Raw genomic sequence first — 72,089 nt, 5'->3', positions numbered from 1 at the left:
GTTGTTTAAGAATTTTTGGTGTTTTTGTACTGATAAGTTCTGCATAATTCAAAACCATTTCTCTTCATCCTCCTCTTCTTCTGTTTCTTCTTGGGAGAAAAAATCAAACAAAGAAGAAAAAAAATACATAATGTTGTAAAATCAATAAATAGAAGATGAGAAAAAAATGCAGCAATAATAACAACAATAAAAAGAACGACGATGAGGATGAAACACGTGAAGAAGAAGAAGGAGGAACGTGATAAAAAAAGAAGAGGAATGCAAAGAAGAAGGAGAAGAAGAAGAAGGAGGAGAAGAAAGAGGAGGAAGAACGTAAAATACAAATGTTGGAGAAGAATTGTTTCTTATTTTGCGCTATTTAAAGTTGAAAAAGCGCGTGTTTATACGCTCTCTAAATTGAGGATTATTTTTGTTGGATTTGAACTAATTTGTATAAACTTGTATGCCAAAAAAATTTGTAAATATAACATGTCTCATATAATAAACACTAGCAAGTAGCAACTTTGCAAACAGATTCAATTATTTTTCTATTGTTTTAGAATAATTATTTTTTATAATTATTTTCATATGATTGTAAATTTTAACATTCTAATTTAAAAGTTAACTAGAAATAATAAATTATAAAAAAATATGCATCGTTTAAATAATCATACATTTTTTTGTTTTTGATGATATTTTTTAACCTGATAAGTCAATGATTAATTTGTAGCGAATTTAAATTCTATTTAAGAGTTTATTACTAGTTAATGACTTATTATATGCACAAAGCGAAATCTAAATAATTTTCGACACTTAAGCAAATTAGTAAATTAACTGCTAGATTAACCTAAATTAATTATATTATCTTACCTTTTAAAAAATATAATAAATAAATTTAAATTAAATAAGTTAAGAAAAAAACATTACGTTATCGTATATAAGAAACTCAACATAAAGATAAGTATTTACGAATGCCATTATAAGTTAGTTATTTTTAAATGTCATTGAAATTTATTTCTTTTCCCACAAATTTAATTGGAAGCCAGAATAAAAATTTGCATCCCAAATATTATTCATCTTCCTGTATAATATTAATGGATAAAAATTATTTTATTTTTTTCTTAATTTTATATTTAATATTTTAAATTATTTTTTAGTAAAAAAAGTTTTGTTATATATTTAAGTTTTTTTACAACCAAAGTTAATTAAGTTAGTCTAAATCTAACAAAAATCAGTTTTATTGGCCTCCAACAATCTCGACTAATATAAACATTTGTATTCTGTGTTTCTCCTCATCCTTCTTCTTCGCATTTCTTTGTGCATTCTTCTCATTGTTGTTCTTTTATTGCTATTGTTGTTGCTATGTGTATTTTTTCTTTTCCTTCTCTTTTCTTAATAATTTTGCAGTATTATATATATATATATATATATATATATATATATATATATATATATATTATTCTTATTAAAAGAGTAAAACAAAAAGAATCATAAAAAGATAAAATAAGAAGGAGAAAATGAATAATTTTTATGCATAATTTTAATATCTCTTTATACTTTACAAATATTTTAAAGTAAAGACTTTTTTGACGTGTCAAATATATAAATTTTGAAAGAACATGGTTTATATAATTTTTTTTGTGCTTTGTCAGGAAATGCAAAAAAATAAAAATAAAAAATAAAACATTTTCAAAGTATGATATTCCTGCTTGTTACAAAAGCACATCAAGAGAGTCTAAATACCTTTTAATGACACTTGTTTGTTAGGTTTTGGAGTTAGTTATTAATTTTTACACTCCCACTTTTATGATGTAGAATTTTCAGGCTTATTATCATTAGTGGTATAAGCTGAACTTTCTTTGGTCGCTACATGTATAAAAAGTGTAAAAAATAGAAAATTTCTAGAAAAATATGAATGATTACAAAATATGCGTCTTGAGTCTTGACCACGATGCCGCCTTATGAATTTCTTGGAAAATTAATAATACATCCAAACACGTCTTAGTAGGTAGTAATCAATTAATACCATGACTCATGCATTACCACGAAACAATGAAAGTAAACGGCTCACACCAACGATCAAAAGCAATAAAGTTTAATAATTTTTTTTTAATATTTTCATAGAAATGTGTCTCATTATTTAATGTTGATTAAGTATATTGTGGAAAATGATATTTGTGACTAAGCCAAACTTTGAGAACCACATGTAACCGCGTCCATATACACGAATTAAAAAGTCTATTAGGGGACGCGTAATTTTGTTCCACTTGTCACATACAACTATATATAAATACATTCACATTTTAGTGCTACCAAATTCACAAAACAAATTCTCCACAGCTTCTCCTCAAAGATTTGAAGCACTCCTAAAAAGAAAAAACCAAACAAACAAACAAACAAACAACACCCATAATTTTGAAACCATGTCTTTCTCAAAGAAATTGCCTTTGGTTCTCTTGTTTTCTTCCCTTTTCATCCATGCATCTTTAGGTACGTATGGTCTCTTTGATATTTTTCATGTCTTGCTCATTTGTTTTTTCTTTCATACCACAATAATGAAGTCATTTTATATATATGGAATCAAACATAATTACTATGAGATAATTAGATATTATTAGTATAGCGTAGTTTAATTTTTGGGTCAATTAAGGAGAAACCACCTTGAATATATCAATCCCTTAATATATAACATTAAGTAAGTTAATTTATATATTATCATCGATTTTTATATCAAACAATATTTTAGGAAAATTTCAAAGTTGCACCCTTAAAAAAATGTCTCGAAAATAAGTAGGGCATGCAAATAATTCCTTAAATTAATTTGATTTTAGGATATATAAAATAATAAAATGTAAAATTGATGAATTGGCAGGTGAGTTGGTATGTGAGGACTTGCCAAAGGACTTGTGTGCATTCTCAATAGCCTCCTCAGGGAAGAGGTGCTTATTAGAGACGGAGAGAGCGGCGGACGGCGGCGTGGAGTACCAATGCCGGACGTCAGAAGCCGTGGTGGAGAGGATGTCGGAGTACATCGAGACGGACCAATGTGTGGCCGATTGTGGGGTTGATAGGAGCTCAGTTGGGATCTCATCTGATGCTTTTTTTGAGCCACAATTCTCCGGCAAGCTTTGCTCCCCAGCATGTTACAAGAATTGCCCTAACATTGTTGACCTTTTCTTCAACTTGGCTGCTGGAGAGGGTAAGATCGGAATTCATTTTTATTTTTTTTCCAATTCAATGCATGGAATAATTATTTTAAAGAAATCTTTGAAAGCTAAGTTATCTTATAATATGTTTTGCTCTTACTATTCACAATGAAAGCTTTCAACATACCACACCATAGGAAAATCATATCTTCAAATAAACTTCAAATCTAATCAAAGTATATATATTGTTCTTTATTCTTCACAAAATCAAAGAAGTAATTAATACGGATATGGAAGTGTTGCACATTTGCATTCTTTAGTTTAGATTGCATGCAGAGAGGACTCTGTTTATTCCATTATCACTTTTAAATGGCCAAATTTTTGTATCTGTGACCTATTAAAATGCATTTTATGGTAACTAAAATTATGATGACTATAAAATTTTGACAAAATTTAAAAAAATAGCTAAAATTAAAATTATATTTTTTAATTTAAACAAATAAAAAAAAATAACATTAATTTTAGCTATACTTTTTAAGTGTTGTCAAAATATATGATCACCATAAGTCCATAACTACTATTGTAATAACAACTATCATAAAATTGACCTTAAAATATATATATTAATTATTCTTATATTTAAATTTATGCAGGAGTGTATTTGCCAGAGCTATGTGAGAAGCACAAGACAAATCCTCACCGTGCCATGGTTGAGCTAATGAGCTCAGGAGTTGCAGCCCCAGGACCTGTTTCTAATAATCTCTCTGAAGATATTTCATCAGCATCTGCCCCTTCTCCACAGTAATCATCATCATTCTTTTTCACTCTTTTGATGGTGCAAATTTTAATGGGTTGGGTTTGGATTTAAATGTTGGTGTTGATATAGAATTTAGCATTATGTAACTAGTTATATATTTGTTATCTAAATTTATCAAATTTTGGAAATATTGTTGGTGGTCTTCTTTTTGAGAGAGATGATATGAACTTCGATACAATAAAAAAAAAGTGCTATTCTTGGTACTAGATACAAATTTCTCATGTGTTTGCTTTTTTTTTTTTAGTTTAATTTTGTTATGTATTAAACATATAAAAGAATTTTATATTATTGTCTAACATTTTTAAAATAAGAGCAATAATAATATCACAAAATATTGAAGAAAATCAGTACAATTACAATTACTGCACGACAAATCATAAAAATACAAATTAAATATGCTAATTGAAATTTATTGTCATTCACGGAGACAATTCTATATATTTTAGAATGAATATTCATTGATGATGGTAAAAAAATGAAAAATGCTAGAGGATTATCAGAATTTATTTTTCTTGACCATTAATTAGTTAATAATGTTTAAAAATATAAGATAATATATATTGTTGGATTACTAAATTAAAAGAATTGAGTTGATAGTAATGATTAAAAATAATAAATTCTAATATCCCTAATATTTCTCTAAACCAATAACCACCTTGACCTTGACATTCTAAGTGGTAACCCATAGATTGATATCTGATTGTCGATTAAATTTTTATGGTGGTTCTTGATATTTATGCTTTGCAATGATTTAGTCTTTAAGATTTAAATTGTATTATTTTCGTCTTTAAAATTCAGCTTTGGGTACTAAATTAATCTCTTAACTCTTTTGCGGAATGAAAATAGTACAATTGAAAAGATGAAACTCAAATACTACAATACATTATGTGAATATCAAGAATCACTTTAGAGATTTAACTATATTTATTCGTAAAAAAATTTGTATAAACAAGCGTTTTAATAATTTAAAAAAATTATTGAAAATTTTAATTTATTTTTTAATTATTTTTTAATTTTTAAATAAAAATTTTAATTTTATCTTTTTTATGTTTTCAAAAAATACTATATATATTTAAATTTTATTTATTTAAATATTAAAAGAATAATTAAAAAAAATAAATTCGTATTTTTATTCATTAATATGTCTACAGTGAAAAAAATATCTTTCACTTTCCACGTGTTAGATCCCGGCACCATGAAGGAATTGGCCTATTTTTTTAAACTTGGAATTTGACATTTTCAACTAGGAATATCTAAGCCATCAACTTTTGAATTTTCATGTTTGATCTAAACCTTCTAGAAATGGAGTTCCAACAGCTGATTAAATTTTTAAGTCAACTACAATAAATTTATTTTTCCTGCAAACAAAAATGGGAACGTGGTTTAATTACTTGTCAAATTTAACATCCGTTTCCTCCCTCTTTCATTCTCAAATTTTCTTTTCAATATAGTACTTTCTGTTACTTTCAAAATGAAAAAGAGCATTTTTATGCTTATTTTTTCCCTATTTTTTGAAGGACATATATTGGTTATCGGATGACTTATAGATCTTAAGTTATCGAATGGTTAATAAAAAGCGCTAAAAATAGGATAACTTTAAATAATTTATTGAGGACTACTCTAGTGTACAGATATAACTTCATAACTATGAAGCACGGACACTTTGCTAAGTTGCCGTGTCTGCGTGTCGGACACATTTCGGACACGACACTCACCGACACTCGTCCGACACGCGTGTCTGCTGTGTCCAAACCATGTCTCAATAAAAAATAAAAAATTCTTCTCCGGACACACTTAGACACACCTAAATACCATCATGTGTCAGCGTGTCCGGTCTTATTCTTAATAGATATTCTTAAAATAAATTTAGATATAGTATATATTATTATTTATTAAAACAAAAAATATTTTAAATACTTGATATAATTAAAATAAGACATTAAAAATAATTAAAAAAATTAATTTATATTTTAATATCAATAAAATATTAAAATATCATTACGGTTTATCTAAAAAGTACTTTATATTTTATATGTATGTGTGTCCCCGTGTCATGTAAGATTTTAAAATTCGCGTGTCGGCGTGTCCCGTGTCGTGTCGTGTCCCGTGTCCGTGTTAGTGTCCGTGCATCATAGCTTCATACAAATATACAGATGTAGCTTCTTTTTATATAGAATGCAGATACGTGTTATCTTTAGTATGCAGGATCCAGCAGGTTGTCAAGAGGTTGATGGCGTTGATGGAAGGGTCGATTTAGCCGAGCTGGTGGCGTGAAATTCAATGGAGTTGAGTGTGCTGGGACGCCGTTGGTGGAAACTTGTTGAATTGGGCCTTGTTGGGCGCGGGAGGAAAAAAAAATTGGAGTAGAGGCTGTGAAGTTGGGTCTTTGTCCCACCCTTCACCTCACATCGAACCAAACCCTAGGTTCACACTGGTGCACCGCCGCCGCTGGGCATCGCACGGCCGCCGTCCGTCGCGCGCGGGATTGAGCTCTGTTAGGCGTGGTCGGTGGTGGTCTTTGTGCTTTTGAGGTCGCTAATCATCCGCTACTTCGTCGTAGCCCTGGAGTGGTGGTGCTCTGACTTCGCAGCCAGGTATGTAGCCACCTTCTCGCCATTCCTCGCTATTCATGTTAGATAAGTATGCACACGCATTTTCAAACCTTAAAAAGAAATAAATTCTAGTTCTGTTGGTCAAAGTGAAGGCTTGAAGGATTTTTGAGTTTACTCCTGTAAGTTGTAATCTTTGGTGTGAAGTTTGTGTTTGAGTTTGATCTGTGTTAAAAGAAATAAGGAAATTTGTCGTCAAGTTGCTTGGTGAGAACTGGATGCAGATTCTAGGTTAGGACCGAACCACAGTAAATCATGGATGTCTCTGTCTGTAAACGCTTGTCGAAATTTGTTATTCGATTCGTCTATATAACTTCCAACAAAATCTAATGTCAGCCTCATTAGATTAGTCAAATCTATGTTTTAGTCTCAACCTCTTTTTGGATACTTTTTTCTTAAAATTTGCTGAAAAACTATCTGCTGCTGTGTGAATACATCGCTCATGCGCTTAGTATAGTTTAGCATGTTTTATAAGATGATGTTTTCAAGCTTAATTTGAATACTTGTTTGAAGATTTTGTAACATAAAGTGCCGATTATATTATTGGATTGTAACAAATAGCCTTCAACTAAACTCTAAGGAGGATTACTCTAAACTTGATGATCAATGGCTATTGATATTTCAAATAGCTCTATCTCATAGCATTTCTTGTGAATATCAACTCAAAACAGATTTCCTAGAGGGCCTGAAGATAAAATTCTGAAGTCAAATTTTTGTTAATACAGTTCGAGATGGCCTTTTTTATTTTTCAGTTTGACATATATATCATTGTATAAAAAATTAGATGAAAGTGTTCTTACGGGATGAATTTCTAGAATGAGTGTCCATTTTTTGCTTGATAGATAATAAGAAAAGACATAAAAGGCAAGCAAGATCCAAACAGAAAATAAGAATTCTATTGAAATGGGTACCACTAGGGAGGTAGGTTGATTAATGAATACATAGTTCTTGACTAGGCACTTATATGTTATTTCCCATGTATGTAAGTTATAATGAAGGTTGTTTATGAGTTATAAGTAGATCCTGATATGTTGTTAAGGTTGTGACACACATTATTGTTTTTTGTTTTTTACTTCCAGCCGTTAAAAGATGGAGTCACTTGTGATATAATGAGTGCTATCTAATTAGATATAACTTCCCTCAAGATATAATGTGTTACTTAATTATAATGATTTGCTGTTTCTGATTTTTCGAAGTTGATGAAATCTATGGTAGCAGAATTTCAATGCAATGGTTATGTCTTATTTGTGGTATAGAACATACCCTGGCTTGGGAGATATGTGGTTGATGTTTTGACTGTATAGTTATATTGATTATGTGTTGCCTTTTTTGTGGTTTTCAAGGGCTGAAAGTGAGTCAAGCCAGCTTATGAGCCAACTCGAGCTCGACTCGTTAATAGCTCGATAAGCTAAGCTCGTGAGTTGGTGAACCAAGCTTGAGCCTGAAATTGAGCTCATAAATTAAATGAGTCGAGCTTGAACTTGGATAAGCTCGGCTCATTAGCTCGTGAGCTGGCTTGATTATATATATAATTATTAATACACATATCCTATATGCATCTAGTCTATACTTTTAATATTATATATGTACATATGAAATAATAATATATAATTATATATATTAATGATCTTAATTATTTAAAATTTTATATTTATTTATTACATATAATTTTGATGTAAGACATAAATAAAAAATTTATATTTATTGATAGATAAACAATAATTGTTCTTTTCAAATATTTTTTAGAATATATAAGTTATAATTTATTGATATAAAATTATAGATTATGTATTTATGTTTCTATTATTTGAGCCAACTCGTGAGTTTGAGCCAGCTTGTGAGCTTTTGGTGAGCCGAGCTTGAGCTTAAGAAATAGGCTCGATTGTTAATGAGTCGAGCCGTGAGCCAAACTCAATTTTGGTGAGCCGAGCTTGAGTTTGGTCTAGCTCGACTCAGCTCGGCTCACTTCCAACTTTTCATGTAATTTGGCTAGAAATTTGCACAACTTTATCTGATGGAGTTCAAGTGTATGTTCAACCTTGAAAGTGAAGGCTCGAATGGGAGTAGTTCTGATGATTGTTGCGGATACTATTGTGCGAGTGACGACGAATATGACGATGAAGAGGGCTTTGAGTCCCAGGGGGTTCTGACGGTGGGGAAAAAGGTGGAGGGGATGCTGTTGATGGTAAGGGGTCGAGCGGTGCAAAAAACTTGGGAGATGGTGGCCCGAGAGGGCAACCTGCCGCGGATGACTTCTTAGGTAGAGAATTTGCCATGGAGGAGGATGCTTATGCTGCCTATTGATGCGGTATTTTTACAACCACACTTACTAACCGGCAAGTGCACCGGGTCGTACCAAGTAATACCTTACGTGAGTAAGGGTCGATCCCACGAGGATTGATGGATTAAGCAACAATAGCGTTTGATAGAATTAGTTAGACAGACAAAAAAATAGTGTTTGGAAGTTCAAACGCATTAAAAAATAATTAAGAATTTCTTAAAGCAAGCAGTAAATGAGCTGTGAAATATATATGGGGAAATAGTTAAGGCTTCAGAGTTATCTATTTTCCTGATTGACTTTTCTTATTAACTATTTTAATCATGCACGATTTAATTCATGGCAAACTATTTGTGACTAGACCCTAATTCCTTAGACCTTCCTAGTCTCCTCTAAAATTTGTCAACTGCCAATTCCTTGGTCAATTGATTCCAATTAGAGGGTGATGATCAAACTCCAGTTTATATGCCACAAGAATCCTAATTATCCAAAAATAAGGGGATTATATGTCACGTATCCCGTTAAGTCCAAACAATTAAAAATTCAGGATAATATGTTTTCAAGCTATTGTTCAAGTAAAGAGCTTTTCCAAGTTTTACAAGAACTCAAATAGAAAAATGGGTCATACTTCCATTCTACCCAAATTCATAAAATAAAGAACGAAAACAATTATTGAATATAAATCAAAACATGAATTAAAATAGAAAAATAATATTATCAATCCATACAATAGACAGAGCTCCTAACCTTAACAATGGAGGATTAGTTGCTCATGGAATATGAAATGTAAATTTGTATGGAATAATGTTGTGTAATCTCCTCCTCGGAACCACCCTATTGGGATTCCTTTTATAACTAATCCTAATAATCAAATATCTAAAAATTAAAATTAAAATAATATCTTTTCCTAAAATAAGATTTGAATTTAAATTTGAATTAATTAACAAGTCTTCAGCTGATGGGTGGGACCACTTGATTTGTCCATTCTGCAGCTTCTAATCTGTGATTTCTGGGCTAAGAACTGGGTCAAAACAGCCCAGAAATCGCCCCCAGCATTTTTCTACATTTTCTGCACGTGGCGCATGTGACGCGTCCGCGTCATCCACGCGTTCGCGTCATTTGTGCAGATTCCAGTCCACGCGATCGCGTCAGGCACGCGATCGCGTCATTGCGATTTCCTCCATTTCGCGCGGTCGCATGAGCCATGCGTCCACGTCGGTATTCGCTGGTCATCTCCTTGGCTTCTTCTCCTTCTCTGCAGAAACTCCATCAAATTCCGCCAAATGCTACCTAAAATAAACAGTATTGTACAAAACTCAAAATAGCATTCATAGTGGCTAAAATATAATTAATTCTTAATTAAACTCAATAAATTAGATGCAAATTCACTAGGAAAAGATAGACAAGATGCTCACTCATCACCTATTCAGGGGTAGGGCACTAAGATCCCAATGGGGACAAGGCAGTAAAATGCAACGGGATAATCCTGAGCTGATTGTCATTGGTTTGCATACCTCTCTTGAAGATCTTTGTTGAAGATGTAAGTTGCAACGGCCAGCTCCACCCCTGACAAATTCATTTCATTGTTTGGAGGGAAGACCAAGTTCATGGACTACAAATAATCAATGAAAATCACTCAGTTCAAGTGGATACGACACCCTGAGCGGACTAGGCAATTAGAACTACTTATTTGATTACCCATATACACTTAATCACCTTTGGAATGCATTCAACTTTCATGCTTAGTAGCCGGCCTAAGTTCACGACTCCTTCTTTTTCCAGGGCAGGTGCGTCGCGCCCTCGCCGTCCAGCTAGTCCCAATGTCTCCAAGCCCCTACTGGATTTAGTGTGCCGCGCTGTCTTCTCCGGGTCGTCGTCCGAGCTTAGATCCAACTAAAAATGGTGCAACGGGATTATGTCATGACTACCAGTGAAGAAAAAAAATTGGAATCAACTACAGTTCAAAGAAATACAAAAGGCGGCTAGGTACACACCACTTCGGGGACATGCATAGATCGCGGCGCTTTCCGAGTTGGGAACAGTTTTCGGGTGGGCTTCTTATTTCTCTTGGTGAAAAAAGGGATGTGATCAACCGTGAAGGTGGTGTCAATTACGGGAGTTGATGCCAGATCAGGCGACCGTGTTTTTTTCCACGACAACTCTTGCTCACAGGTTTCATGGTTGTCTCATTCCCTTTGGGCCGATTGACGTCGATGTCCCTTCGGCAGCTTTTGCAATGCGCGCAAGGTGCAAAGCAGGGCGCATCTGCCGCGATTGAAGACTTTTGTTGGGTTAGAAGGTTGACAGCGTCCCTTATCTCCAACACCACCGCATCATGGCGACGAATGATTTCGGACAATCTATTGATATCGGACTGCATCCCGGATACGCTACTAACCACGCTCATTGCTATGGGACTACGTTCCTGCGAGGATTTAAGAATGCATTTTAGTAATCACGAACGGTCCGGCCAACAAGGACGACATCGAAATACTGGTCTATGATGCTTACATTATTGGGCCCTAGACACACAGAGTTGCAGCTTGCTGCCGAGACGAGTGGCTCGTCGTTCACTTCCGGAGGTACCCTAAAAGAACAATGTCAACTAAACAGTTATCATGTACCACAATTAGGGGCGGCAAATGGGCCTAAACCCGCCGGGCCGGCCCGCGTAACCCGCCAAAAAAGCAGGCCAGGCTGGAAAATTAGGATCGCCAAATAGCAAAAGCCCGCCTAATCCGTACCGCTTAAATTGCGGGCTTTGGCGGGGCGGGGCGGGCTTCCCCGCCGGGCTTAGTATTTTTTTAGTGAGGGGGTATTTTTACAATTTTTTGGCCAAAACCTAACTTCCCCCAACCTAACTTACAAGAGTATGATGATAAAAATTGAGTGGTTTGGATTATGTTTAGGTTACTTTGGAGACAATATTTATAATTATGTTTTAAATTATATTTATTTTGCTTTGGAGAGAATATTTATACTTATGTTTTGGATGAAAACTTGGTTTATAATTATGTTTATTAGATATTTATAATTACAAAGATTTTGATGTTTAGGAATATATCAAATATAATTTTTTATGCTTTTAGAAACTATAAATTTATTAATATGATTGTGAAATTATATATATTATTTAGTAGTTAATAATAAAAAAAAGGAGCTTTGGCGGGCTTAGCTCGCCAGCCCGTCAGCCCGCAGTTAGGCGGGGCGGGGTGGGATTCTAGGACCGCCTCACTAGGCGGGGCGGGACGGGCCAGCTCGCCAAAGGGGGGCTTCTGGCGGGGCGGGGCGGGACGGGCTTCCCCGCTTGCCACCCCTAACTAGAATGCACGACACAACACACGACGTTCGTATCATAATCTCCCCAAACCTACAAGGAAGTAGGCACTTGCTTACCTGACAGGGCTTCTCGTAAGCCTTTTTCGGGCACACGACGGGGAACATCTCGAGCTGGAGGGGGGGAGCGGCAAGGATCACTTCATTTTATGTGCAACATTGTCGCTTGGCTTTGGGCCAAACAAGAGACGACGGGACGCCTGCATCGAAACGCAAAATATACACTTCAGCATGCGTGCTGCACAATATCAAACAAGATTCTTAACCAATGAAAAAGACACACCAGAAAGTAGCAAAACAAGGCTACGATCGGAAATAGATAAGGTCACATTCCTGAAAGAACAATGCTTAATTTATCATATACGTAGTGTTTTCTGGAAAAAGACCGACGGAAAAGGAGCTCGAACCGAAAAACACCATAAATCTCCAGTAATCCAGTAAATAAGGAAACTCGCAAAGTCTCCTATAGTCCCCTATTGGCGATTTTATTGTATTTGTTTGTAAACCCAAAAACGATATCATTTATTAGTCATCTTTTATTTTAAGATTAAAATTAGTTTAACAATATCATTTATTTAATTTGAAATTTATTTAACGGAATAATTTCATATACTTGTAATCAAATCTAATAAAATATTGGGCTGAATTCTATTGACTACTAAATATTTTTATTATTTTAAAATAAAGTTGCTAACCTAACGGTAATTAATAGAAGAAAGAATAATATTTTGAAACAAATTATTTCAAACGAGCAAACAACGAAAATACTATCAAAAAATTTACATTGCTAACAAAATATAACTCTAAAATGTGCTAACAACAAATAAACTCCGAAGGAGTGGATATACATTAAATATATACTCTAAAAAAATACTTTAGATGTCACATTTTGATGCATTTTTATATCAAAATTAAAGTAAAAAATATATAACAAATTTAATTATTTTAAAAAGAAAGAAAGAAAAAAAATTGTAAATTAAGTTTCTATTATTTTATACAAACATACTTTTTATATACAGATTTACATGGTCTGGTATTTATATATAATTTTAGTTTTGAATTATAAATACTAGTGTATCATTAGTCGCTAATGTGCTAGTTGATACTGTCTTTATTACTAAATATGTATAAAAAAAATTAGTTAGAATAACAAGTTATATATAATTTAATTAAAATGTTTTAAGTTCAAGTTTTATAAATAAAAAATATTTTCTATAAATTTTAAATAATGAATAGTATTTTAAGAATAAAAGTGTTCATGAACTTTTTTTAATTTTTATATCTTTGTATAATTAATAATGTTCAACAAAATTTATTTTAGTGTATATATTTTTGTCCCCAACCCTTGAATTTTTTGGCTCCGTCACTGATCCCTGATCATATATGCGGACCAACTGGTGACCAACTACATGCGCGAAAAAAAATTATATTCACTGTTACTCACTATAGCACTAACAGTAACTTATGTCATTTGTAAAAGAGGGAAAGAAAAGCAGCATGCTCACTTTCGGCCATTTAAGCAATTTATTTCTTTGAGTTACGTGAATTTTTATTTAAATCTGCAGAAAATCAGAAATAAACTGATTTGGATCTTCCTGAGGGACTCCATGATATTGATAATTCTGTTGCACAAGAGTAACTAGTTGTGGTTTCAGTTCAAAATTGTTTGCAGCTATAGGAGGCACCACTAGGGGTGCACATGGGCCGGGTGAAGCCGGGTTTGATGTGACCCAGACCCGACCCGAAATATACACTGGGTCTATTTATTAGACCCGAACCCGGCCCTAGACCCGATGAAACCAATACACTTTCGGGCCACAATTATACCGGGTGAAAATCGGGCCGTTAACATTACATTACGTTGATACCTTCTTGTAAGTTAGCATGTAAAAATATCCAAATTTTCAAGACTCCAACCATTATTTAACATGGTAAAATTCACTTAGAAAAATATAACAAGAACCAACCCTTCTTCAAAATTAAAGCATAACCACAATCAATACTAAAGTATAACCACAATCAATACTAATATTGTCTAATAATACCAAATATTTAAATCAATACAAATAACACAATATTATGCATTAGTATAAAGTCTTATGCATTCTAAACATAAAACATTAACTTATAGTCTTATAATGACTAATAACACAAAATATTAAGATTTACAATACTTAAATTCCACATAAGAATAGTCATGATCAATCACTAATAACACAAAATATTAATTGTGTATGATGCCCGGGTCACCGGGCCGACTTCGGGTGACCCGAGCTATGGCCCGAACCCGACCCGAAATAATGATCGGATCTATTTTTGAGACCCTTACCCGGCCCTAAACCCGATGAAATCACACTAAATTAGCCCCAAAAGTGTTCGGGACCGGACTGGGCCTTCGGGCCGGGCCGGGTCTGTGCACCCCTAGGCACCACAATACTTTTGTCATAAAGATCTGCATTAGGAGTAGTATAAGAGCCAAGCACTCTTTTGGGTTCCTCATTCCCAATTGGATTTGCCACATTGGCATTAGCAACATGATTATTATGATCCATGTTGGACTCTGCAGCCTTGTAAAGTCTTGCTTGTTGTAGATGCCGCCTTAAAGTCCTTTCAGATTTAGGATCAAAGTCTAAATAAGGTTCTTTGTCTCTGTTCTTGCTCATAAACAGACAGAAAACAAAAGAAAGTGGGAATCTCTACGTCAGAGTGCAGAAAATTCCAATTGAGATAACCTATGTAAAAGAAATAAAATAAAGCAACTAAATAAAAAAAATTAAAACCTTTGAAATAGTTTTATTTTTTATTTTTTATTTTTTTTAAAAAAATATAAATAAGTAAATTAAAATAAAATTACTAGGCGACACCAAACTTAATTTCAGAAAATAAAAAAAATAATTGAGCAAAAATTTAAGAGTTAAAGTTAAAATTTAAATAAGACTAATAAAATAGAAAAATAAAAATAAAAAATGAATATATAAATAAAAAAAACAAAAATAAAATAAAATAGGGTAAATAAAAAAAGAACGAAAAAAAGTTTGAAAAGAAATAAAAAAATGGATCAAATAAAACTAATAAAATAAAAAAAATAATGAAAGAAACAATACGAAAGTGAAATAAAAATTTAAAAAAAAGAAACGAAAGTAAAAGAAAATAAAAAGAAAACGGGGTGGGGGAGGGGTGAACGAGAATAAAGAAAGAAAAAAGAATAATTGAAAATTGAAAATGAATAATGCTAAAAAATATTTTAACTAAAGTAAAAATTATCTAATCTAAGCAATAAAACAACTAATAGTTGTTAGTTACAGTCAATTTTCGGCAACGGTGTCAAAAAACTTGGTGCAGAATTTATAATCCACAAACTAACCGGCAAGTGCACCGGATCGTACCAAGTAGTACCTCAGGTTAATGATGGTCGATCTCACGAGGATTGATGGATCAAGCAACAATGGTCAAGTGATTTGCTTAGTCAGACAAACAGAAAGTAGTATTTGGGTCTCAATTGCATTAAACAGTAATTTAGAAAATCAGAAAAGCCAGCAGTGTTTTGATGAGAATAATATATGGAGAAACAGTTAAGGTTTCAGAGATATCTATTTTTCGGATTGACTTTTCTTACTAACTATTTTAATCATGCAAGATTCAATTCATGACAAACTATATATGACTAAGTCCTAATTCCTTAGACCTTCTTAGTCTACTCTAACTTTCATCAACCGCCAATTCCTTGGTCACTTAATTCCAATTAGAGGATGAAGTTCAATTATAGTTTATGTGCCACAGAAACTCTAATTACCCAAATATAAAAGGATTATATGTCATGTATCCCGTTAAGTCCAGATAATTAGAAGTTTAGGAGAAATTGTTTTCAAACTATTGTTCAAGTAAAGAGTTTTTCCAAGTTATACAAGAACTCAATTAGAACAAGGGTCATACTTCCGTTCCACCCAAATTCATAAGATAAAGAAAGAAAACAATTCTTAAAATAGAAATCAATACATGAATTAAAATAGAAAAATAATAGTATCAATCCATATAATAGATAGAGCTCCTAACCTTAACAATGGATGTTTAGTTGCTCATGGTTCAAAGAGAAAATAAGGATCTGAAAAACTGTAAATTGCGGAATGAGGTAGAAGAGAAGAGAAGAGCCCGAAGGGCTGATTCTTTACCCTTTTATATCTAATCCTAATTAATGTAAAATATATTTCCTAAAACTAAAATAATATATTTTCCTATTTTAAAATAAAATACAAATTTAATCAAAATTACTTAATCATTCGTGCAAGCTCTTGGGCGTATATGGGGACCACTTGAGATGTTGAGGTCCACGCTGAACTTGGCTTTTCCCAAGTTCAGCGTGGAGAAGGCAATGTGGTTTTATGCGCGTCCCTTTGAATCCACGCTAAACTTGGCTTTTCCCAAGTTCAGCGTGGGATGTGGCGTGTGCTTCCCTGGGAGTTTTCAAGTCCACGCTGAACTTGGCAGGGGCCAAGTTCAACGTGGAGTGGGCAGAGTTTGCTGGAGAAGAAGTGTGCACTATTATTCATCTTTGGAAAGCCCTAAAAGTTATCTTTCCAATGCCGCTGGAACCACGCCAATTGGATCTCTGTAACTCAAGTTATTTCTGGTTAAGTGCAAGGAGGGCGGGGTTGACAGCATCATTTGCTTTCTTCCCTTTCTACTACAAAACTCCGTCAAATACATCCGACCTGAAATAAATAGAATTGTACACAACTCAAAGTAGCATCCATAGTGGCTAAAAGGTATTTAAATTTTGATTAAACTCAACAATTTGAATGCAAATTCACTAGAAAAAGATAGAGAAGATGCTCATGCATCACAACCCCAAACTTGAATTATTGCTTGTCCTCAAGCAACCAAAACTAATATAGGCCTAGGATGTGAATTTGCATGAGAGTGAGAGTTCAATTAAGCTCATGTCTCTTCTTAAAGTGGGGTTTACAGCTGCAGTCCTAAATAGGTTTGGCATCTCACTATCCTTTGAATCAGAAGAATGTTACTGTCATCTGGAATTAGAATCTGGATAATATTATGAACTCTCTAGTCTTTTATACTTCAGTTTAATCCTTGAACACAGCAAATCTCCTTTTGGTGCTTTGCACCTTGAGGCTAGCCATGACTTTAAATGTTTTGTCTCAAGGGTTACTTGACACAAAAACACCACAAGCACTTAACTGGAGATCTCTCTTTAAGTTCTGATTTTTCTTTTAGTTACTCCCAGACAGTGGTGCTCAAAGCCTTGGGCATACTCTGCTAAATGCATTTGGTCTTGACTCTAAATATTCTGTCTCAAGGATTACTTGACACAAGAACACCACAAGCATATGACTAAGGAAACAACTCTTTGAGCTTTTAATCATGTCTGACTTCCTTAGTCATTGATACTCAAAGCCTTGGACCTTGATTTTATTTTTCTTTTGCTGTTTCTTTTGCTTTAAGGATTAAGCTTTCACTAATTTCAGAGAAGTCATAATAGTTCTCTAAATTCTTGTTCCTTATACATCAACATCATTTGATTCAAATTCAGAATATGCACTGTTCATGTCATTTATTCAAAATCACAAATAATACCACCACATTTAAGTAAACAAGACTAATCTTAAATATAAACTCAATTTCTCATGCATTATATCTTTTTCTTTTTTCTTTGATTCAAACTCAGTGAGCAATACATGAGACATACTTTCAGAATAAAAATCAAATAACAAAATAAACAGTAAATTAAACTACAACCTAGAAATTGAAATAACAACTGATCATGCAATAACAAAGTAAGCAAAAAACAAGAACCTAATATAGTAAGAACGAGAAGGAATATAGAATGAAAGGAATTCAACCACCTCAGTTATCCTAGTGGCCAGTGGCGGAGCTTAGTTGAGACAAGGGGGACCATGGCCCCCCAAACTTTTGTTAAAAAAATTAGTAGTACTTTTTCAAAAAATAAAAAATAGTTCAATTGGTTTAAATACTTTACTATGACTTAAAATACAAAAGTTTAATCTTCATCTCTTACTTTTATTGCACAATAGTTTTTAGTTTTAAACATTTAAAACATGTTGGATTTGGACTGAACCGAGTGTATTTGTATTTCACAACTCTCTATTCAATAAGTAACACTCCCTCTACCTTCGAGTTCAAATATAAAAATTAGGTATTTTTTATTTATGTAATTTAATATTATTTTATATTTTACTGTTTATTTAATTTATTTTTTATATGATAAAAAAATTAGAATATTCAATAAGTATTGATATTATTGTATTTGTATAAATTAATAAAAAAATCAATAAATATTATAAATTTTAATATTTGTGCTTCTAACTTCTTTTCTACATATTTTATAGGATATATATTCAAATTTTTATATAAAATAATTGTGAAAAATCAAAGAATTGATGTATTTTTTAAGAGGAATGCTAATATTCAAGAAGGATAACATATAACTTTTACAATATCAACACCTGTAGATAGTTCTTCTACTTTAATGAATCATGAAAAAAGCGAGATATAACCTTCAAAAGTTTAAAGAGTTGCATCCGATGAGTTTGACCTTAATTCTTTGGAACGAGACTCTGGAAAACAGTTTTAAATTTGGCAATATCACCCAAATCAGAGAGATGAGGTTAGACAAACTTATTTCTAATGGGGTCCATATCAAAAGCATCTTGACAATTATTTTCTATTTGGCCCCCCAAAATTTTGTTTCAAGCTCCGCCACTGCTAGTGGCCGTTTCATTCTTCAGGCTGTGCTCTGTCGTGAAGATTATTCGCCTCCCTTTGGTGTCATTAAAATAAACAGAAAATCCACAAGTGAAATGACAACGCCAAACTTAAAAGTTTGCTTGTCTTTAAGCAAAGAAGAACTGAAAACAGGGAGGAACATAAAAAGTGCACGAAAAGTAAAACAAAAATTAGTACAAAAAAAGAATAAATTGATAAAAAAAATAAGAGAGGTTAAAATAATTAAAATATATATATATATATATATATATATATATATAATTTTTTTTTAATTTTTATATATTTTATTTTTATATATAGGTATTTATTTATTGATTTATTTATTTATATATAAGAGAGAGAGAGGGGGAGGGTTACGTATATATGATATATATTAGGAAAATTATGCAGTGTTCGCGCGTCCGGATTTGGAACTCTAATGTTCTGCGTACGAATAAGTTTCCCACTTAAGGTTTGTCATTTTCCAAGGTTGGAATAGACGAAAATGACCCATCTTAATAATGTGTTTCTCGAAAATGACCAACTTAAATAGGTAATAGATGAAGCTTGCCATAAGATTTAATAATTTATGCATGAAGTCAGCCGGCTTCGACCTTGGCTGACAGTATTTTAAATTGGAATACACGAATAATAATGAAAGAAGCTACACAGAGGCAGGCATGGATCCGGCAACAAGTATGAGGGAATATTTGTCCCACTGTATATTTTTTTTTAAATAAATAGTTATTTATAATATATTTTTATTTTAAATTTTAAATGATTTCACTGTAAATAAATTAAATTCAATTGGTCAAAATCTGTAATTTACTTTTTTTTATTATTTTAATTATTATTTAACCTAATCAAATTTAGTTATTGGGTCATCGTTTTTTTATTTTTTTAAATTTTTTTTATTTTTATATTTTCAACTTTTTTTTTCTATTCTTTATCTAATAGTCATCTTTTTTTTCATCAAAAGATAAATTTTAAATTCTTCATGTTTTTTATATAACTCTCTATGACTCTATGTATCTTCCAATTTTATTGTTTCTCTGATTTTGTTAAAATTTTCAATTACAAATTTTAATTCAAACAATTATAATTTAGATATTAATCTAATGTTTTATTTTTTTCATGATTTTATATATTTATTTTATTCTCAATTTATTCATCTTTATTACTTGTTTTATATCTTTTGTTCTATTATATGTACTTATATTGCATATAAAATTTTAAAATAAATTGATTAATTTACTAATTTAGAATATATTTTTTATTTTTAGAAATAGTAATAAAAAATATTTAAATTACAATACATAATTAACAGATACATAAAATCTTTTATTTAATATTATATCAAAATTAAATTATTTAAAAATTAAATAACAAATTTAATTATTTAAAAAAATTGTAAATTATATTTTTATTATTTTATATAAACATACTTTTTATATACAAATTTAATTTTTTTAGTATTTATATATAATTCTAGTTTTAAATTATAAATACTAATGTATTATTAGCCACTAATAGGTTAAATTACACAGTTAGTCCCTACAGTTTCAGTGAAATTGCAAATTGGTCCCTACAGTTTAAAAGTTTGTAATTGGGTCCCTGAAGTAAATTGAAATTTGTAATTGGGTCCCCACTAACGTTTAGCGTGAATAGAGACATTAAATGTTGTTATTTTACCAGAATGCCCTTATCTCTCATAAAGTTCTTAAGAGTCAGAGTGAAAGAGAAGATGACGATCTCTCACAGCGTTCCTCCAGTATCTGTATCCCTTTGTTAGGGGTGAAGGGTTTCTTCGAGCTGTGATGGACTCAACCCAGTTGTCCGAAGGAAGATCAACATCTAGGAGTATGAACAAGAGAAGACATCGATGCTTCTGTGGGGAAGAGATGGTGGTGCTCTCGTCGTCGTCTATGAACAGCCCAGGTAGGAGATTTGTTGCTTGTTGTAAATTACCAAAGTGTAATTTTTTTGAGTGGATTGATAGAGAGGAAGAGGTGATGGGAAAGGGGAGAAGGACTTACTGCTTTTGTGGAGATCTGCTGACACTCTGAACCTCCAGTACTGTGATGAACCCAAATAGAAGATTTATATCGTGTCCCACTAGAAGATGCAAGTTTTTTGAATGGATTGATGAAGAAGACATGGCTGGGGCTCAATCTCAATGCACCCAACACAGATCTCAAACGGAGGGATGCTCAAAGCATGGTGGAGATTTTGTAAGGTTGGATGAATCTATGAATGCTGCACTACTAAAGGCACAAGAAAGAAAGATAGATAGATTAAATATAGAGATAGGACGCATGGAAGCAAGTCTAGGAAGATTGCGTTCTGATTTTACATTGCTCCAACAACAAATTGGCAGAGTGGAGAGTGACATGAAGAAGCAGAAACAATTGCAGAAGATGATATTGAGTTGTGTGTTGGTTGTAATATTTGCAGTGTATTGGTTTAACTAAGTTTGATGAGATAGGAGAAAAAGTGTATCTGCAGTGCATTTGAATAGTGTTTAGTGCTGAATGTAATTATCTATTTTTTATCAATGACAAGTGAATCTGAAAAATTATTTGCATTCATTTGGTCCCATAGCAGAAAGCTCTAGTAGACATAATATAGAGTAAAGTAGTTAATATTCATATTAATTAATAGTCAATGTGGTCCCTCCAAAATAGCTAGCCACATGCCCAATATAACAAAAGCAACAAAACAAAACAAAAGTGGTTCATAATCCACTGACAGTACATGGACATAGGATACAATAAAGTTCACAGCCACAGCCAAAAAACTAATACCACCAAATCCTAATTACTTAAAAAAACTAATCTGCTATGAGGTCTACTGTTTCAGTTGGTCCAGATTTTGCCTTCCTCACACCTATCTTAAGTCTTCCACTGCGCCTCACACCAAAAATTTTTGTCTTAGACAGTGGTGGAGCTGGTGCAGGTTGTGGTGGATCTGCTGGAAGAGGCACTGGTGGAGCTGTGGAATTTCTTGGGTCTGGTGGAGGTAGTGGTGGAGCTGGTGCAGTCACTAGTGGAGCTGGTGCAGTCACTGGTGGAGGCAGTGGTGGATCTAGTGCAGTCACTGATGGAGGCAGTGGTGGATCTAGTGCAGTCACTGGTAGAGCAGAAGGAGTAGCAGATCTAGATTTTCCAGGCCTGGATCCTCCTCTGCCACGTCCCCTTCTCCTTCCTCTTTGGCTAACACTAGCAGATCTAGTGGTGGAAGTTGCAGCAGTAGTAGGAGCAGGGGCACTACCATGAGGAGCAGGGGCACTACCCTGAGAAGCAACAGTTTCAGATCCAGGGTTGTTTCCTGAAGACAAGAACACACATGCTTAGTGATAGAGTACAAAACTACCAACTATGAGGAAGCCAAAATATAAAGGCAGATACCTGTTATGTCTGGATTGGGACAATGTCTCCTATTGTGTCCATATTGGCCACAGTTGCTGCAGGTAACTGATGTTCCACTCCTTCTTAGTTTTGTTTGTGATCTATCCTCATCGTGCTCTCTAATTCTTACTCTCCTAGGTCTTCCAGGCTTGATTCTGAAAATTGGAGGTCTAATTGTCTCAAGTTCGACCTTTGGCCACATATTTTCACCATTAATTGGATTGAGTGTTGTCCCATAGCATGCCATATATGCTGCTGGTGTGTAATAGTTACTGCAGTAGTCCTCAGGGTTGTCTCCTTTCATGAATATTGCAGAACAAGCATGCATACAAGGCATGCCAGCCAGCCCCCAGAACCTACAACTATATGAACCAGCCAGTAAATCTACAACAAACCTCTCTTGAATTATCCTATTTTTATGTGAAACCTCATACTTTAAATCCCCAGCCCACCTAGGTTGCCATTCCATGGACCTTCTACATATGATGTCTAACCTCTTTCTAGGCTTAGGCAGTATTTTTCCCATGAACTTAGCTCCCTTTTTCTTCTTCTCAGCAAACCTCCCCATCCAATAACATCTAATCCATTCAAACATGGTTAAAATGGGCTTGTCGCGAGCTTCCAGAATTCGTCCATTAAAAGCCTCAGATATGTTGTTCATTAGCATATCACTCTTGGCATATGGAGTGAAGTGAGATTTAGTCCATACCTTAGGATCCAGGGCTGCCAACTTGTCATAACACTATTTACCTCTTTCAAACGATCCATCTTTCTATTCCACTCCTCCACATAAGTTGCTTTAGCAGTAGAAAGTATCAAGTCCCTTAAAACTGTTCCCCCACCAAAAGCCTTCTTACAGTTGGCATAGAGATGTCGAAGGCAAAACCGATGCTCCACTCCCGGAAGCAATTCATGGAATACTTGAAGCAGCCCCTGCCAAGTGATCAATGGTCAGCTAAAGTCAGATTGAAATTCACAAAAAATTATAAAACTGAGTTCATAAAAAACTACAATTAATATCTTGCCTTTTGCTGGTCTGACATAAAGACCCATTTCTTATTTGTCAACTCTCCAATGTCCTGAAGTAGCAAGTCCAAGAACCAAGCCCATGAATCTTTAGTCTCTGCCTCTACTGCTGCAACTGCTAGGGGAAAATAGTTATCATTAGGATCTCTACCCACAGCAACCAACAATTGTTGTCCATGATCACCCTTCAGATGGCAACCATCAAGTCCAATAATAGGCCTACAAGCAGCCAGGAATCCTTTCTTCACAGCATCGAGACACATGTACATTCGTACAAACCTTGGTAGGATTGTTGGACAGGGTCTATCCAACTTCAGCTTCAATGTCGATCCTGGGTTTGCTCTTAAGACCTCTGCACAATAGTCTCTGATCCTCCCATATTGCTACACTGCCTTCCCATGCACCACTTCCCTTGCCTTTCTTCTTGCCCAGTAAGCTTTCCACACAGATATATTTGCCATGTATTTTTCTTGAATAGTTTGAATTACAGTCCCCAGCTTCATATCTTCTCCTCTACTTATGTTATTAGTAATTTTTTTAGCAATCCAATTGCTGGACGCAAGACGGCCACTGTAGTTCCTCCCACAAGTGTGCTTACTCTTCAATGTCTTCAGCCTAACACATCCAGATTTTCCTACTTTACTTGCAAATGCCATCCATGGACACTCTCCGCCTAAACCCTTGCATTTGACTCTGCATCTAACCTGATCGTTCTTGACATATCTAATGTCCCTCCCATTCAACAATGCATATTCCTTAATAGCCTCCTTAAACTCAGCAATAGATTTAAACTCAGTCCCCAGCCGAAACTCATAATCAACACTCATGTCAGCTTCATTATATCTAGGATACCTCTTTTTTCTTACGGGCTCATCAGAATCTCCATCATAGCTGTCCAATGACTCTGTATCATAACCCGAAGAAATATCACCAACATCAATTTCTGTTCCATCTTCAGTAACCCCTCCTGTGTTATTTTCAACACCAACTCCCACATCAACATTATTATCATCTGTTCCTAATGAGCCACTGTTACCTCCGAAGGCATTTGGATGCTGACCTTGTTGGTTTTCTTCTTCAACATTAAAGCCAAAATGATCCTCATGATCACCATCGTCAGCACTGTCATCAAATCTGTTATCTTCACTTGAAGACTCTGACTGACTTACCACTTCTACTTCAACTAAATCATTAGCACTGTACTCACCATCAGAGGGTATATAGTCCTCATCATTTGAGGTTATCTCAACCCCATTTCCTTGTCTACATCCACTAACCGCATACACATGGCAGTGTTTAATCTCTTGTTCCACTACATACTTACCCATTCTCATTGCATCTCCATCAGACTTCAACTCCCTAAGACCATCCTTCAATGCAACTCCAGGTTCGTTCCACCAGATTTTAGCATTGCCTGTGTATCCAACTTCTTTCAGCGCTGCAACAATTTCTTGTAACGACCACTCATCTAACTCAAACTGCAACCCTTCCACTACCATCCCACCAAGGTATTCTTTCCTTCCGTTCCTGCTAACCATCTGACCACCATGGTAGAGATCGAGAGTAAACACAGAATCTCTCATCACTACCAAAAAAAATAAAAAAAATAGATTCATTAGAGAAACCCTAACTACATTAGATACTCTAACATCCACTGAAAAAAAAAAAGAACCAAATCAAACCATAACATATAACTCACACCTGTGAAGGGACTGGGGGTTATGAACCCTTACCTGATTTAGTGTTGCTCTCTTGCACACTTCACTCTTCAGCTGCCAACAATGTCAACCATAAAGCAACTCCACACAGTCCGAACCACACTCGACGATCAATTCCAATGATGGAAGGGAAGCATGAGCAGAGACAAATTTTTTTGGAGATGAAGCATAACGATAATGAATGGTCTCAGTGGGGTTTTTGGTCATTACAAAACTTTGGAACTAAGAAATAACAAGTTTTTTCTCAGTCAAGCTTTTACATGTGCAACTCACATGCTCAACGGCGAATATGCTGTCGAATATTCCGTTAACTCAAACGGAATTTAAACGGTAGGGACCCAATTACAAATTTCAATTTACTTCAGGGACCCAATTACAAACTTTTAAACTGTAGGGACCAATTTGCAATTTCACTGAAAGTGTAGGGACTAACTGTGTAATTTAACCCCACTAATATACTAATTGATTCAGTCTTTTATCCTTAGTCGCTACATTACTCCCACTCATGTCTTCATCAAACAAAACTACGCTTATTTTTAACTATATACCTTTGAATTTGAATTTGAATTATATTGCCATCTAAAAAAAATTTAGCTCATATCTTTAAAATAAATGCAATGCCAACAATTATAAATCACATGTATATAATTACAAAATCTCAACTTAATTTAATCTAATACAAATAACAGTATTTATATTATTCTATTCTTTATATATGATGTTCATGTATTTACACACTCAAAATTTTAGTATAACTTATAATTAAATAGCTTATTTTTATTAAACATTGGATTTTTAATTATCGAATAATCATGAAATGTATGTCTTTGTATTTGAAATTTCTTTAAAGTTGAATTAAGTACTTATTATTCGTCCCACTACAATAATACGAGTACGTTACTTTTATTCGATTAAATTATATCGTTAATTTAAATTATATTAATTTACATATTTAATATAAATTTTCGTACCTTTCATGTTTTAAATTATATGCATAAAAAAATTAAAAAAAAATAAAAACCAAACTAATACAATATCGTCGTGTTAAACAATTTTTCATATATCTTCAATAATTTTAAAATTTTAAATTGTTAATTTTAAAATTTTAAAAAATTATTTGTTATATTTTTTACCAAATCATATTCAATTAACCTAACAAGTAAAATAACCGGCACACTACCATTTGGCTCGGCTTACCCTCGACTACAGCTTTAGGATACTCTCCCTCCACCAATGCAGTTTTCAATAATATTGGACAAATTTAGTATTCTCTATCAATATGTACAGCAGAACTTTTGCACCTGTTGCTAGCCCATCCTGCACTTTCTTCTTATGTTTTTCACAAAAGAAAGCAACCCTTCAATCAACGCCAATCGAATATTTTAAATTAAATCTGTAAGGCCATAAAGCTTGTAACACTGCTGTTCTGTGAAAGTACACTGTCACACCTGAACACCTTTCTATATATTATGTGTAGATAAAAGAACGTATGTATATATGTTTGGAAGGTCAAAGAAATATATGTAGGGATGATATGGTGGAGATTTGATTTAGTCAATGGGTTTTGAGAAAAGAATAAATGGGAAGGAAATAAAGGCAAGTGGAGTCAGGGGGTGTGGGGATATAATGGAATTGATTTGGTTCAGGAATTATGTATGTGAGCCTTCTCTGGCGCCGAACTTAAGAAAATTGAAGTTAGGCGTGATATGTCCCGTGTGTAGCATAATTTTCCCCCACGCTGACTCCTTTGGAGAGAGCTAAGTTCAGCGTGGACCATTTTAAAGAGACTCCCAATTGATATGCTCATCCCATACTGAACTTGAGATATTTTAAGTTGAGCGTCGATGGTGGTTCCTTGCACGCTAGTGACGTTGTATGCCACGCTGAACTTAGAAACAGTAAAAACTCAACAAAAATCTAATAAATAATAAAATCAATGCAACAAAAAATAACTAAGGATACGAAATTATCGGGTTGCCTCTCGACAAGCGCTTCTTTACCGTTACTAACTTGACGGTCAGTTCCTCTAAGGAGGAGGATCATAGGGGCTTAGCTCTTCTCCCCTCACTGTGAATCTTCTCCCTGTGTCTCTGTAAAGTAGCTCAATATGTTCCAGAGAGAGGATTCTGTTTACTGTATAAGTGAACACTGGATTGCAAGTCAATACCACCTTCATTCCTGGGGAGAAGTCTTCAGTGGAAATCTTTTTGTTTCTCCATCCCCTGGGTACTTTCTTCTTTTTTGGAATCTCCTCCTTGGTGGATGATGCATTCCCAACACCAAACTTAGGTTTGATGTCAGGAGGAATTTTATTGACTGTCACCAAAGGAGGTTTGAGCTGCAGATTCTGCTGTGCATCATCAGGTGGTTCTTGAAGGTTTGGATTAATAAGCTCAGTCTGCATGCACCTCTCTTCTTCACCTGTTGAATGTATATCTTTGAAGACATGAAAGACCAGTTGCTCATTATGCACTCTAAGCACTAATTCACCTGCTTTTACATCAATTAGAGTTCTCCCAGTGGCTAGGAATGGTCTTCCTAGAATTATAGAGACATTCTCATCCTCCCCTGTGTCAAAAATCACAAAATCTGCTGGGAGGAAGAACTTACCCACTTTGACCAAGATATTCTCCACTAGTCCATATGCAGGCTTTAGAGATTTGTCTGCCATTTGTAATGCTATCCTTGTGGGTTGTGCCTTTTGGATTTTCAACTTCTTCATCACAGATAAGGGCATTAGATTTATGCTTGCCCCCAAATCACATAGGGCTTTCTCAAAGGTGGTGCTCCCAATGGAGGTAAGCATCAAAGTAGTCCCTGAAGTTATCCTCGAGGCTCAAAGTAATCCCTGAACTTAAAAATTTGTCGAGATCGTCCCTAAAGTTAATCTCCGGTACTCATAGTGGTCCTTCCGGTGAATTTTGTCCAGCTGGCACAACCAGAAAGCTGACCAGGCATCGTTGGTGACACGTTAGCAGCGCAACGGCTAGCTAACGTGGCTTAGTAAATATTTTGGACTCAATTTGGTCCCTAATTTTAGGTTAAAAACCTTAACCCCCAATTGACTCTCTTCTCCTTTCTTCTCCATCGCACAAATAACCAGCCACTGCATTAATATGGTAAGCCTGTGCTTCTGTATTATTGTTTCCATTTTTAGGCATGTAAGTTAAGCTTTTATTTGTGCCACCATATGTAATCTTTTCGGGTGACTAATACCTTCTGTTCTAGTTATCTCTTTTAGAACCCCCTGTTTTTACTGTTTTGGTTTTTGTGCCTCTCCAGATTATTACTTTTGATAACTATGGTGTCTCAGGTCATTGTAATCATCGAGATGTGCATTATGGAGTAAGGCAAGTTGAGATATTATGATACTGCTATTGATCAATATTGAACTACTATTACTTTAAATTTTGTAGATATGCATGATGCTGATTGTTTATTTTTAATTTTTATACTTTGGCACCACTTTTTTTGTTTATTTTTTTGATTACTTGAGTTTGTCAAATGTCAACAGTGCTCAACATCGCAGATTTTCTTTTCTTAGTTTACAGAAATTGGTATTGAAGTGACACAATGAATGTTTCTTACAACTGATATATTATCAATTAGCAAATGGCCATGATCATCCTTTATATTCTTTAATCTTTATATATCAATCCTGAATCACCCATAGCTTAATAACTGTAAATGTTTTGTAGTTATATTTGCTGACTCTCTTTTGATAATGTTTATTGCAACATCTTATGTTCCTAATGTAGAAAAATATAGACTCTACTGAGGCCAAAATTAAAATGCAAAGAAAGGGAATGTACTAAACATTTAAACATATTACAAAGTGGTTCATTTTCTACAAAACCGAACAACATCCTTGTCACTAGCTTTAAGAAACTTGGCCTTAACTTTGTTCAGTGATGCAGCAATATCTGTCATGTTCATTCGTTCTTCAGGTAAATCCTCACAACAATTCAAGGCCAGTTTCAAGATAGATGATGTAGATGCTATTATGTCATCAACATGGTGGTGACCTTCATCTTGTAACAAGTTGGAATCCACAACTCGATCAATTGCACGTGACAATGATTCACTAATCCAACCTTTCATGCTTAATCCTGCAACAAACAAGTCATCTGTTGGCTTCTTTCTTGTGAATGTTTCCATCAGCATTATCCCAAAACTGTATACATCTCCCTTTGTAGAGATAATCCCTTTGGATCCAAACTCTGCAACTCAAATTACCCTCGTTATTTTAAATAAAATATTTGTTTATAGAACAAGTATATGTGACACACAAGCCACTAAAATTGGAAACAAAATGTTTAGATACCACCACCGCAACAGAAAGTGAATTTTTGAACTAATGAAAATTACTACAGAAAAAGTTAAAGAAGCATTGTAGTTCAACTTTGATTACAAATTATTACTAAAAGGTTAGTGAATGATTTATGATCTTCAATTGTATATGCATATTAATCAAGCATATGGTTATAATCAAATGACCAAACTTAAAAGGAAAATTATAATCTGGTGTAGCATAACTTACCCAGTGCAATGTAGCCAACTGTAGCCATGGTCTTGGTATATTCTTTGGATTGTCCCTCGCCAAGCAATTTGGCAATGCCAAAGCCACTGACATGGCCAACCATGTCTTCATCCAATAAGACATTACAAGGTTTGACATCACAATGAACCACTATAGGTGAAGATCCATGATGCAGATACTCCAATGCAGATGCCACATCTATCATTATATTTAGCCTTTGCAAGAAGTCCAAACAATGGTTATGAGAATACAACCATCTCTCAAGGCTCCCATTAGGCATGAACTCCATCACTAAAAGCTTGTAATCTATACTTGAACAACAACCTATGATCTTCATGAGATTTCGATGGCTCAGATTGCGCATTGCTTCACATTCTACACTGAAGCTCTTTGATCCTAATTCTAAGTCCAAGTTAAACACTTAGACAGCAACCACCATCCCATTTGAAAGTAAACCTTTGAACACAGAGCCAAAACTGCCCCTACCAAGCAAATTACTCTCATCAAATCCATTAATTACTTGTGATAGTTCATAGTACGAAATCATTCTGGCTGCTGGTAATGCTGATAATGTTCCTTCATTAGTATCACCACCATTCTTTCTTCAACGCCTGACGAGAAAAAACACACAGAAAACAACCAGAATGATTGAAACCATTATAGGCAATATGCATTTGATGAAGAATATGTTTGCATTTGACCCTTTCTTCTTTACTTTACTGCATGCTGGGACTTGTAATCTGGCATTTCCACAAAGTGCTTTATTAAACATGAAAGATTGAGCAGTGAAATTTTTGAAAGGTCCACCACTCGGAATCTCTCCTTCCAAACTATTATGAGAAAGATTGATGAATTCAAGATAATGAAGTGACTCCAGTGATCTTGGAATCAAGCCAAACAAGTTGAGATAAGTCCAAATTTGTCAAACTTATCAAACTGCCAAGTGAATCAAGAATACCCCCTACCAATTTATTTTGTGATAAGTTGAGAATTTGCAAATTTTGCAATCCAGAAATGGCCCTAGGAATGCTTCCTGAGATCATATTCTTTGATAGATCCAAGAAAGTCACAGCCTTTAAGTTCCCAATTTCAATTGGAAGAGACAGAGTTAAAGCATTGTCAGACAAGTTCACCTCAAGAATGTCTCTGAGGCTCCAAAGAGAAGAAGGCACCTTACTGAGTTTGTTGGAGTTCAAGTAAAGTTTTCTTAGAGAAGTAAGATTACCAAAGCAAGTTGGAACCTCTCCAGAAATTAGCTTGTTCTCAGTTATGTACAACTCACTCAGCTGCTTGATTTTGCAGATTTCGCTGATGATGGTTCCCTGCAGACGGTTGTTGCCAAGACTTGAATATTGAAGAAAGAAGAAAGGAAAAGAAAGGAGAAGAGAGTCAATTGGGGGTTAAGATTTTTAACCTAAAATTAAGGACCAAATTGAGTCCAAAATGTTTACCGCGCCACGTCAGCTAGCCGTTGCACTGCTACCGTGTCACCAACGACGCCAGGTCAGCTTTCCGGTTGCGCCAGCTGGACGAAATTCACCGGAAGGACCACTGTGAGTACCGGAGATCAACTTCAGGGACGATCTCGACAAATTTTTAAGTTCAGGGATTACTTTGAGCCTCGAGGGTAACTTCAGGGACTACTTTGATACTTACCTCGCTCACAATGGTACATGGAATTTGGAAACTCCCTGGATCTGGCATCTTCCTTGGCAAGTTATTCTGAATTATGGCACTACATTCCTTAGTCAAGACCACTGTCTCATCTCCCTTTAAAGGCTTCTTCTTTGACAATAACTCCTTCATGAATTTGACATAGAGAGGCATTTGCTCCAAAATCTCAGTAAAAGGAATATTGATTTGCAACTTTCTGAAGACTTCCAAGAACTTTGAGAACTGCTTGTCCTTGGTCTCCTTTTGAAGTCTCTGAGGATATGATATTTTAGGCTTGTACTCAGGAGCCTTTGGCAATGTAGGATAAGTGTCAAGAGAGTCTGGGATTGGGTTGTCCGCACACCTTGGAGGGACGTACTCTACTTCTTCCTTCTTCTCCTCTGGAGCTTCTTTTTCAACAGGCTCCTCATTAAGTTGTACTTCTGTACTTGCCACTTGTCCACTTATCAAGGTGATAGCCTTGCATTCCTCTCTTGGATTTGAAATTATGTTACCAGGAAGGCTATTAGTGGTCCTCTGATCAATTTCATTAACTTTTGTGGCTAATTGACCCATCTAAATCTCTAAGTTCTTGATTGATGCTCTGGTTTCCTGTCTAAAACTTGCCAAAATTGCTTCCAAATCATTGTTCTGCTGAAACTGAGAAGTTGCTTGCTGAGATGACTGAAACTGGTGGTTATTAAAATTATTCAGTTGAAAATTACCATGAGAATTATTATTAAAATTCTATGACCTCTGAGGTTGCTCTTTCCACCCAAAATTTGGGTGATTTCTCCACCCCTGATTGTAGGTCTTATAATAGGGATCATTATTGGAATTTCTAGGAGCACTCCCCATGTAATTGACCTGTTCAGAAGAAAATTGAGCATAATCATAATTTTTATTTTTCATAAAATTACCTGTCATGTCATAAGAGGCTTCTTGTGGGTGCATTCTGAGTGTTGACAGTTGAAACTTGCATTCCACTCAACCGTTGAGTAAGTAGATTTATTTGCTGAGTCATAAGCTTGTTCTGAGCAAGAAGAGCATTAACAACTTCCACTTCCAACACGCCTCTCTTCTGAGAGGTCTCAGAGTGCAAAGGATTCCTGTTGGAGGAATATAAGTATTGGTTGTTAGCAACCAACTCAATAAGCTCAATAGTCTCCTCTGGTGTCTTTTTCATGTGCAAAGAACCACCTGCAAAATTATCTAAGCTCATCTTGGACATTTCACAGAAGCCCTCATAAAAGATATCCAGCTGAGTCCATCTAGAGAACATGTCTAGAGGGCACTGCCTAGTAAGTAGCTTGAATCTCTCCCAAGATTCATAAAGGGTCTCACCCTCTTTCTGTCTGAAAGTCTGAACCTCCACCCTTAGCTTAGTCAGCTTTTGAGGTGGGAAAAATTTAGTCAGAAATCCAGTGACAACCTTATCCCAAGTATCCAGACTCTCCTTGGGTTGAGAATCCAACCACAATTTTGCTCTATCCCTCACAGCAAATGGGAAGAGCATGAGTTTGTATACCTCAGGATTCACTCCATTGGTCTTCACAGTGTCACAAATCTGCAGAAAATTAGAAATAAACTGATTTGGATCTTCCTGAAGGAGTCCATGATATTGACAATTTGGTTTCACAAGAGTAACTAGTTGTAGCTTCAGTTCAAAGTTGTTTGCAGCTATAGGAGGCACCACAATACTTTTGCCATAAAGATCTGCATTAGGAGCAGTATAAGAGCCAAGCACTCTTTTGGGTTCTTCATTTCCAATCGAATTTGTCACATTGGCATTAGCAGCATGATTATTATGATCCATATTGGACTCTGCAGCCTTGTAAAGTCTTGCTTGTTATAGACGCTGCCTTAAAGTCCTTTCAGATTCAGGATCAAAGTCTAAATGACATTCTTTGTCTCTGTTCCTGCTCATAAACAGACAGAAAACAAAGGAAAGTGAGAATCTCTACGTCAGAGTACAGAGAATTCCCAATGAGATAACCTGTGTAAAAGAAATAAAATAAAGCAAATAAATAAAAAAATTAAAACCTTCCAAATAGTTTTATTTTTTTGTTTTTTATTTTTTAAAAAAATATAAATAGGTAAATTAAAATAAAATTACTAGGTGACACCAAACTTAATTTTAGAAAATAAAAAAAATAATTAAGCAAAAATTTAAGAGTTAAAGTTAAAATTTAAATAAGACTAATAAAATAGAAAAATAAAAATAAAAAAATGAATATATAAAGAAAGAAAACGAAAATGAAATAAAATAAGGTAAATAAAAAAAACGAAAAAAGATTTTGAAAAGAAATAAAAAATGGATCAAATAAAACTAATAAAATAAAAAAAATAATGAAAGAAACAATACGAAAGTGAAATAAAAATTAAAAAAAAAACGAAAGTAAAAGAAAATAAAAAGAAAACGGGGTGGGGGACGGGTGAACGAGAATAAAGAAAGAAAAAAGAACAATTAAAAATTGAAAATGAATAATGTTAAAAAAATTTTAACTAAAGTAAAAATTATCTAATCTAAGCAATCAAATAATTAATAGTTGTTAATCATAGTCAATCTCCGGTAACGGCGCCAAAAATTTGGTGCGAAATTTATAATTCATAAACTAACCGGCAAGTGCACCGGATCGTACCAAGTAGTACCTCAGGTGAATGAGAGTCGATCCCACGAGGATTGATGGATCAAGCAATAATGGTCAAGTGATTTGCTTAGTCAGACAAACAGAAAGTAGTGTTTGGGTCTCAATTGTATTAAACAGTAATTTAGAGAATCAAAAAAGCCAGCAGTATTTTGATGAGAATAATATATGGAGAAACAGTTAAGGCTTCAGAGATATCTATTTTTCGGATTGACTTTTTTTACTAACTATTTTAATCATGCAAGATTCAATTCATGGCAAACTATATATGACTAAGCCCTAATTCCTTAGACCTTCTTAGTCTACTTTAACTTTCATCAACCGCCAATTCTTTGGTCACTTAATTCCAATTAGAGGATGAGGTTCAATTCTAGTTTACATGCCACAGAAACTCTAATTACCCAAATATAAAAGGATTATATGTCACGTATCCCGTTAAGTCCAGATAATTAGAAGTTTAGGAGAAATTGTTTTCAAAATGTCGTTCAAGTAAAGAGCTTTTCCAAGTTATACAAGAACTCAATTAGAACAAGGGTCATACTTCCGTTCCACCCAAATTCATAAGATAAAGAATGAAAACAATTCTTGAAATAGAAATCAATACATGAATTAAAATAGAAAAATAATAGTATCAATCTATAAAATAGATAGAGCTCCTAACCTTAACAATGGAGGTTTAGTTGCTCATGGTTCAGAGAGAAAATAAGGATTCTAAAAAATTGTAAATTGCGGAATGAGGTAGAAGAGAAGAGAAGAGCCCGAAGGGCTGATTCTTCACCCTTTTATATCTAATCCTAATTAATGTAAAATATATTTCCTAAAACTAAAATAATATCTTTTCCTATTTTAAAATAAAATACAAATTTAATCAAAATTACTTAATCATTCGTGCAAGCTCTTGGGCGTATATGGGGACCACTTGAGATATTGAGGTCCACGCTGAACTTGGCTTTTTCCAAGTTCAGCGTGGAGAAGGCAATGTGGTTTTATGCGCGTCCCTTAGCTTTGAGTCCACGCTGAACTTGGCTTTTCCCAAGTTCAGCGTGGGATGTGGCGTGTGCTTCCCTGGGAGTTTTCAAGTCCACACTGAACTTGGCAGGAGCCGGCCAAGTTCAGCATGGAGTGGACAGAGTTTGCTGGAGAAGAAGTGTACACTATTATACATCGTTGGAAAGCCCTGAAAGTTAGCTTTCCAATGCCGCTGGAACCACGCCAATTGGATCTCTGTAGCTCAAGTTAATTCTGGTTAAGTGCAAGGAGGGCGGGGTTGACATCATCATTCGCTTTCTTCTCTTTCTACTACAAAACTCCGTCAAATCCATCCGAATGCTACTTGAAATAAATAAAATTGTACACAACTCAAAGTAGCATCCATAGTGGCTAAAAGGTATTTAAATTTTGATTAAACTCAATAATTTAAATACAAATTTACTAGAAAAAGATAGAGAAGATGCTCACGCATCATAGCCACATCCACACTAACCAAGGTCACTTTTCCTTTTGTCTTCGATTAATTATCGTTAATAATCTTTTTTTCATCTTTTATATATATATATATATATATATATTCCATTTAAGTCATAAGTTCTTCATTTGATCACTTTGTTGTTGTCTGGGCCATTCATTGCAAAGCCATGCGTTGGTCCACCTATTCATATGAAGCTTGTCAAAACAAAAAATTTAAAACTAGGGGTGTTTGCGGTGCGATTTTGTTCGATTTTTGAGAGAAAAGTCATCCGATCCGATCGTCTAATTAAACTGCGATTCGGTTTGGTTCGGTTTTTTTATTGAAGTCATCCGAACCAAACCAAACCAATTAAAATCGGTTTGGTTTGGTTCGGTTTTTTCGATTTTTCAATTAATTACAGAAAAAAAGTCTAAAAATTGCAAGAACTACTAGAGCCAAGACTGAAATATAAAAAAATAGTAAAGTGTAAGCAACTAACAAACATTAGTATGTACACTTCCATTCAAACATTCCTAATTTCATGTACTGACTGGAATTGGACAAAATGCAGAAATTTCTACTGCAAATTGTACAACTTTTCACCATTAACAACAAAATGTTATGAAGGCTATGACATTCATGACAAATCAATGGAATTTCTTCAGTAAAAATCAAGTTCAATTAATCATGAAAATGAGCAAGAGCTGAGGGCTGAGGGTGGAGCAAAATACATTTTAGGAAGGAAAAGATAAGAGCCAGAACCATTCCTCTAAACAGTTTATAAAAAGAGTAGTATAATAATATAGAATCAATATATATAACATCTTAAAAATACAAAAAGAAAAGATATTAGTCCATTAATGACAGCATAAAAATAATAACTAACAACCAACTAAAAGGTGAGAACCAAGTATATTGGTACTGGTACGTGTTTAACCAATAACCAGCAGAAGAAGAAGCAAAACTATCAATAGGTTGAACATAAAAAATCAAGGAAAAAAAAGATTAACAACATGATAAAGATTGAAACTATAATGAAATAAAAGATCACAGAATCTACTGTTTGGTAAGTTTTTCACAGTATTGGTCTATTGGACCTAAATCCTTGATCCAAGCCAATAAATCTATCCCGTGCCACAATCCCTGCATCAATGAAATAGACTTCCAAAAATCAATAACAAATACTAAAAGCCGCAACCGAGACATGTGTAGAAAGACCAATTACCTTAGACAATTGCACCTTCTGTTCATCAATTATATTGATTCCAAGTTCTCTTCTTATATCCTGCTAAAGACCAATACTAGATAATGAACAAGAAATACTAGGAATCAACAACAATGAACAATAAACAACAATGAACAAATAATTAAAAAAAACAGAAGCAGAAACACAACAAAATAAAAGTACTAGCATTCAGTAACAATGAACAATGAACAATAATCAGCAACAATGAACAAATAATGAACAACAATCAGCAACAATGAACAAATATGTCTAATTAACAAGAAATTAACAAAACCCTAAACAAGAAATTAACAAATTTGAACCCAACAACTCAGAAGCACAGAATCAGAGTTATTAACAAGCAAATTAACAAAATCCTAAACAAATCCAGCAACTCAGAATCACATAAATTATAATTAACAAAATCAAACCCCCTAACTATTTCATAATTATAAACCCAATTTGTCTAATTGCTTCAGATACATAGAAGGAGAGAAAATCAAACCTGAAGTCAAGTGGATGGGAAAGAGGAAGAGCATTGCCAGGCCAGAAACGCAGCAGTACTGCTATGGGTGACCACAAACGGTGCTGCAGGTGGCCAGATCGGTCCTGTTGGTGGCGCTGGGGTGCCGCTGGATGGTGCTGGCCTACTGGGTGGTGTAGTGTCTATGACCGTGAGGGAGGTGCTGGCTGGGGCTGGGTGGTGCTGTCCGCAAGGAGGGGCTGGGAAGAATGGTCTGGTGGCGCTGGGAGGAAGGCTTCGACGGCGCTACGAGGTGGTGGGAGGAAGGGGTTCGCCGCCGGCCCTGGGTTTCTTCGAGTGAGACTGAGAGTGAGTGCAGAGAGCGAAACTGAGAGAGTGAGAGTAGAGAGGGGCTAGGTTTACGTTTGGGGGTGGGGGTGTTAGGTTAGGTCACGTTAATTGGGGGTGTGGGGGGTTTGGTTTTTAGGGTATTGTATAATACCGGTTCGGTTCGGTTAGGATTTTTATTGTCAAAACCGAAAACTGAACCAAACCGCAATAAAAACAGCAAAATATGTTTTTTTCGGTTTTTCAGTTTTCGATTTGTTTGGTTTTCGATTTTCTCAGTTCGGTTGGTCGGTTTAGTTCGGTCTGGATCGGTTTTGAACACCCCTATTTAAAACCAAACGGAGCCATCCCATGACCCAGTATAGGAGGCTCGGCTCCGTGGTGGGCACACCCCCTTTCTCCACTCAATTTCACGATGCATCCACACACATGGCTCATGGACACGTATTGTCGCTGTGTTCTTCCAATCAAAAATCTGTAAATCTTTACAAATTCGGGGTCTGTACATTATAATTGCCCATTTATGGAACATGGTTAATATAAAAAACCAAAGTTAATTGAAAAAAAAATATGAAAAGAAATGATCTTAAGATTGGCCTTCAGTTTTTAGACCCTACTAGGTTTTGGCGGTTCCTTTTATATTTAGGTTTTTTTTTTTCTTTTAAATCTTAATTAGTACAGTGAGAACTCGAATCTCATAAGACTGGCCTAATTGACATTTTTGAAAAATAAAATTGAAGTAACGATTAAATTGTTTATGAGTGATCTTAAGTTTATGCTGTGAAATCAATTACCAGTATAATTATCAGGTTAAGTTATTTACATTATACTTTTTTGGTACAACCTTTTTTCAAACTCAACAATAATGCAAAATGTTTGTATTGTGACCTTTTTTTTTAAGCATGATTAAAAGACAAAGAACATCTCTAAGTTAAAATTTTGAAGAGGAAGGGGGACATGCTGAAAAACTAATAACGAATTCTTCTCATTCTTCAATGCCTTCTCTAGCTTAGCTTTTCATTATGATTGGCACATTTTTTTTAAAGGTAACTATTTCTGTGAAAATATTAAAAATATTTTTTTTATGATAATCTTTGTTTAAAAAGTATAATATATTTGTTTGGCCACATTTTAAATAAAAATAATACTTTATGATATATAAAAATCAAATCCTACAATTTATCATCCAATAATTAAAATTAAATATTTTTATATGATAATAATTATAAAATCTTTATTGAAATAGCACCCTTCTTAAAATCCCAACTTACAAAAACACGCTTATGTAACTCTGAATTACTATCTCATCAATGCGGAGAATTAGGCCGCCACTTCTTATAATCTTTAAATGCATGTAATTTGTAGAAATTGTTTCCAAATTCCTGAAAATTTTATGTTGAACAAAATATTTCAGTATATGATTTCTAATGTAGAATTTTCACGAATGTAAAAATATTACATGAATCTCATGTTCTATTAGTTTCTACATTTTGGCTAGCACCATGGAATTTGGAATCTATATATCTATATAATGCTATATAACTAGAACTTGGAGGTTAAAAAAAAATAAATTAAAAAACATATTTTTGTATATTTTTTCCGTCAAATTATATCCTGCACAGTACACACAGTTAAGATTCCATGGGTTCCATATGACCGCTTCCTAGTCACAGTTAAGATTCGAGCCCGGTTTACTTTCCGGCATAAATAGATGTCACTAAGGTAGCGTTTGTTTTGAGGTATTGAGACAGAGATTGGAAGACTGAGATTCAGTATCGTGTTTGTTAGTTCAGAGACTGATACTAAAATTTCTGTCTCTGTCTCTAAAATTTCAGTATTTCAGTACCTCCAAAAAGTAGGGACACATGAGACTGAAATTTTTAGAGATGGATACTGAAACTTTAATAACATTTTATACCTAAAATACTTTCATTTCAATTAATCAATTCCAATCTTACCCTTTGTGCAAATTAAATTAGAGTTTCATTCTTGTTTCAATTCCTGTTCCCCATTTTGCACCAAACAGAATATTGAGATTTATTTTAATCCCTGTCTCTTAGTCTCTGTCTCTCAGTCTCAGTTTTTCCGTCTCTGTCTCTCTACCAAACACTACCTAAAAGAAGCTTGCAGCGGTAGTATTTTTTTTTCCTTGGCAATGCTAGTTTTGTACATTCTTTTTTTTGTCTTGGGCTAAGCCCAAAATCCTACCCGAACCCCGACTCACCCGACCCAAAACCTTAATTAATTCCTCTTTCACTTTAACGTCGTTGCAGGAAGATGCTCCCATTGTTGTTATTATCTTCCTTTGTTGCAACGAACATATTACAAGCTCCTTCCATTTGATTACTGGTTTTGGATCAAGCATAGGTGCAATTGAGACAAGTCCGAATAGGTTTTTCTGCCGGCGTCTCTTCCGCACGAAGGTCCGCCACAGAGGAAAGAGGAAAAACACACAAGGCCGGAGCCATGCTTCACCGGTGATCTTTTTGCTATCCATTCCATCAACCTTTGATCTCCGCCGATACTCTGAATTCCATTACGGCATTGCTTCGGGGCCTGTAAAATCTTCCTTTTGACACTTGCAGCTTTTCTTTCATCTCTTTTGATAATACTTGTTAACTCCTTTGGAGGTCTCACACACCATTGTCGCCCTAAAACTCCCGAAGAACACAACTGTTTTTGGATTTATTTGAAGGAAAGAAAAAAAAAAAACCTTTTGGATCTATAAAGAAAGGTAACCATCCCAATTACAAAAGTTTTAGTTTATTTTATTTTTTCATGTTTCAGATTGTGTAAAATTTACAATATGTTTTCACTTTTGGGCCTGATGTGATTAGCAATTTTCTTTTCTGATCAGAAAGCTTTGCCATTTAGATTGGGGCCGAAGGCCATAACTGAAGGTAGACTAATTCATTACTTTATTTTCTTGGTCAGGAGACTAATTGTAATTAACTATAGTGTGGAGGAGGTCCAACCGATACAAGCTATCAATGTGCCTTGGGTAGCCCAGTTTTAAGGAATAGCCCCATAACAATTATAACTTTTAAGATCATATATAATGGCCCAAAAATAAATAATATATCAGTCCAAAAACGAAAAAAAGTTCCATTAACTTTGGATTTAAAAAAAATTTTGGGTTCTTGACAAAAAAAAAAAAAAAAATTCAGATTGATAGAGTGGTCACTTCACTTGTCAACTTAAACAAGTGTTGGGATTTAAATCCCACCTTATGCATGCAAACTCTTAAATAAAGTTTAAATTCGCAACGGATTAACTTAATTAATACTATATAATATATATCATTCATTGATGTGTTGGCTAACATATTACTTAAATGTGCTAGTGTAATGAGTTATAAGATTTTAAGGTAGAGAATTATCACCACAGAAATGATTTATTATTGGAGGAAGATCTAAGGTCTTTTAAGATATTTTAGATATTTGAATTCTTGAGACTCATAAAATAGTATCTCTTTTCGAGAGTTAGGTCCAGTTTGAATAAACAGCAACTCTTTTTAAAAAAATAGTTTAAATAATAAATGATTATATTAAAAAGTAGCTTATAAATAAGTTATTTTGTGTTTGAATTTTTAGTTTTAAAAATGTTTATTTTAAAAGAAATGTGATAAAAAAAATTTTATTATGAGAAAAGTAATTTTTTTAACTTCTCTATAAGCTCCTAAATAGCTTATTAGAAAGCTACAATTTGGTTTTGAAAATTGCACCAAATATTAATACTACTACTTTTCATAAGTCAAAAGCTCAAAAATTACTTTTAAAACTTCCCAAACAAACTCTTAGTGTCTCATATAATGCACTTTACCAGGTATTCTTTAAGTCAAAAAATTTTTTATTGATCATAATATTTTACTAGTCCTTTATATTAAGCCAGCTCTCAATGAAAAAATAAATGTAACAAAATTTTTGGTAAAATCATCACTATAAAAATTAGTTATTATGGTAAAAGCGATCAATGTATGTTTTAAGAATTTTATTCAAAAATTGACCCTTGAAATTCATACAACTAACTTAGAATTATTCTAAATCAATCCCACTAGATAATTATTAAAACAACAAATCAACAAATATTTTTGAACTGTATTTTATACTAATTAATTATTATTAATAATTATTTAAATTTTATTTTTAAAAAAATACAAAATTAATAATTATTAATTATAATTGTTTAAAATTAGCAGATTAGAAATTATTTATCTATAAATTTTCATATGAGTTTTAAAGAATGCTAATAAATAAACCGGGTCAGTAGCCAGCCGGATTGCGTGTTTCTGTTTTGATGGAATTGATGAGAACACAGCTAATTTCCACCTCAGTTCTTGGCTTGTAGGTGTGTGAAGTCAAGCCCTAGAAAAGTTTTACACTATTAACTATATACATTATATTAACCCCGGATTTCTATATTCTCAGGGTTAGAAAAATATGAAACATAATATTTTATATCTTGAGAAGATAATGTTTGAAAGTGGAATTTATATTTATTAACAATAAGTAAACATTATTATACATTAGTCGTAGTTATTTGTGATATTGTCAAAGAGATTTGGAACATCATATCTCAAATGCTTCACGAAGGAATGAAGGAATAGGTCAAAAAACTAAATGAGCATTATTTCTGTTTCGTCCATATGGGACACGAAAAATATTACAGCATGAAAATATTAATGAAATAACCATAAGCGAAAAAAATAAATAAATTGAAAGTATGCATACTATGGTATTATAAATCTGCCAAATAAAGGTCCATAGTCAAAGGTACACAAATACTGAATATTCAAGGAACCGAAATTATTTTTGCCTCACTTTTAAGTTACATATTAATGGACACTACCAGAGAGGCGAAGAGTTGAAGCGGTTTTTTAGGATTTGCAAATAGAATATCATCGAAATTGTATTTTGTGGCGGTTTTCAACGACCGCTAGTATAACCGCTGTAATTTACATATTTTATATCGATAGAATTTGCGGTGGTTTCGAACTGCCACATTATGGCAAAAGGTGATTTCTCCCTCTTTTGTCACTATCAACACCCGCTGTTATTTGGTGCTGCAATTTTATTTTTGAAATTTTATTAGCAACGGTTTTGAACCGTTGCCATATTAAATCCGTCAATTTTTTATAATTATTTTCGACGGTTTTGAACCGCTGCTATTTATTGCTATTTTTTTAATATAAAATATTTTAATATGTTTTCTATAAATACTCTGAGAATTTTATTTTGGGATTATTTTTTAATTTTAAAAATCTTATTAATTTTCTATAAAAATCTAAATCGAGGACGAGAACTCATGAAAATTTAACCACGAAATAAACTAATATATTTATATTAATATCAATAAAGTATTTCACTAATTAATAATGCTGCATACTCAACTTAAACAAAACATATACTTCAAATAAAATAACGCCAAATACTAATTTCTATTTTTTGCTATGTTCATCCAAAGAATTCATTTGTGCAGCGATGGCTAGTGGTAGCTCCCCAGCTTGCCGTTGAATCAGATAACTTAGAACACTCTCTGTTGGCTATCTCTTCGTCTTTTCTGCTGCTACATCATCCTCCACTGCCATCCTTTTCAATTTCTCTGCTGCTACTTCATCCTCTATGCCTTCCTTTTCAATTTCTCTACTGCTATTTCATCCTTCACTGCCTTCCTTCTCAATTTCTTGGCCATCACCTCTGCCTGTAGTTCAAACAGCATCCTTTGTGCCTCATCTGTTTGAGCTCCATCCACCGGCAGATGCAAACTTGGATAGAAGAGTTCACTTAGAGTCAGTCCGAAATCTACGCCACGCACTGTACCCGAGTGCTCTTTTTCGAGAGCTTGGGCAAGGGAATCATTTTCAGACAATATTCTAGTGGATTCATCACGCTGCTCAATCTCCACAATTTTTCCTACAAACGTAAATAAACATACATAATCAATTACGGGCTAGAGCATACTATACCAATCCTCCGAGCTTTGTCATGTAGACAGGAGTCATTATGTTGTTTGTGCACTAAGATCCATAATTCTCCTTTACCAATTCTCCTCCCTTGTCGTTCTGACTGTAACAATACAGTTTATACCATAACCGTATTAAACCCAAATAAAGAAGATGCAGTCCAAAATACAGTTCAAAAATAAATTCAAAACCTAAATTACCTCTTCTTTCCTTCGCCTCGCCCAGCTCTTAGAACTGCCAGTATGAGTGTAAAGTAGCTTCGATCGATTCACAGCGATTTTCCTGCACTTCTCCTATTATGCCATCAAAAGTAAGATTAATTAGTGAGAAAACTTGTCCATAGCAACGTACCATAAATAGTAATATTTCTTAACGAATTCAAAATAGGTTACCTTTGTGTCAGGGTCATTGCGATAATCAAGGAACCATCTCCAAAGCTCTTTATCAATTCCTGCCATGTATTCCTTAAGATTTTGCTCAAGCATCCTTGTTGGTTTGTAATATTGTCATACAACCTACCCTTTGTATCCTTCCAAGACTTCCCCAAACTTTACAAAATTATTTTCTTGATTCTTCCACCTCTATCTTCATCAAAGTGGAATATTTTCTGCAACGATAAGTTCAAGTTGTTAGTAATTGTATAATGAAAGAATTGATTTAATTCAATGATGTTGAATACTAACTAATATAATTAGGGAATTCATCATCATCAATACAGTTTTGTTGTGCTAGAGAGATAAGAAAGTACATACACAAAAACACATAAAATAGTGATTCATCATCATCAATACAAAAACACAAAAACACAACCTAAGTGTACTAATGTTAACTTCAAATCCAATACTCTATGATAAATCAAAATATTTTGTTCTTGATAAATCGTCGTCCCTTGTCAACGCCAAACCTTCGACATCACACTCAGTCAACCCAGTCAAACTTGGTTAGAGAAAAATTTCGACCTCTGCAATTGGAAAGAAGGATCGATCATCAACACGCATTAGTCGATTGATCATACTCTCAACATTATCCAAGTATCTTGAATAGAATGTGAGAATCTCTTTGGATAAGTAGCCCTTTACAATTGAGTCTTTTGGTTGTGCCCTATTACACACGTACTGCTTGAGACAACATAGGTACCTTTATGAGCAATACATGTGTCTTAGTATGTTAAGACTATTGAAATATTAGCAATCAAAACTTTATTGCATAATTACCTTTCAATTGGGTCCATCCACCGATAATGAACTAGCCACCAAGGTGTACCTCTTCGACCAGATGCATAGTTAAGTGCACCATGACCGTGAAGAAAGATGGTGGGAAAATTATCTCCATGCGACAAAGAGTATGGACTACATGATCCTGAAGGAGAGTAAGTTGTTGATAGTCTATGGTTTTACTGCATAATCATCGAAAAAATGATGAGAAATCTGCCAAGACAACTGACACCGGGGCAGAAAATACATTCCTTGATGCAATTGACAGTAGATGTTCCATTAGAATGTGACAGTTGTGACCTTTCAAGCCCGATAACTTTCTTTGTTGTAAGTCAACACAGCGAGAAATGTTGCTCAAGTAACCATCTGGAAAGACCACATTCTTGATAGTCCTAAGAAAGACATCCTTGTGTGATGGCAACATGGAGAAGACCGTAATGGAATACTTTCCATCTTTCCATGGCCAGAGATCAAGCCTGATTCCCATCAGCTAGAGGTCTTTTCGAGCCTTAAGGAGAAGAATCATCAGAGGAGGAAAATAAGCAACAAGGAGAAGTTCATACACCACCACCTCAATCTCCAAAAGAAGTTATAAGGGAGGGAACGTATGCACCTAGAATTCCATTCCCACAAAGGTTGCAAAAGGAAACTCAACAGCAATAATATTTCAAGTTCCTAGAGGTGTTCAAGAGGTTACAAATCAATATTCTATTTGCAGAAATCTTGGAACAAATGTCTCTTTATGCAAAATTCATCATTGAGTTGCTAACCAAGAAGAGGACCCTCAAGGAAGATGAAATAGTGATCCTTACCAAGGAACACAATGCTATTATTCAGAGGAAGCTGCCTCAGAAATTGAAGGACTCTAGGGAGCTTCCAAATTTCATGCACTATTGGAGACATCACTATTGGGAAAGCACTATGTGACCTCGGAGCAAGTATCAACTTAATGGCACTATCCATGATGAAGAAGATACAAATAGAAGAAGCTAAACCCACAAGAATCTCTCTTCAACTAGCCGACAGATCAATCAAGCTTCCTCATTGAGTGGTGGAAAACTTGCTAGTTAAAGTAAGGGATTTTATATTCCCTGCAAAATTTTGTGGTTCTTGACATGGAGGAGAGTGATGATGCTTCTATCATTCTAGGAAGGCCTTTATACTCATAAATGTTCAAAGGGGAGAATTAACATAAGAGTCCATGATGAGCAATTGAACTTTAATATTTTCAAGACCATGCAACACCCGAGTGAAATAGAGAATTGCATGCAGATTGATCTAATTGATGTCTTAGTAGAAAAGACCATTGAAGAAGGGCTACTCTCTGACACTCTCGAAGATCATCAACCTCTAGTGTTAGAAACTAATGAAGAAACTGTGGAAGAGAAGGCCACTGTGGGACAATTGTGGAAAGAAGTTGTATGTTTCTCTCAAATAGATAGTGAAAATTTTCATGACTCTTGGAAGAGGTGCAAGGAGCTACTGGAGAAATATCCACAACATGACATACCCAAAGAGATTCTAATCTTATACTTTTATGATGGGGTCTCTAGAGACTACAAAGCAGTGCTTGATGGATGGGCTGGATACTCAATAAAAAAGCAAACAACAGAGAAAACTTGGATATTGATAGAAGAGTTGACAGCATGTATCGAAAAGAGAATTGACATGAAGATAAAAGATGCATGCATTAACATAGATGGCACTGGAGTATGCCATGAAGTTCCTCAAGCCTCCCGATCCCCAATCTAGGGGAAGCAACATCAATCTAATGACGATAAAAGAGCGCTTGTTGGGAGATAACCCAACTGTGATTAGTCTTTTTCTTTTCTCTTTCTATTTTGTTTTTTTTTTCAATTCTTGTATTATTCTTCTTCCCCTTTCTCCTCTACATGTATTTTTACCTTAATAATCATGTTTATTTTCTTATACGTTTAAGCATTACATTTCAAAAAATAAAATAAAATAAAATAAAATAAAATAAAAAATTTAAAAATAAAAATAATAAAAAATTTGCTAAAATATTTATTCATGCATCCAATCGCCTAACGCCAGACATACTTAGCATTTTATGTTCCTCCATGCTCTTCACTACTTAACATGACCAAACCCTAAGTTTGGTATTCACTATTCTGTACATGGCTAAAATCTAAGTTTATTGTTGCAATTGAAACCAAGAATAAAGATGAAAATGACAACAAGAACAGAGAATCACAGAGGTAATGTTCGTGTATGATGGTGAGTATTCATTTCCCTTAAGTTTCCATTACTTTTTCTTCTCTTAATTCTTGCATCAGGCATATTTCCTTGACTGCAGTACCTATGCTTATCCTCTGAATCTTTCATTCACATAGGGGAAGTGTTTTGATGGAGGAGAGTTGAATCTATTGAACAAAGTCCAGTTATATAAAGTGGTGGTCCATTACTTGTGATTGTATGTAACGGAATGAGGTAATATGTTGATGATCTTGAATGAAGGGGAGGAATGATTCTTCATGAACAAGAGGTTTAGAGAAGTATTATGAGATCTCTAAACAAACAAAGATCCTTGAATTTAATTGAAAAAGAAGAAGAGAGAAGAGAAACAACAAAGAAAAGAATGAAAAAAAAATGAAAACATTGAAAGAGATTCAAAGTTGCAAAACTCTGAGCATCAATGACTAAGACCCAATTATGTGCCCGTGGTGTTTATTGTTCAAGAAGAGGGTTGGGTAATTAGACCCAAGGGGTTCTTCATCACCCGATAACTTAAGCCAATTGGTTCGGGATTATCGATCGAAAGCCCACTATCAAGAGCTGCCTTGAAACAAAACATTTAGAAGTCCAAAGAGGCTCTGAGCATTGATGTCTAGGAAATCAAATATTTAGCTATATGCTTATGGTGCGACTATGTCAAGGAAAGGTTTGGGTAATTAGATCTGAGGGGTACTTTATCACTTGGTAACTTGGGCCAACTGGTTTGGGATTATCAATAAAAAACTCACTATCAAGAGCCGTCTTGAAACGGAACACTTAGAGTTAATGAGTGAAACACTTCCCTCTGTTATAAATAAAAAATTTAAGGATCAATCAAAGCCTAAAAAGGAGGGTCTCATAATATTATCCGAGCCTTAGTTCTTGAGAATTCTTTGCTCTCGAGATTTCAAGATTTATTAAGAAAGAAGAGAATTCGTTTATGATCTCGAGATTTCAATACGGACATGAGCTTAAAAGAGATTCAATTCTTCTTCATTGAAACCAGTTCTTTTCTTTTCTTTTCTTGTTGCTTGAGAACAAGCAAAGTTTTAAGTTTGGTGTTGTGATGCGTTTGCATCTTTTGTTGTTTTTCTTGCTTTTATTTATTGTTTTCTTAGGTTTAATTACGATTTCATCTTCTAATCTCATTACTTTTAAGTATCTTTTGCTACTAAGGTGTTTTCTAATTATTTCCAAGAAAATATAGTTAAAAGGAAGGAAAATCAAGTAGTGAAAGAAGGTTAATCAAGAGGCAAAACATTGCATGAAGAATCAAGAGTCAAGCATGTAAAATCAAGCCATGTAAAACCATGCATGAGAAGAGAGGGTGAGGCATGACACGCCTTGGAAGGCCAAATAGGGGAGTGCCATTCCCTGAAGAATGTAGCACATGCGTGCCACGCCTAGGAAGGGGCATGCCATGCCTTGGAGAACAATGCACTCTCGTTCCACGCCTAGGCAGGGGAGTGCCACACCCTATGGAGATTAAGCCAGGCGTGCCACAAGCAATACAAGGCATGACACACATGAAGAAGAGGAAGATCCCTGGGAGCAAGCGAAGCATAGGCGTGCCCCGGCTAGAATGGGGCGTACCACGCCCTGGCCAAACCAAACGTCGGCGTGCCACGCCCTGGCCCAGACAAAGAGGGCGTGCCATGAGCCAGAGTGGGTGTGCCATGCTTAGCTCCAAACACCTAACCCAGTATGCCTCTGGTGTTGAATTCTCCAAGACCCAGCTTCAAATATTTGATTTCAATTGAAGATTGGAGAATATTCTATACTTAATTAGTTTTGAATTTGATTTAATTCTGTTATTAATCATAGGATTTGAATTAATTAGAGCTTATCTTAATTATTCTAATTAAGAAGAGATTAGGTTTTGAGATTTGAATTAGAGAAAACCTAGGTATAAATAAGGAAATTACATTCACAGCCAAAAACTTAGTTCCTTGGTAATAGTTTCATTGTTGATTTTTCACTCACCATGAGTCACTAAACCTTTGTCAAAGGGTTAGGAGTTCTGTTCATGTTTTGATGGTTTATTAATCTAAGTTTTCTTTTGTTTTAAAGCTTTGTATTGATGTATTTCATAATTGAGTATTTCGTTCTTTATCACTAAAGGATTAGTAGCATCAACAGGTGTGTTAATCCCATTTTGGATTTGTTTACTGATTCGGCAGAACTCATATTCAAATTGTGCTTGAAAACTCTTTCACACAATTTTTTAAATCGATTAGACATAATGGTTTTCTAAGTGTGCGACATAATACATGATTTTTAATTACCTTAGTTTTGAATACGTGTCATATAATTCGGATTAGGACAATTCTTGAAATTGTGTTTTCTCATAAGATTCAATTGGACAGGACTAGTTTAGATACGTGACATATAATCTGATCTAAGGACTACTTTTGAATCTTATGAGGAACCAAATCAGATTTTGTACTTAACCTTTTCAATTAATCGATTGACCAAGACATTGGCGGTTGGTTAATTGAGAAGAACCCAAGAAGCCGAGACATCGAAAATCGGTTACTTAAGATTCATCGTGAACAGAGATTTGCATGTTTTAGAACTAGGTTAACAAAATTTAATTATCCTGAGAACATGAACATATCCAAAATCCTAGACACTCTCAACCATTGATTTCTCCTATTCAACAATTACTGTCTCCGAAGTATTCAACCTTTAAGACTCCACCATTCAAGTATTCTAGGGCTTTTAAACATTCCTCAATCCAAGTTCTATTGATCTAATTAGTGATTTAATTCGATATTTACGTGTTTAATCCTTTAATCCTCGTGAAAACAGTATCCACTCACCGTGGTATGACTCAAATGATTCGGTGTAGTTGTCGGTATTTGTGAGCTTCACGTTCGCTCATCAGCAGAGCAACTTACGCTGACATCTTCATCTAACATAAACAAATCCAGCGGCAACCACCATGGTAACAATGGCTTTGGCAGACAAAGAGGAACAAAAAACAAAGGCAGAGCTGAGCAAGATAGCAGTTGCTTCAATGGTGGTGGTTTCTGGCAGCAACAACGCCATTTCCCGGCTTAGTGACGAGCTCCAGCGAAACTCCTCTTTCTCTCTCGTATTTGCCCCCTTCTTCTGTGCCTTGTTCAGCAATGATGGTGGCTTAATAGGGACGACGACGACTTCGCAGCAATTCCTTCAATGACGATGGTTGTGGCTCTAACAACAAGCCCCAACAGCAACGACAACGGGGCTACCCTCTCTCTCTCTCTCTCTCTCTCTCTCTCTCTCTCTACGAAAATGGCTCGGTGGCAACAGAGGCAACACATTCTCCCTCTTCTCCATCGTGGTTTCTCCCTTTTTCTCTATGCACTTTTCTTCTCTCTCCCCCTTTGTCTCCCTTCTCTGCGATGGCCCTCCCTCCGCCAACGCCTTCCTCCCATTTCCTCTCTTCTTCTCTTCTTCACTCTCTTTGATTCTCTTTTCTTTTCTTCATTCTTTTAGACTGAGTGAGAACGAAAGATAGTGAGTGTGTGCAAGTGAATGAGAAATGGTGAAGGGTGAGTGTTACAAAAATTAGGGTTAGAATTGGGTAAAAAGAATAAGTATTTCACTATTTTGATAAAATTAGAGGTTAGAGTAGTAATTAAAAATCAAATATTTTTTAAATATAATTATTTTAATAATATTATTTCTTTATGAACTTACTAATTTTGTTTTAAATAACTATCCTAAAATTAGAGATAAATCAATTAATTTTTTTTAGTTCATAAAATTAAACTAAAAATTTTAATATTATAAAATTATATATAAGAGTCCTAATTAATTTTAAACTCAAATAATCATAAATTAATTTTTAGTCAAAATTTAAAAGTTGATTATTAATAAGGATTGGATATATTAATTTTTAAAAAATTAAAAATAATTTCTACAGTTTTTTAAAATTAATAATTTAATTTATATTTTTTATAAAAAACTTAATTAATAGAAAAAATATTTTAAAAATTAAAATTTTTTTACTCCTAAAAGTTTTAACATCTTGGAAAAAAATTATTATTAAATACAAAAAATCTTTGAATTTTGTGATAAATAAATAAATTCTTACAAAGATATTATATTTTGTGATAAAGTAATTTTTTGTTGCAAAACATTTAGAGCTTTTAAAATAAATAAATATTTTACTACAAAATATTTTAAACTTTTGCAACAACATAATTTTTTATTACAAAACATTATAACATTTTACAATAAAACAACGATTTGATACGAAAATCAACATAATTTGTAACAAAAAAATTATGTTGTTACAAAATATTAAAATGGTTTGTAACAAAAAATAATAATTTGTAACAATTTTAAATTTAATAAAATTTTTTGTTACAAATACTCTATTTTCTTGTAGTGAAGTAGTGCTCTAAAACTATCATACCAAATAAAGCTCAGTTAAACTAAGAAATGAACCAATATTACTTAAGGAATAAAAAATTTGGTCAATACTTATCTGCAGCATCAAGTGAATCTCAATTGATACACAAATGAACCGAATAAACTAAAAACTGAACCCCAAATTATTTAATTATGGCACCAAAGAAAATCAGAACTAATAGAGGTGTTAGCAAAATATTGGTGTTGTTGGTGATGATGATAACGAGAGAGAATGTATAACACCCTCACTACCAGAATGTCACGCTTCCGGCTGCGTCACTTTGATAGCAAGAAGTATTACGACTACTTTATATACTAAATATTAAAGTAGGAGCCTGTGACTCGACACCGTATCGCTGATTTCTTTGAAAACCGGAAATAAATACTCTATCTCAAGAAAAATACAAGTAGGCATAGATTCATATACAATACTTCTTATATAATATCTCATAATATAATATACATATAAAACATACAACTCCTATCCCTCTTACAAACTTGTAATAACAAAGACGAGGGAAAAATATAATCTAATTAATACAACAACATATAAACCAAACGTAGTATAACTCTTCATAATGCTTCATCCGGTTCCTGAAAAGGTCAAGCTGTAGGGGGGTGAGAACCTAACTACATGGTCTCACCACGGAGTTCCAAAGTTGTCATAAGAAGATATTTAATAAGAAAACTGTTTTCAAACTCAGAGATTATCGTTGCCTTATGGATCTTTTAAAAACCAATAGGTAATCGTTCAAAACCTTTTCAAAGAAACAATGTTTAATCTTTTAGAAATCCGAAACCTTTCCTCTCTTATAGGAAAATCTCAATCAGAAACCAACCACGCAATCAAACAACATAATCATTAATCCAGCACCAAAGTTCATTCTCAAATGTAGCACAACAGGACAAACACAAGCAAGACAAACAAGGAAAACACAAGTTTAGGTAGCAGCTACAGCAGCAGTTAAGAACAGTTTAGCAATTAGGCAAACCAAAACAAGTTCAAACCCAAACAAAGCATACAAATGCATATGATGCATACCTGTTCTATGGCTGATGAGGCTCATCTGTCGGTTATCCAGCCAACCCGACAAGTCTGAATTGACCTTAGACTGTCCCCCGACGTGCATCCCCAAGAGTCTATGCATAGCTTTTTCTCAAATAATCAATATTGCTTAATGGGGGTAACATTCCTAGGAATTTATATAGTGCCCGGTCACACTTACGTCGTAGGATCAACAGAGTATCGAGTTTTCAACCTGGTACACATACATGGTGGCTAGCCTCGGCACTTAATCCAGGGAACCTCGTATCCCAGATATTTCAAATTCATAAGCCATATGAATAATTCAAAGATCATATCTCAACATTCTTAACATCATAATCATTCGTCAATCCAAATCTCATTTCCAAATTCATTCAAAAATCATATTTCAAAGAAAATCCTCATCAATCCTCATCATCTTTCTTTCGATCCCATTCATTAACAATCTCAATTCAAAACATAATTCTTTCTTTGATAAATAAATCAATCTTAAAACATATAATATTTAAAAACAAATCTTTCTAATTAATTACTTCAAATAAAACTTCCAATTTTATAAAATTTTGGCAGCATCTCCTCTAAAGCTTGGACAATGTCACTCTTTTTGGGTCCCAACCAAACCAAACCAAACGCCTGTTAATCAGTCAAATCACTTTCAATAACCATTATCACAACAACACTCAATCCAAGGAAATTACAAAATCCAGAATTCAATCAACCAATCCTATAAACCGCAATTTAAACCGACTTAACCAACAACATCAATCAACAGTTAAGAATTCTCGGTCTTCTCAAACAGTTTCAAACCAAACCATTCCTCAAACACTTTTCGAATCATTTCCAAAATAGCAAATCATTCTCAATAAATAACCCGTTTTCAAATATCAAGTCATTTCCAAATTTATTTTATTAAATCTTTTCTAAAATCAAACCATTTCCAAAATTAACCTAAAAGGCAATAATAAATCTTCTCTAATAATTCAAGGAAAACCACTTTAACAACATCAATCAACTAATCCAAATATCCAACTTTCTTAATCGATCAGTTTATCAATCAAACTAATAATCTCATTCAACCAAAACAACTCAATTCAATTTATAAGACTCGTGAAATCACAAAAATGTATTTTACGCGTTAATATCGATTTATAACAACCCTGTAATGTAAAATAGATTTAAGAAAAACCCCTACCTCGATGTCGCAATCGTATAATTTTAACACAACGGTCCTGCTTAGCCTAAACTCACAATAGCAGTGGCAATTCCAACACAACCGGAATGATGGCAGCATCACCAACTCCGATTACACTCGCAGCAACATCGAATTTGATGGAATCAAACGCAGAAACAACTCTCAAAATTCAAGGTAACACCGAAAATAAAATGGAATTAAAATCATAACAAACAGATAAACGAGACCAAGGCAGTTCAGAGTATAAAAGTGAAACAGAGTCAGGAGAAAGGCTAGACCTAGGGCAGTGACACTTAACTTGAATTGGGACAAGTCAACAGCATCGGTAGCAACGTTAGAACTGGCAGTAGCAATTCCAGTCACCCCAGCAGCAACGATTCTTAAAGAGCATCAACCATCACAGCCCACAGCTGCAGCGGCTTAATCCTAAAACATCAACGCCTTAAAGTTCTCAATCAACGGATAGTAGGACAGTAGCAGTGGAGGTTCAGAAACAAAAATAACTTATAGTAACTAAGGAAAACAAGGAAGCAAAACGTAGCAGTAGTAGCACGGTGACTGCAACAACACAAGGAAGATGGCCTCCTCCCCCACCTCAGCTCGTAACTCCGGCGGTGACGAGCTCCACAGACGGCAATGGCAGAAAAAACAGCGGCGGTGACAGACCCAGAGGCGGTGACTCTGCTCGAGGGTGACGGACCCAGAGGCAGCGGCGATCACGCGCAGCCCGGGATAAGGATGATGGCAGTGGCTTTGCACAGTGACGAAGGAAGCTTCGAAGACAGTGACCCCCGGCCTCCTCGGTCGGTGGCACGACAGCGTGGGACGGCGGCGAGCTGAATGGCGGCGGCAACTGCGCGATCTCCTCTCTCGGGTCTCCTCTCTCCTCTGCCCACAACGACGGCGACGGTGGCAGTGACACCCACCGCGCCGCCTCCTTCTTCTTCCTTCCTCCCCTCTGCTCTCCCCGTTCTCTCTTCTCCCTTTCTTTCTTTCTTCTTTCTTTTGATTTTCTGAAGCTGTGGCTATTGGGTTCTGAAGCTGTGGGTGTTGGGTTATTTTGGGGAAAGGGGTATGGCGGCTAGGGTTAGGAAAATTAGGGTTAGGATTGTGTTTTGGGAATTTAAGGTTTTGTGATAAAATTGGGGATTTTTGGGTTCATCTAATATTTAATTAATTCTCTAAAATTATCTTAAAATATTATTTATTGTATCAAAATACTAATTGATTTGAAATCAAATACTCTAATTAAAATTATAAAGTAATATAATTAATTTTCTTTATTTATAAAAATATTAGTATTAAATTCCAAAATTTCAATTATTTAAACCAAACCATATAAAATTCTTATTATTTTATATTTGCTAAATTTTATTATTCAAATATAGAAAATAATTCGATAATTATAAAATCAGATAAAACCTTAAATTACTTTAAACTCAATTAATCAAAATTTGCTTTAATTTATCTTTAATAAAATAATTTCTGAGGTTAAGGTACTTAATGAATAAATAAATCAAAATTAACTTTTAATAAGATTTTTTTAAAATTTCTGAGTCTTACAGAAGGAGAAGAAGAACCTACGTGCGCGAATTTAAAAGAAGGAGGAGGAGGAGGAGGAGGAAACAGAGAAGGAGAAGGAGAAGGAAACGGAGAAGAAGGCGCGTGATTTGAAAAGCAGTTATTACAACTTGCACTACTAGAAATCAATATTTTTCAGACGAATTTTAAGATGAAATTGAGATAAATTTCGAACAATTAAAAACAAAATTTTTCTTTCAAACAAAATTGAGACAAATTTTTTTGTCCCAAAAACTTTTGTTATTAATTTTTATTTTATCTGAAATTTCGTTCGAAATTTTTTTCAGACGATTTTGTGACAGATTTTAAATAGGCCTTTTTCTATTCAATTTTTAACTATTATAATATATTTTAGACTTGATTAAGTTTTTAATTAGATGTAGAGATTTATTCTTAATAAAATTGATACTTTGGGATTAAGTATCACTTAGACAATAAAACAATTAGATGCTATACCAAATTTTTTAGATCCGCTTGATGAAATTATTTGTTTGCAACTCATCTTTTTTTTAAATAAAGATAAAAGAGTAGAGATATTCACTTTAATAAGTGAAAAGCACAACCAAGACAATGAAAACAATTCGTTTACAAAGATCTTTTAAGATTTTATTACCTCTAGTTTCTAGATAATGAGTAGTTTGCATTAAATTATTCTCTATATTATTCAATCAATTTTGGCATTTAAGTTTATCCAAATAATTTAGCGGTATGCGACTCTCCCTTCAAGCTTAGAGGTATGCGTCTCTCCCTTCACGCTTCTTCTTCTTCTTCTTCTTCTTCTTCTTCTTCTTCTTCTTCTTCTTCTTCTTCTTCTTCTTCTTCTTCTTCTTCTTTCAAATTCACGTATGCGTGGAGCTTCATCATCATCATCATCATTATCATCATCATCATCTCCTCATTCTCTTCCTTCTTTTTAGCATTCCTTCTTTTTCGCGTGTTTTCTCCTTATCATCATTCTTTTGTTGTTGTTGTTGCTGTATTTTTTTCTCCTTCTCTCTCTGGTGAAGAAGTAATAGAAGATGAGGAGGAAGAGATTTTGAATTGTGCAGAATAGAAATGAACATAAATTATATGAACATAAATTATATATATTTAGAAATGAACTGAAATTATATTTAGAATGAACTGAAATCATTAAGTAATTTCAGTTCATTCTAAATATCATTTCAGTTCATTTCTAAATATAATTTCGGTTCATTTCTGATTGAATTCTTTTGTTATGGTTCTTTTTATTTCACTATTTTGAGAGGAATAAAATCAAGAAAAAGAGAAGAAAAATCAAATAAAAAAGAAGAAATAGGAAGAAAAAACTCCTCAAAACTTCTCATCATGTTCTCCTTTTCTTATCTTGTTCATCTAATCAAATAAAGAAGAAGAAACACATAATGCTGCAAAATCACTTGATGGATTTGGATGTGTTTTTGTTCATGATTCAATTTTGTTTGTGTGTTTATTTTCGAATTAAGTTTGTGTATCGCAATCATTAAGTAATTTCGATTTATTCTTAATTTAAATAAGGTGCATTTAATCTGTGCTTGTTTTGTTCGATTTATTCTTAATTTAAATAAGGTGCATTTAATCTGTGCTTGTTTTGAAACGAGTTTACATTCTGAATTTAATTTTCAGTTCATTTTAAATATAATTTCAGTTCATTTCTGAATATAATTTCGATTCATTTCTATTTTGTACAATTTAAAACTCTTCCTCCTCACCTTCTACTGTTTCTTCACTAGGGAGAGAAGGAAGAAAAGAAAAGAAAATACAGTAACAACAACAAAAGAATGACGATAAGGAGAAAACACGTGAAGAAAAAGGAACGCGAAAAAGAAAGAGGAGGAAGAGGAGGAGGAGGAGGAGGAAGAATGCGAAGAAGAAGGCAAAGAAGAAGAAGTTTCGTGCGTAAACGAACGTGAGAAGAAGAAGGAGGAGGAGGAAGAGGAGGAGAAGAAGAAGAAACGAGTGTGAGAAGAATGAAAAAAAGAAAAAGCAGCAGCACGTGTAATTACGCTCTTTTAATGATAATAATTTTTGTTGATGTTAGACCTACTTAAATAAATTTGGATAAAAAAAAAAATACTTAAATCACTCTTATTTGCATTACAATTGTTTGTTTGATATTTTTTTTTTTATCGCTAATGGAAAATAAATAAAGTACTTTCATTTCTTGACATACTATTATACCTTTTTTTCCTAATCTTTCTATTCATTTTTTTAATACAGTTATTATACAATGCATTGAAATATGAAAATTGATTATGATAAAGAGGAAGAATTTGATTGGATTTTAACATTAATGACATGTTTGATGTTACAATATTATGACGAGTATATCTATATAAGGCTATCTGGCTATGCATGATGAATAAAATAGGATACAAAGGGCTTAAGAATATATTAAAAGAAAATAACAGTCGTTATATTTAGGATGAAAAATATTTCTTCAAAAGGCTATATATTTGGAAACTAACTATAGTTTATGTATCTCGAAGAGAATAATTGCAGATAGAAATACTAAAAATGTTCCTATTTATATTAAGGGGGTAACCTCAAAAGGCCAACTAAAAAATGATTTCAATATTTTGGTGAAATAATAAGTAAAAAATTTCAATTAGTTTAGCTATGTGTAAAGTAGTGTTTGTTTAGTGTTCCTGTCCATTAGGTAGCGTTTGTTTTGAGGTACTGAGACAGAGACTGAGACTCAGTATTATGTTTGTTGGTTCAGAGACTGGTACTAAAATTTTTGTCTCTATCTCTAAAATTTCAGTATTTCAGTACCCCCAAAAAGTAGGGACACAGGGGACTAAAATTTTTAGATATGGAGACTGAAACTTTAATAACATTTTATACCTAAAATATTATTATTTCAATTAATTAATTTCAATTTTACCTTTTGTACAAATTAAATTAGAGTTTCATTCTTACTTCAATTTCTGTCTCCCACTTTGTACCAAATAGAATATTGAGATTTATTTCAATCTCTGTCTCTTAGTCTCTGTCTCTCAGTCTCAATCTTTCTATCTCTGTCTCTCCACCAAACGCTACCTTAAAGACATGGACACGGGAGTACATGTGTGTTGTTTGTTTTGTGAGATACAAAAAAGAGAGAGACACGGTTACACATAAGAGTATATAAAATACGTGTATTTTGTGTCTCTTCCAAATCATGAGACACGAATTTTCATCTTGAGACACAAATTAAACTAAAATTTTGGACAAATTTATCCTTAGTATTTGTTGAAAATTTTAGATTTATCCAAACCATTTGACCCTTCTTTTCTCCTCCGTCAGTGCCTCAACCTCCTTCTTCTTCTTCTTTTCATATCTTCTTCCTTCCTTCTTTCTTTCTTTCTTCTTCTTCTTCTCTCTCTTAGAAGTCAGACCACTGTCTTGCCTCCGACCTTTCTCAATCTCCTTGCCGTCATTGCTAGCCGCATCCCTCACTTGGAACTCTGCCGATCGACTCAACCTCTCCTCTCACCATTGTGTTGTCTCTCTTCTGCCTCTTGCCTCTGCACTTCTGCATCTCGCCGTGCCTCTTTCCCTCCTTGTCACGGGTCTCACCGCATCGCCCCTCCCTCACCGTTTCGGACTCACCGTCAATGTGGGTGCTGCAGGTGCCCATTGTTCTATCTATTTCAACTTTACCTAAAGGATTTTTTCTTTTTTAGATAATAATATTTGAACACAGATTTGGTTATTTGAGTTTAGTTTGACGGTTATATTTTGATACTAAATTTGTTGTAATTTGATTAATGTTAATGTGAGTATCATTATACTACCATTGTTTTGTTTCTATCTTTTTGTGCTTCTTTATTTTTATTTTTAAATTTTTTCAGAATATATATTGTAAATCTTGTTTTGTTATGGGATTATGTAGATGAATGTTCTGGTTTTGCAATTAATTTTATTATGTAGATGAATGTTCTGCGTTCATTGCTCCTCCATCAAGAACCACTGTTTCTGCTCCTCCTTCTCTCTCGAAGGATTCGGGCTACGGGAGTCCAGATCCATCGTCATCCAGATTCACCGGCGGCTTCAAGCTTCGACGGCGCTTCCCTCCACATCCTCTCCCTACCAACGTCGTTCGTCATTTTCAGAAAGAACGTCTCTGATCTTTTCCTCTTCTATTATCCCTTTATTAAAAAAAATTATTTGTGTATTTTATTTTACAGATATGCAACAAATTAAAATTTTTGTTGATTTTATTAAATTTAATTTAGATTGGCATATTGTTACTTTTGTATTTGGTTGAAGATTATAGTGGTATTGATGTTGATGATAACTCTAAAAGAAGGAATTGGACAAAAATAGTGATAGAGAGGAATGATGGGGATAAAATTGGCATTTTAGTAAAATTTTGAGTTGTATATTCTGTTGTGTCTAAGTTATCAAACAAGATGAAAAATTGAGTGTCTTTTATGTCTATGTATTCATGTGCATTTGTGTCTATGTCTTTATTATTTCAAGGAGAAGTCAGAAAAATTGAAGAATAATTAGATATTAACCTGGCTTTAAAATAATTTATATAGGAAAAGTCTAGGGGGCAGCAACTTTGTTAAATTCTGGCCAGCATGTAACCAGCAAAGAAAAGTGAGTCATTGGATGAAATCTCACACCATTAAAACTATCATTAATGACTATTTGATAGCTACAAATCACAAAAGTTGTTGGCCCTAATATTCCTCATTTATATATTATTTGCTTTAAAATATATAAAATAATTTCTAACAAAATTAATTATTTATCCTTATTTACAAAATTACATATCTATCCATATTAATTAATAATTATACGATGCAGTGGTGCTATACATGAAATTCATGTACTAGTGATTGTGTCTTTTAAAGACTAGATTCTATTTGTTGGTAGAAAGAAAATTTCATCCCAAAATATTATTATGGCAACATATAATTTTAATATAAAATTTACTTTTGTTTTGCTTTGACAAGCTACTTTATTTTAAAATAACATGCTTAGCTTATTCTAATACATAGGTGTTGAAACCGCTGCAATTAAAATGAGATTATTCTGTATGGTAAGCGAGCCAAGCACTCCTTAATTCTATGTATTCTTATACGTAGCGCTATCCATTTTATTTGATGGTGATGACTTTGCAGAAATGATCATATTCGTTAATTATCTTCTGAACCCTAACACAAGTCATGGATAAAACAAAAAAAGAAAAGAAGAATAGCATTATTTTCCTAATTATAGCTAGCGCACATCATTTTCACCAATATTAGAAATAAAACATTGAAAAATATTTATATTAATAGAACACATGCAATAATGTTCAAGAAATGATTGCCACATATGATACATGCTCATCTACGTTGACATCGCTACCGAGATGGAATTAAGAGGCAAAACTTGCTTTGAAGGCTCATATACACCACGGACCCGTGGGGAAATTTTTTTAAATAAATAATTTAGTTATTTTAATTATCGAAATATATAATTTATATCGTATTTATCAATTTATATTATATTAATTTTTCAAATTTTATATATTTACAAATACATTTATAATTATCTTATTTATAGAATCAATGTAATGTAAATTAATAAATACGCTACAAATTACATATTTTGTAATTAAAATAATTAAATTATTTATTTAAAAAATTTCTCCGGACCCGTACTACTCAAATATTTCAAAAATTGAAAATTTTGCCACAAAATTTGTCAACATCTACCTAACACAAAAGAAATATAATAACGACAATTCCCCCTCTATATATGGGCGGAGAAGTTTTGCTTTTGGAAGAAATAAATTTAGTTATTTGATTTTTCAAAAATGAAAAGAATCCTCAATTGATTGGGTACTTCAAGCAAGATCATAATGATATTTAGCAATAGCATATTTTTCCTATCGATCTAGCTGTATTTAGTTACAGCTTTACACGTTCAATTCGTAAAAGCATGACAAATATGAAATCTGATAAATATAGTTATATATATTTTTTGAGTTGAACGATTGCGTTATATGGTCAACTATAATAACTATTATAAAATCGCTTTCTAATTCAACGAAAAGTGTGTACGTAAAAGATACTCATATGCTGGTATAGCATATAAAGAAATTAAAATGCATAATAAATGTATAAACATATGGATTTATAATATATATGAGCGTATCGGTCCATAATTTTCTTGTCTTTTATTTATTTATTTTCTAGAATCATTGTTGCTGTAGAGTAAACCTTAAATAGAAAAAGCAATAAAAAGGAAACAAAAGATTTCCTTCCACATGATGTCTCATTTTCAAATACAATAATTTGATCTTGTCTGTTCCGCAAAAAGAAAAATTAAAAATAATTAACAAATCATGAGCATACAAAATTATTTTAATTATGTATTATTGTACGTGTTTTATTTTTAAAGTGTTACGTTTCTTTAAAAACAATAATATTAATATATATTTAAACTTTTTTTCTAAAATATAACTGAATACTTTTAGACAAACTTAAATTCCCAACTCCCAAGATATTATCTTATTTCATTTTTTTAAAGTTACATTTGGAGGCCAGGAGAGATTGAGATTGAGATTAAGGGATAGAGATTAAATTAAGTATTTATATTGTATTTATGTTCAGTTTGGATAAACAGTTTAATTAAGTTTATTTTAAAAAATAGTTTAAATAATAAATGATTATATTAAAAGTAACTTATAAATAAGTTATTTTGTGTTTGGGTTTTTAGTTCTAAAAGTGCTTATTTTATAGAAATGTAATAAAAAATAGTAGTATTATGAGAGAAGTCATTTTTTTTAACTTCTTTATAAGCTTCTAAATAGCTTCTTAGAAAACTGCAATTTGATTTTGAAAATTGCACCAGACATTAATACTACTACTTTTCATAATTCAAAAGCTCAAAAAAATTACTTTTAAAGCTTTTCAAACAGGCCTTAGTGTAAAGTATATATGAATAAATTAGTTTTAGTATCCTATTTGATTTACGATAAATACAGAGACAAAAATAAAAATACTAAAATACTTTTATTAATAAAAAAATAAAATCTTAATTCGTATCATACATAGTTCATAGCAGAGAAGACAAGGAAAAAAAAAAGGAAAGAGAGAAGACGAAAAGGGAGAGAGGCACGGGTGGAAGTCACTACTACTGCCACTGTCGTTATGGGTGGGAGGGAGGGAGGGAGAAACTGTCGTTAGCCTTGACGTCGTTCCCTCTATTCCTTGTTCAACAGCGACGACTCCTCTCTTTGTTGCTGCCATCTCTTTCTCCCTTCTTCTTTTTTCTTCTCCATCTATTTTATTTGGCTTCTGCCCTATTCTTCTCTTTTCTTTTGTTTTGATTTAGAATCATATTCTTAAAAAAAATCTTCTTTTTTTTTTCTATTATTGAATCTAATTTTAAAATATATTGATGACATTGTTATTGTTCTTATTATTATTGTTGGTGGTAGTATATTATAAGTGTCAAATGAATATTTATAAAGATGATGACAGAAGTGTGATGATATGAGTGAGAGGTCATCTCAGATTTTATAAGATAACAACAAAGAAAAACTAATTTGGATTAAATTTTCGAAAAGAAAAACTACAAACAGTTTGCGAAAAATCATGATAAGTCCTTGGTTGACAAGGACTTTTTGTAAATATGCACACCTAACTTTGTCTCTGTCATTCGGATGATAACTTAAAATCTTTGTCCTGGTTTTACTATAAGACTTTCTACTTCGAATTCTAAAAATCTCCTATTAGAAGAGGTCGACGAATTATTTTTGGATCCAACCTCCAACGATGACGTTCTTTTAAAATATTTCTCCATTACTAATAGGATAAAATTATAAACCTAAGTTAATTGACTAATATAAATAATTCACAATTCTACACAAATTTAAAAATGCAGTATAAAATTATAAATACAAAATTGACAAACATGTGTCATTCAAATTGATTTTCAAATTCTAATAGCAGCAACTAATGAACTAATAATATCCTAAATTCCTAATTTAAAATAAGCCAATACACAAAATAATTAACAAATAGATTAAGAAAATCAAAAGCAATTACATAGACAGAACTGAACTGCAGAACCCAAGAGGCAATTAACCAAAAATAATTAACCATCATGATTCATGAATGTATCTAATGTACCAAGAGACAAGAGTGAAGAGTCCAAGACTGAACTGCAGAACCCTGAACTCCACGAGGCAGAACCCAACAGCCGTGCGCCACCCAGCGGTAGAACTAGCGGTACCTTGAACTGTTGAAGACAGAACCAGACAGCGTCGAAGGAATGGGAAGACAGAACCAGACGAAGATTGAAGCTGTGAAGACCGAGAAAGAAGAAGACAGAACCAGACGCCAAAGGAACAGGAAGACAGAACCAGACGAGGATTGAAGTTGTGAAGACCGAGAAAGAAGAAGAAGAAGACAGAACCAGCCAAAGGAATGCATCGGCAGAATGCAGAACCAGATGCAGGCACGCGGCGATGCAAGGAGAAACCGAAGGAGCCGACGCGGGAGAAAGACTGAACGGGACAACAACAAAGAAATTGATGGAGTGGCGGCAGACGGCAACAACGCTGGAGGACTGGTCACTGGAGTCCAAAAGCGGAGATTGGAGGCTGGAGCAGAGGAACAAAATTAAAAAAAGAGAGAAGGATAAGGGTTAGAGATTTGGAGGGTGGGTCAAAATTAATACAGTAGTAGGGACAAATTAGATATTTCACTAAGATTTACTCATTAATTTTTTCAATTTCACTGGGGCAATTGCCCCCACTACCTGCTGAGTACATCCGTCCCTGGAGAGATGGGATGAGATTCGGGGTGAGAGGTGGGGGCTGTGAATAATAGTGTTGGCTGTGGGTGAAAAATTGTGAAGACAAATTTAAAATACGAAATTTAAAATGAGAGTATTTAGGAGAAAAAATATTTAAAAAATTTTAATTTTACCTTCTAAAAATATTAAAAAGACTAAAATTTTGTGTTTTGGAACTAAAATTTAAGTTTTAATATCTAATAACTAAATATAATATTGAATTACAATTTTTCAGTCTCGGTCTTAGTATAACAAAACAAACGCAGTCTAACAGCCTAACAATTTAAAGTGAAAAATTTTTTCAAAATAATTTTAAATAATTTTTTTCTATATCTGCTCAATTAAACATATCCTAAAAACTTATTTTTATGAACTCTTTACTATATATATAAAAATTTTGAAAAATAAATCAAATTAAAGGAGATGAGAACAACTTTTGCAAATAATTTTAAATAACCTATTTGTCATAAATATTAATACACTAAACTAGAGAAGTAAAACGCTAATAATGAATCTTATATGTAGTCATTGTCATCAAAATATACTACTATATTGGATAGATATATGTAAGGAAGGAGGTGTTTGAATAGAAAACTTTTTAAAGTTTAAACCTTCACTATCAATAATACAAACTAAAATAACTTGACGTAAGTAAACTTTTATAGTTTCCTTATTGAGAAATTGTATCCACCCCTCTCACCACTTCGTCTTTTTTTTTTTTGGTCAATAACGAACCCTCCCTTGTTTTCACTCATTATTTTCTTCCCTTCAGCATTATTATTCACCAGCGCCAATGTATTTGAGAACTTTGATTTGTTCAATAAACCGACCCTCTGACTTTCATATTAACACACTGCAAATTACCAATTGGCGAATCATTGTAGTTCTCAAACACGTCTTCCACCAAATCATAACGTCATGATTTTATCATTTACTATATTAGTTTCATTAAATACTAATACTAATAATCAAACCCCTAATTAACAAATGGACATACGCTAGTTAATTAATTAATTAATTAATTAATTAAGGGTAGTAGCTAGTAATCAACACTTGAAAGAAGGAAAATTCGTAGAAGCATGTTATGTTAAATAAAAAAATAAAAACGATAAATTATTATATCAGTGCATACCTGGTTGATTACTAAGGTAGTAAAAATATCTTGATTTTCAATAAAAGGGCCGGGTTTAATTTTCAGAATTAAAACACAAAAAGAAAAATATTGGAAGACTCTTGTTTTCTTTCACTACAAGAAAACCACATAATATATGGCGGCTTTATAATTTTTTTTGGTTAAATTAAGACTATTAATAATATAAGACCTGAATAAAAAATACACCATAAGTTATACTAACTTCTTTTAAAGTTACGTACGTGATATATATATGATATCTGGTATTTTAATTTATATAAAACTTTATCATACTCCATAACATTTTTGAGCAATAGTCAGCGTTGAGTTTTTATAAAAGTGAATAATATATAACATAACTTACATAACAAAAATTTGTCATGTGTTATATAATTTAAATCTCAAAAAATACATAAATTCATCTTGGATACTACCATCCAATCAGAAGAGAGATTATTGACTTACGTGTGGTGATGAGAACATAGCATTTTATTCAACATACCCGATCCTGTTAGGTCAATCTAACAAGCTAACACTTATGCTTTCTTATATTCCTTGTAGATATATTACGGATATAATTATGGTTGATTATTAACTTTAAGAATAGTTGAATTAGCCTTATTACAACAATTTTCAATGATACAATCCAACTAAAACGCGCAAAATGGACGAGTCAAAGTTTAAGGGCTTCCTCTATAAATATTAGACTCGTTTGAGACATACACATACATAAAACAAATTACTTAAAAATCATTATTATTGTCTTTGCTTCATTTATCATTTATCATTTATCTTCAACTCCAAGCATCAAATCATACTTACATAGAAGAAGATCAAATTATTTATTAAAGGTGCAACATGAAACGTTTCGGGTTTTCTCTTGCATGGGGTTTTGCAACAATTGTGCTAGCTTCTTCATTGGTTTCCGCTGCTGTTGTGGAATACACTTGGGATGTATGTAATTTATATATATATTATGCTTATTATATATGAAACTTGGGAAGTGATTAATGAATTATTGATATCTATCTATCTATCTATATTTATACTTATTATATCAGGTGGAGAATTTTACCGTGGAGCGTTTGTGTGACTCGCATGTAGTGACTGGAGTGAATGGAAGCATTCCAGGGCCAGCAATTAACGTTAGAGAGGGTGACACTGTAATTATACACGTTAGAAACAAGTCACCCTATAATGTTACTCTTCATTGGTAAGATATTTTAATTTAAGTTAAAAACTCATGTGCACTTGTTGTGAAATTGTTAATATAAAAATAACTGCGTTAATTGCTTCTCATACCAAACGTGAAAGCAATCCATGAAACTCAATGATCACAAACATCTCCCTTTTTCATCCATTGCTTACCTTCTTCCTTCTTTTGGTAATGATTTCATTACCTCATTTAATTTTTAATTCACTGGCGTAGAATAATTAAGTATTAAAACACTATTTCTCCATAACCAGCCATAATGCCTTACTACATGATAGTTATTTAAGTTTATTAAAAGAGAAAATTTAGGAGTTCAACATTTTTGTTAAAATTTGGTCACTATTTAACTAATAAAAAAAATGAGTAATTTCATATTATTAGATATAATTTCACACCATTAAAAATATTAATAATGACTAATTAATAATTATAAATCACAAAATCTGTTAGCCTCCTAACACTCTTCTTATTAAAATCGACATACTCTAAATTTTATCTTTTAAAGATAATATATATGCAGTAGACTTTATGACTAATTTTTTTATGTACAAAAATATAACTACATAAAATTAGAGATTAACAGTTGACTCTAGAGTGAATAATTAGATATATTTTCGAGTTAAAATTAAAAAAAAAATTGTCTCTTAAAATTCTTCGAATTTTTGTTTTAATGCATTTAGCAAAATATTCTTTTTTAATTCAAAAATGGCCCTGTATGTTAGTTGTTAGTTTGTCTCCATCTCAAACACCAGCATGACAAATTAAAATGACATATTAAGCCGTCACATCAACATATTATTTAATAAAGATAAATTAACAATATGAAAGAATACTAACTTATCTTCTCATAAAGATTAAATAAAAAAAAAATCAGAAATTAGTTATTTAGGTATGTAGAATTGTAATAATTATATACCATATAATGATATATGTAGGCATGGAATATTTCAACTTGCAAGCCAATGGTCAGATGGTCCAGAATATGTAACTCAATGTCCGATACCTCCAGGTGGCAGTTACAGATACAAATTCACCATAACAAAACAGGAAGGAACACTTTGGTGGCATGCACACTCATCTTTCTTACGTTCCAATGTTTATGGAGCCCTTATTATTCGTCCTCGCCGGGGACACTCCTACCCATTCCCTAGAGTTTACCAAGAAGTACCTATTTTGCTCGGTAATTTTTTTTAAATTTAGATAAAATTATTTTTAATAAAAATTATTAAATAATAATTTAATTAAATATATCAAATTATATAATTATTTTTAACTATTAATTTCATGTAAAAATAACTGAATGTAAAATCTTAACTTTTATCTTCTTTATTTTCTATTATTTCATGAAAATCTTTTATCAAGTGTTATTTTAGCTAGCTTTATAACAAAATAATCTAGCAATTTAGACCTTAAAAAATTGAAGTATTCTCATGAATTTTTATTTTTTATTTTGTTTTTCAGGAGAGTGGTGGAATGTTAATGTTGAGGATGTTGGAAACAACGCATCACAAGGAATAGTTCCGAGAAATTCAGATGCTTTCACAATTAATGGCTTGCCTGGCGATTTATATAATTGTTCCCAAAATCGTAAGTCAACTGTTTAAAAACATTGAAGAGCCCTGTGATACACGTTTTTATATTCATAGAAATTTAATTATTTTACATTAAAAATTTTATATCAAAATATTTTACATCGACATATGTCATAATATCATTTTTTTATATAAATAATTATATTTTTAAAATTTTTTTCAAACAATAAATTTTTTTTGTTTGATTGAAATTTTATATATATATATATATATATATATATACGGTGAAAACTCAGGTGAAGTCGACTTCATGTGAAGTTGATATCTGAGAGCGTTAAATGAAAATTTAGTCAAATCAGTCAAATCATCTAACAGCCCTACTCAAGTATGAACTTCACGTAAAGTCGACTGCACCTGAGTTTCCACCTATATATATATAGTCTTATACTATTTTTCTTTTTCTAAAGTTTTACTAAGAATCGAATTCTAAATTTTTAGAATATAGAATTTTGATATGACCTGGTATTATAATGCTATATCTCTTAAAAATTTAATTTGACAAAAAAAAATAACATAAATAATTATATTTCTAACCGTATAGTTTCACAGAGACTTACCGGCTGAACGTGAAACAAGGAAAAAGGTACTTGTTGCGAATTATCAATGCTGCACTGAATGAACAACACTTCTTCAAGATTGCGAACCACAGCTTCACGGTTGTAGCCATTGATGCTAGCTACACTCGGCAGTATAAGACGGACGTTATAGTATTGGCACCAGGGCAAACTGTTGATGCAATCATCACAACAAACCAAAGCGTGGGTTCTTACTACATGGCATTCACAGAATACAGATCCTCAAATGTGATAAACAATAACTCAACAACAAGGGGAGTGTTGGTTTATGAGGGTGCATCACAATCATTAGCCCCTATAATGCCTGACCTACCAGATCAATTTGACACACCAACTGCACACAAGTTCTACACCAACATTACAGGTACCTTCTACCTATGGACACCTCATCCAAACTAGAGAAAATATTCAGTTTGATTCTGAAATTACACTCGAATCTCAATTTAGCCTCTAAATTTTTTAATTGATTCTGACATAAATTACCGTAGAAACTAACATAATTAAAATTTAAAAAATTTAAAAACTAAATTAAAAGAATTAAAATTTTAAAGACTAAATTAAGATTCGAATATAATTTCATAGAGTAAACTGACTAATTTTTTTCTCCAAACTATATACAAATCTTCCTATACATTAATATAAATATTTCTTATGAAAACTAAATATTTTATTTTACTATATATTTACTTTTTATTGGTCATCAGCAATAATTATAAAAGAAAATTAAAAATATTAAAAATATTTTTTATGAATAATAATTATTTCAAAAGTATTAAAATATATTTTTTTACAATACTTTTATACATAATTATCAAGTATATTAATAATAAAATTAAGTCAAAAAGTAGGTGTAAACATTTTTCCATTTAACGTAAAAGAATCTTCTACTAAAATATTTATTAATTTATAGTCATACATATTTTAACTATTTTTTATTACTAAAATTTTCTGAATCTTTCACCGTCGACAGGTTTAGCCGGTGGCCCTCATTGGATCCCCGTTCCACGAAGCGTGGACGAAAACATGTTCATCGCATTTGGGATTGCACTAACACCATGCAACCTTCCAGGACCAAGTGGTTGCATTAATCTTGGAGGAATAAATGTGTTATTATCCGCAAGCATGAACAATGAGTCTTTTGTGTTACCAAAGGGTAGAGGGTCCTCTATGTTAGAGGCATTGTACCACAACAATGTTAGTGGAGTCTACACTAGAGATTTCCCAAGTCAACCTCCACTTGTGTTTGACTACACTGATCCTTCTCTAGCTTTTGGTAACACCACCTTAGCCTTTGCACCTAAATCAACAAAGGCCAAGCCAGTGAAGTTCAATTCAACGGTGCAAATTGTGCTTCAAAATACGGCTATTCTTGGTGCGGAGAACCACCCTATTCACGTTCATGGCTTTAATTTCTATGTTTTGGCTCAAGGCTTTGGGAATTATAATGCTTCTGTAGATGAAAGTAAGTTTAATTTTGTTAATCCTCAAGTGCGTAACACAATTGCTGTGCCTGTGGGAGGATGGGCTGTCATCAGATTCCGAGCCGATAATCCGGGTAATGATTCATTCAATCATATCATCATATTACTTCTCTCAAAAACTTAAATTAATATATAAGACAAGAAACCTAAATAATTATATCTCTAACCATTTGTTTTACACCACAATTTAAAACCTTGTGTAGGTTAATATTATTATTGGATTTTGATTTTTTTTATTAATTGCAAATCAGGTATTTGGCTTGTACATTGCCATTTGGAAAATCATTTGCCATGGGGTTTAGCCATGAGTTTTGAGGTTGAAAATGGACCCACTCCTTCAACAAGATTGCCTCCACCGCCGGCTGATCTACCAAAGTGCTAATTAAGCACTACTTCACACGACAACAAATAATAAAGCTTCAACAAATTATATTTGTATTATACAATAATTCAAAAATAAAGATCTGTGTTATTAATATTAGTTATCCACTCTGTTTTGATAGTAGGTTCCCAATTTGATTTGTTTCATTTATACATACACTGTAATAAATGGCTACAGTCTTAGACTTGTTCTTTCAATTTTGTTATTTCTTCTGTGCTGGAAATTCACATGCAACTTGTTTGTATGTAAAATTGATGGTAGAAAATCGTAGATGATAATTTAGTCAAATATATCCAATCATCTAATGATTTTTAATTATCAATTTTAAATGAAAATAATTGCTTGTGCGTCTTTACTTTATTTTGTATGTAGTAGTTCATTCAATTATACATTGGAACATATACACAAAGTTTAATTTCTTTTTGTACATGGGTACTCTTGTAATTTATTTTTCTAACATTATTTTATATATATATATCGTAATTTTTAAATTTTGACAAGTTATATGCTTATTGCTTGCATGTATGTGTAAGAGAAATCCAAATGAATTTTCTACATAGTAATCAAGTAAATAACAACCCTTGCAAGAAATTATTGAAATGTTCAACTTTTACTAGACAACGTGGAGAATATTACGGTAATTACGTTGTGGTTTTCATTGTAATCGTAGTTTATGATTTACTAAACTAACATATTCAAAATATTTAGTTTTTATTCAATCTATAAGATAATATTAGGCCAAAGTAAAGGAAATCTAAGAATCTAATATTTACTTAAGTAGTGTTTGGAAGAGAGATAGAAGCTAAAAGACTGAGACTGAAAGACAGAAACTAAAATAAATTTTAGTATTGTATTTGATCTAAAGTGAGAGATAGAGACTGAAATACTGTTTCTAATTTTTGGAAGTACTGAAATACTGAAACTTTAGAGATAAAGACTGAAATTTTAGTACTAATCTCTGGACCAACAAACATGATATTGAGTTTTAATTTTTTCGTCTTCGTCTCAATACCTCAAAACGAATGCTACCTTAAGTCATTTTCACTCTCTTCTTTAAATTATTATTGATTTAAGAATCAGAATACTTTTTACAAATATTTACCTCATCTAGTGTTCTTTGGAATCTAGCGTATAACTCATGAAAACACACGACATCTCTCCTTCTGCGATGAGATATATCTTAGACAAAAGATTCTTTAATAGCAAGAACAATCTTAATTAAAATCTGTGCCACAGCAACCTATATATATATAAAGACCTAATAACTTAAAAAAAAAAATGCATGAATTGTTCAAGTTATTTTACAGCTAGTTGATCATAACTTGTTTAGAGTTTATTAGTCGTTGCCGTCTAATCCTGTAGAATAATCAAGTTAAGTTGAAGGTTGAAACTTTCAAGTTTTACCTAGCACTAGGAAAATAACATGTCAATTGTCAACTCAAAACATGTGTTATTAACGCTATTTTCTTCTTCTGCTTCTTTGCACTCTTTTGTTTCTACTTTCTAAAATAAAATTTAATTTACTCCACGTTCTTAGATAATTTTTTTCAAAAAGAGCAATATAAGTTAAAAAGTTTAAGTCTATTGAAAACAACATTTAAATAAGTTATACCATAAAACTGTTATTCAAGAAAAATATAATAAATAAATAAAAAATCCTGAGGGCTAACACTTTTTAATCGGCAAATATAAGTCCGTAATTGAATATTAAAAAAAATTTAAAATTAAAAATAATTAAAATATTTAAAATTTAAATAAAAAGAATATTTAAAAAATAAAACAAAGCAATTTAAAACACAAAATTTATAATTTAAGGTTAAAATTTTATAGTTTAAAATTTAGAATTTAAATTAAAAAAAAGTAGCCCGTGAGTGGCTGTGGTGGGTGAATGAAAATTATGATGTTCGGAGGAG

The 72,089-nt window shown here is 33.2% G+C and overlaps 2 protein-coding genes and 1 pseudogene across 2 annotated transcripts; 2 read left to right on the top strand and 1 right to left on the bottom strand.

The window, feature by feature from the left end:
* The first annotated feature begins 2,281 nt into the window (after nt 1-2,281).
* LOC107625656 (uncharacterized) lies at nt 2,282-4,150 on the top strand. The gene is made up of 3 exons (XM_016328352.3): nt 2,282-2,469; nt 2,852-3,178; nt 3,779-4,150. The coding sequence occupies exons 1-3, from the start codon at nt 2,403-2,405 to the stop codon at nt 3,928-3,930; spliced, it is 546 nt and encodes a 181-aa protein (XP_016183838.1). The 5' UTR covers nt 2,282-2,402; the 3' UTR covers nt 3,931-4,150.
* A 24,747-nt stretch (nt 4,151-28,897) lies between these two features.
* On the bottom strand, nt 28,898-30,925 carry LOC107633486 (putative LRR receptor-like serine/threonine-protein kinase At3g47570 pseudogene; annotated as a pseudogene).
* Nucleotides 30,926-65,526: 34,601 nt separating this feature from the next.
* LOC107625654 (laccase-7) lies at nt 65,527-70,603 on the top strand. The gene is made up of 7 exons (XM_016328351.3): nt 65,527-65,887; nt 65,995-66,146; nt 67,082-67,326; nt 67,608-67,733; nt 68,288-68,677; nt 69,284-69,868; nt 70,046-70,603. Exons 1-7 carry the CDS (start codon nt 65,792-65,794, stop codon nt 70,174-70,176), a joined length of 1,725 nt encoding a protein of 574 aa, XP_016183837.1. The 5' UTR covers nt 65,527-65,791; the 3' UTR covers nt 70,177-70,603.
* The last annotated feature ends 1,486 nt before the right edge of the window (nt 70,604-72,089 follow it).

The sequence above is a fragment of the Arachis ipaensis genome, chromosome B2, assembly GCF_059453495.1.
Source record: "Arachis ipaensis isolate K30076 ecotype BB chromosome B2, ASM5945349v1, whole genome shotgun sequence".
Classification (NCBI taxonomy): domain Eukaryota; kingdom Viridiplantae; phylum Streptophyta; class Magnoliopsida; order Fabales; family Fabaceae; genus Arachis; species Arachis ipaensis.
This window is presented reverse-complemented; position numbering and strand designations above follow the sequence as displayed.

What these genes read in the sequence shown, in the direction of transcription:
- LOC107625656 (XM_016328352.3), top strand. Translation starts at nt 2,403, where the DNA reads ATGTCTTTCTCAAAGAAATTGCCTTTGGTTCTCTTGTTTTCTTCCCTT. An exon ending in TTTCATCCATGCATCTTTAG is followed by an intron (nt 2,470 to 2,851) that starts GTACGTATGGTC and finishes ATGAATTGGCAG; the next exon opens with GTGAGTTGGTATGTGAGGAC. An exon ending in CAACTTGGCTGCTGGAGAGG is followed by an intron (nt 3,179 to 3,778) that starts GTAAGATCGGAA and finishes AAATTTATGCAG; the next exon opens with GAGTGTATTTGCCAGAGCTA.
- LOC107625654 (XM_016328351.3), top strand. Translation starts at nt 65,792, where the DNA reads ATGAAACGTTTCGGGTTTTCTCTTGCATGGGGTTTTGCAACAATTGTG. An exon ending in AGAAGTACCTATTTTGCTCG is followed by an intron (nt 67,327 to 67,607) that starts GTAATTTTTTTT and finishes TTTGTTTTTCAG; the next exon opens with GAGAGTGGTGGAATGTTAAT. An exon ending in GTTCTACACCAACATTACAG is followed by an intron (nt 68,678 to 69,283) that starts GTACCTTCTACC and finishes CACCGTCGACAG; the next exon opens with GTTTAGCCGGTGGCCCTCAT.